A 72,089-nucleotide genomic window follows, 5' to 3' on the forward strand; every position below is an offset into this window, starting at 1 on the left:
GCAAAGGTGGACTGGAAACAGCTACTTGAAGGAAATTGGTACAGACATACGAACAAGGAGCAGGAGTAGGCCCCTTGAGCCTGCTACGCCATTTAATAAGATCATGGCTGATCTGACAGTAACCTGAAATCTGCATCCCATCTATCCCCGATAACCTATCACACCTTGTTTACCAAGAATCTATCCTCCCCTGCCTCAAAAATATTCAAAGACTCTGCTTCCAATGCCTTTTCAGGAAGAGAGTTCCAAAGACTCAAGACCCTCTGAGTGAAAAAAATTTCATCTCATCTCTGTTTTAAATGGATGACCCCTTATTTTTAAACAGTGACCCCTATCAGAGCAATGGGAGGTATTCAAGAAAGAAATCCAAGGGGTTCAGGGTAAATATGATCCCACAAAGAAAAAAGAGTGGGACAGTCAAATCTAAAGCCTCCTTGATGACAAGGAGCATAGAAAGCAAGATAAGGCAAAACAGCAAGCTTACGTCAGACACCGAGAGTTTAATAGTGCAGAAAGCCTCAATGAGTACAGAAAGTGTAGGGGTAAAAATCCTTAAAAGTAACTGGACAGGTCGATAGGCAGATGGCATGGTTTCCTTTGTTAGCCGAAGCACAGAAAAGGAGAGCTGGGGAAATAGAGGCCAAAGCAGCTGTTTATCCAATGTGCTCTGAAGAAACTTCAAGCGGTAACTTTTACATGAAGCACAATGGGCTGAGTATTACGGTGTGTTTTGGTGGACCCGGAAATGGGTGGCTCCCCGATTCCTGTACCCGCTGTTGTCTTCCACCGTATAATATGGCAATCATCTCATCAATGGCTGCAGAGTACGTTTGCAGCCCATGTCATTACTGGACTGTCGTTCCCACGCCCAAACAGATATAGGGGAGGGGGGTGGACATGATGTCTGATGGTTGAATTGCAATCCATGTCACGGCCACAAATTTAAAGGAGCACCTGGAAGGGGACAGTGTCAGGCGCACCTGTGATTTACAGAAGTTGGAAGCAAGCAGGAAGTTTTTGAACTTCGCAACATTGGCAAGCATTGGCCAAAGTAAATTTTATTAAACTGAATAATGTGTGAAATTTCACAGAGGCTTAGAATTAAGTGCTCTTGGCAGAGGACACACAAAGCATGCATTGTAATCATCTGCATAATGTTGAGATCTGAATATTGAGCAATTGAATCGTTACATGTGTTCCTCCATAGATGGCCGAGAGAAGGGAGTGAGGGGAGAGGGAAGAAGGTGCCGAACAGCCCCATGTTTCATTGATGACTCCCTCTGAGCCCTCCTCCAAACTGTGAGCACCAGGTATGAGGTTCCAATGCCACTGGATGGGAGGAGCAGACCTCCGGCAATGACCCAAGCTACCTGGATGGAGATGGCCGCAGAGGTCAGCAGTGTTAGTGTGGTGCAGCGAAGCTGGAGGCAATGCTGGAACAGACTAAATGACCTTTTGAGATTCGCAAGGGTGAGTAAGTCTGCTCTCTGTCTATCAGTGTACATGGAAAGTACAGGGAAGGCTCAATAAGGCTCGAGTCTTGTGAGTACCTCAGAACTCCGAGGAAGCATTACGCACAGATGACGCTGCTCGTTGCCCCGATGCCTCTATGGGGGTGTCATTGTGGTTCTGGGTGAGGGGGGTTTGCTGGCTTTAGACTTGAGGAAGATACATAATGTATTTTCTGCCAGTCAGTGTGCAGACTACGTGTTCCTCACGGAGCTTGGACGCGTGTTGAATTTAAGGTACCTGAGAATAAACATCATAGTACTATCATTTCAGGAAAAGTGGGCCCATGATATCCAGGAAAGAAACAGGACTGGAGGTGGCATGCCTGATCTGGCAATTCTCACGTCCCTGGAGGAGGAGATTCTTTGTTGTCCTTCATAGAACGGAGCCACTCAATTGGAGGCAAAATTGGAGGAAAGCCTTGGAATGGTGAAATTTTAAGGGGCTTTATCCAGATCTGGGACACAGATGGGGAGAGAGCTAGGTGGGGGTGACTGAGGCCTGGCATGGTGACATGAATTGTACTCGTGTGGTTTATGTATTTAAAGGCTGGAATGCTTCCTGGCAGAAACCATGTGAGGATGCTCTAAGTGGTTTAATGGTTGTAAGGTGTCATATCGCATAATTCATATAGTGCTAACGATGTTGAATTTTGTGTCCTCAAACACCCATGAAAGGCCAATTAATGCCCTTACTTCTGTGTGTCCTGGACAGGTGAACCATCATCTACTGACCTTGCCAGCCCTGAGGTACTGACACTAGCCTCTGAGGAGGAAGAGGAAGCCTTACAGGGTGCAGCATCACATCCTCTCTCTGCACCTAGCACCAGCGCAGATAATGGTGCCTCAGCAGGGATTAGCCCAGCTGGATGAGGGAAAGCACAATCTGGTGAGGGCACTGTACAATCAAATGCAGCTGTCAGAGAGTGTGCTGGAGCAGGTCTCGGGCAGTCAGAGGAATGTTCATGGTGATCCAGAGACTAATCCGAGACAGATGATGAGCTTCTGGAGTTGTCTGTAGAGTGACATATGCTGGATGTCCGGTGTGAGGTGTGTGGAGATTTGGTGATATACCAGAGGGGTTGCATGCTCTGGCCCAGACTGTGGATGTGTCCATCCAGACCATGTGCACTGCGAGCGCCCACTCATCAGAGCATCAAGCTTCCTTCTTGGACAGACTAGCGACTGTCCTGGAGCGGCAAACTCACCAATTGCAGAAACAGTCACGGGTGTGACCTGCACATCATTGCCCTGGCTCTGAGCTGAGGGGCCCAGAGTCAGGGCAGAGATAGCAGGACTGGGACTGGACATTGAGCCATCTCCTGGGATCTCACAGGAAGGAAGGGAGGAAAACTCAGTCCTCGTGACAGAGGATGAGCAGCAGCTGCTGCCATCTGGAAGCACCTCTCAGGACACTTCTGATGGGGCAGCCTCTCTTCTGATCCTCCACCATTGGCACAGTCACCCTCAATTGCTGCAGCAGCAGAAGGTCCTCCTGCCATTCAACAGGAATCTTCTAACGTGGTAGTGCCCTCAAGGCCTCAGTCACACATAGGATGCCTGCCAAAGTCATCCAGCACAGCAGCAAGGAGAGGCACTACGCCACAGCACACAGAAAAGAATTAAGATAATGCCACAGTAGTCACAAACCGGATCACATGGGTTTGTGTATTCCTCAGTGGGACCATTAGTCATTTGTTGATAATTCATCTATTTTTTAACTTTCATGCAGAGGTTGAGTTGGTCTGTAAGCGATTTATGAAATGTCTGAAGAAAAGATTCATGCATTTTGAGTATTTAACGTTGGTCGGGATTCAACAATACCTAAGGTATTGAGACAGTGAGTGTGCTGACAGGACTTTCTCAGTGAGCTTGCATTATAGATGCAATGATATTGAGACATGCGCAGTACAGAGGCCAAGAATGCCTGACCTACTGAAACCTCTACCTTATTAAGGTTTCCTGTGCATTACAGCCGTCCATGCACTTCCGTGCAAGACTTTGCACTTCTCCGTCGGGGTGTTCCGTCATCTAATCAACCTCATCATCAGAGGAATGCCCGCTATCTTACGTCTTCCCTTCCTCCAGGGCACCCCATCTCTGAATGATGAGGTTATGCAGAACTCAGCACACAATGGCCATCAGTGAAATTCTGGTTGGAACGTACTGCAGTGTTCCTCCTGATTCATCCAGACATCATCATCTTTAGCAGGCTAATTGTATGCTCTACAATGCCCTAGCAGTCGTTATAGCTCCTCTCTGCTCCTGTCCTAGGCACTCTTACAGGCATCATGAGCCATTGCTTTAAAGGGTAGCCCTTGTTATCCAGAAGCCAACCATGCAGGGCATCAGGCCCATTAAACATGTCAGGCACCTGGGAATTCTGGAGAATGTAGGCGTTGTGTGTGTACCTAATGCAAATCTGCATAATTCTTTGGCTATGGTCACATACCAACTGGACATTTACAGAGTGATAGCCTTCCCTGTTAATGTACAGGGCTGGCCTGCTGGAGCCTTTATGGTGATCTGAGTGCAGTCTACTGCTCCCTGAACCCTGGGGAAACCTGCAATCGCCCAAACCCTCTGGCTTGTTCAAGTTGACTGTGACGATCCATGGAAAATGCAACGTACTGATCTGCCCTTTGGAACATGGCATTGGTAAAGACCATAATGCAGTGGTGGGCAGCAGGCTGTGTAATGCCACTGAGGCTGCCTAAAAGGATCCAGTGACTTTGACGGCTACTGACATTGAGTGACCACGCACACAGTTGGAAGCATCTCCCCTGCCAGCATCTGAGAGGTCACTGTGGTTCCAGAGCATGAGTCTCCTCTGGGACTTTATCTCAGAAGTTTGAAGGAAATTCATTCGCAGCCTATATTTACTCAACTGGCAGCATAAATCCTTGCTCTGTATCTCTTGGATTGCAGCATCCTGCTTTCAGCAGCTAATTACTCCGACACAGGTCTGCCACCCTCATGCATTCTAGCGCATACTACCCCTGACCATCTGGCCTTCTCCTTCTTCCTCTCCATCTCCTCCTCACTGGAAGATGTATTTCCCACATAGCCTCCTTTTGGTTTTAAGAAGATGAGGCCCTAACTATATATTTCTGCAAGCTCACTTCAGCCTTAAAACAGCAAAGGTATACCCTCGAACCACACCTTCCAATAGTGAATGATAACAGCTCTAAAAGCAGCCTGAACTGCTGAGGTCAAAACAAAGGTCACAACTGTTGTCTCTAAACCTGCCCTTAAAATCATTTAGTGCAAAAAAAGAGTTCCCCACCTGGCATGCTTCACATACACTAACCATTTTATTGCTCCCAGCACGTATTACTGCAGTCAATTGCACCTTTAATAAGCTAAACTATCCAATTTTAAACAATTTAAATATGGCGGGTGGGCAACCAATTTCTAGGGCTGCCCACCTAGCGTGTTCCAGCGTGATGTTGGGAACGTGACCCAACGCCAATGTGCCTAATACTTTGTTGTGGGCGCGGTACAAGCCCCTTTTCACTATTATTCAGCCCAAAGCAAACTCACCTTGTAAACTACAAAGGACAGATAAGCCGCTGATACATGTCACAATCTATTTTTAAAAGTTATTTCATCGAAAACTTGTGAAAAGTTTATGCCACTTGCAAATCACGTTAAAAATATCCAAAACCATTTTACTTGCTGCCCTGGGTGTATATCTTTCCTTCCTTGCTGCCATTTATTGATTTTTATTTTGGTCAAGACAGTTTTCACAGCAATTTTTGGAAAGTAAATTCCAATATTGCTGTCCCTTAGTCACCACAGGCTTTAAAAATGGAACACTTCCTGACATCATCAGCATTACAATAGCTAGATGATTTTTTTTTGTTTCCTCAATTAGTTTTGTTTCCTTGATTCTGTAGGCATTTTTAATTTTCTAATTAATTTTGCTTGCAACCAAAATTAATAATAATGAAGAAAATCATCTGCTAATTACCAATAATGTTTACATCAAGATTTTGCTTCAGGATTGCACAAAAGGTGAATTAATTGTGTTTCAGTAATTTACGATCTCAATTAATTTGGCAAAAGTCTCATCTAAATTCAACAGATGGTCAAAAGGCTATAAAATACCAACATGAATACGAAATGGGTCCTCGTAATGACAATTTGCTGGCTTTGTCCCAACATTCTCAGCAGAAACAAGCAGCTGCTTTCAGAAACTGTTCCAGTAACAGAAGTTCCAAGACTTACAGGTCAGTGACAGGCAGTTTGGAAACTTCAAGAATTCAGTCACTTGAACTCGAGCTGCCCATTTCTGCATTGGATTTAGGAGCGCCTAATGTGAACGAATCAGTGTGAGCGAATTAGCCGATGGATTAAGAGTGATGTTCAGCCAAGAGTAAATCATACAATTGAAACTTTAATGATGGCACCAGTCTTAGTGCAGCTCCACGATCATATTATGAATAACAATATGAAAGGAAAGAAAGCAAAACATTGATACGATCCAATAAAATTGGGTTTAACATTGTGTTGCAAGCTACTCTTCTTTCTCCAATGAATTATAGTTTAATTTTATTATAGGGTGGAGTACCATACATACATATCCTTCATTAAGATGACATCAGTAAGAAATCAGGTAAGTAGATGTGACTGTCTCACTGCTCTCGTAAAAGAAAATAACTTCCGGTCCTCTACTCTTTCACGTTCAGCTGTTCTCTTCATTTAGAAACTGGAAAAGTCCTCGAAGACAAAACCTGTTTCCGGGTTTCTCAAGAAGCAAAACTGAAAGGCTGATAGCAATCAAGAGTGGGAACTCTTTGATTTTCTTCCTCTCCCAAGCACAGAACATCAAAGCTAATTATTATGGACTCAACAGGTCCTGTAACTGAATTAGCAAATTCATCACACCTCGGGGATCAAATCCTGGGCCTTGCTGGGCTGTGGTTCTTTGAAATACCATATAAGCTTCCAATCACAAATGCACGCCATCACCAAGACCTCTTATTTCCATTTCTGTAACAACTCTGTCCCACCTCATGTATGTCTTTACTACCTTTAGGCTTGACTATTCCAATGCACTCAAAGCCAGTCTACCACATCCTACCCTCGCAAACTCGAGGTCATACAAAACTCTATCATATCCTAACTCACACCAAGTCTTATTCATCCATCATCTTGATGCTCACTGACAAATATGGGCCCCCATTTAAGCACACCTCAATTTTAAAATTCTCGTTTTCAAATTGTCCCTCCCTATATCTGTAATCTCTTCCAGCCCTACAATCCTCCAAAATATCTGTGCTCCACCAATTCTGGCCTCTTGAGCATTCCCAGTTAGAATTGCTCCACCATTAGCAGCTATGCCTTCAGCTTTGAAATTTCTTCCTTAAGCACTTATGCCTTTTGTGATCTCCTTCCTCCTTTAAGGCACTTTAAAACCTACCTCTTTAACCAAGCTTTGGGTCATCTATCCCAATATTTCCTTGTGGCCCAGTGTCAGATTTTGTTAGATAACAATCCTGTGAAGTGCCTTGAAATATGTTACTGTGCTAAAGGTATTGTATAAATACAAGTTTCTGTTGTTACTATGGTGTATTTAGCAACTGAGCCCAGCAACTTTGTTTTGTAAATAGAAAAAATAGTTTCTGAAGACGTTTTAGTATATAAATGAGGGCTAAAATAGCCTTTGACCTTATTGTTCATATAATTTATGGTGCAAGGCAAGTTGATGTGAAATTGCCATGTCATCGTTCAAATGTGTGTTGGAAGTCCTTGACTGGTTGTACTATACAAGTCTTGGTACAAGAATAATTTGTTCTTGCAAATTAGAAATTCATTCAACAAGGTTGAGCTGTTGAAGGATATTGTTGCAATGATGCAACAAGGATATGCATTCCACATGGATTGTAGTAGACCAATGGTATCATCTTTCATAAAATGGAAAAACGCCATTTGCTGATTTAGCTTTTCCTCAAATGAATTTTTTAAAAATTTAATCTCAATTCCTAAAAGATAATAGTCAAGCTGTTCTTTATACTGCCTCAATTTATTTTCACTTCACTTTTACTACTTACGTACATTTTTCTGTCAGATAATTGTGACAACACAACCTGCACACTATCACTTGGAGGAAAGCACCAAATACAAATTTCATGTTCACAAATAAATCAAATAGTTCTGAAAGGAAATCTGTATTAGGGCACCTCTATTTAATAACAATTAGATTAAAATTGGGATACATGTTCTTTGTACCTCAACAAAATATTAATCCAAAACAATGCTGCAACTGACCCAACACCCCATAATGTACATAATACATTAAGAGAAAATATCTTTCTTTCACTGTGTTTGTCATGTTGTACACTTAGGAAGAAATTTATTCTAACTCAAGTGCAACAAAAAGAAACCTTCCACAACATTGCTCAGGTCTAAATTCTTTCAACTAACCTAGAATGGAACTTAAAGTATTTAATCTTATAAAAACATTTTCAAAGGCTTCATTGATGTTTGATATTAAAGCAACAACAGGGAGGGCTAGACATTAATTGAGGTGACTTAGTGAGCTAAAAGTTTCACTATTCCAAGAGATAATAGATAGTAAAAACTGGAACTTCAGTGAGTGTTGCTGCAGCATTGGACAAGATTGCTGCAATGCTACATTAACTTTCCAGCTGGCATAGTACTTCCAGTGGTTGCAGCTGATTCTAACATCCAAATTTCTGCCAAGTCTAAAATAAATTAAAATAGGGCTTTTAAACTCCCAATCATGTCGTTAGGAAAGATTTTTCACAAGCAAAGGTGTACATCATTCCATTCAATTTCTCAGATTTGAACTGCAACTGTACTATGATTTTGAAGCAAAATTTCTGTAATTGGTTACTTGCCATGGGGGAGGGGAAAAAGAGGGGGAAAGACATGGATTGAAAAAAACAGGGAAAACTGCTAAAGAAAATAATTCTTTAGAACAAAGGGGCATTATGAATGGGACAAACATCTATCTGTGGCAAAATAGAGCATAATTCCAAAAACATAAGCTCAAGAAATTAATCATGAGGTAATATATTACAAACACTAAGTGAAGAAAAATGCCTCGGGAATAACAGCCTCAGAAAAAAAATGGGGCACACATCATTCATAGCTATTGGCTCTGTCTGCAAACCGCATTCTTCTGAGGAAGAAACTTGGCAAGAAAATATAGCTATTTTGTTTCTTGGGTAAGAAATGGTGCTGCTCAGCATTTCTTCAAAATAAAATTAAGCTGTGCTGGTCAAGGGTTAATTTTTGTCTTGCATCTTCTTCGGTGACAAGTGTAGGAGAGTTGGCATCTCCCCATTAAGAAGTCAAAAGGAGTCCAAGGTCTTTAAGAAATGTTGTGAAGCTCCAGGAAGAGACAGAGTGAACATCATGTCCTCACTGAAACAGATTCAAGCTGTTCCCGACTACAGAGTAACAATAATGAATGGAGCCAACTCCTCAGCAGCAGTTCCAGTTCAGAGATCATTTTTAACCACACTTATTTTGCAACAACTTTAAACTGATCTATAGTTGCAATTCAGTGCTCTAATAACCTACAATTAATACATCAGCTCATTACTGGATTAATATTGTATTTTGTTGGTTGCCACAATTATAGTTGCTTTTATAATCCCACAATCTCTCATCTCAACTGCTAGGCAGTTTACATTTTAATTCACTATGAATCTAGGAAAGAGAATCATTATCTCACCTAAATCAAATTAAGCTTAAAGGGTCCATAGGATTTGAAAATATTCCAAGCCCTTATAATGCTGGTTTTACTTGTAGATATCTACTAATTATACCATAATATAACATGGTTAATCTGGTCATCAAAATTTGAAAAATGGGCACTAGGGCAAGCAGTGGCTCTCTGTACTCAAGGAGCTGTAATTCAATCCACATAGCCTCAGCAATGGACAAGGGAGAAAGACTGAAAGAATATCATAAAACATTAACTTTATGGATTAATTTATATGGCTCCTCTTCCTCCTCCGGTTAAGATTTGCAATGGTAGAATGAAAAGTAAACTCTGTGCACAGAGAACTGTTAACAGACAATGCAAGTAATCGGAAGCTAGGTGTAGCGCAGATTAGTTGTAGGACCACGTTCAGAGGCATGAGTGATACTGATCTGTGTTTGTGTGTTGTGCATTCAGTAAAATTGAGTTATCTTCCAATGTCTATGCTTTTTGAATGGTGTTAAAGAATTGGATAGTAATAGGTTTGAGCCCATGGCCAAGGTTAATACTTGAAGCCTTGAGCAATCGCAGAAAATAGTTTACCTACTCATTTCCAACTTGCCAGGTGGAATTTCTGCTTTTCTTTTTGCAAGGGGAGGAAAAAGAATCCTAGTTAAATTCTGGAAGAGCAATTCTTACCCACTAAGATCTTGACTGCGCACTCAACTTTGTACAACTACTACTAGGTCATTCCATATATGGTTGTGCTTGCCTTCATGCTTCCATCTTTCACCAGGAGTTTAGTTGCTCACTACCCTTACTGCATTTAACAAACACAGAGGAAGGCCAGGATTCTTTTTCCTGGTGCATCAATAGATGGAACCAGAAATAATGATTTTTTTGAAGTGAGTGGATACACTATTATCTACAATCACTAATCATTTCAATTGACAACCTATCACTAATCATTTCAATTGATAACCTTGACTTTGGACCCAAAGCTATCACTATATTTTTTGCAACAGCTTTCAAAAAGCATAGGCATCAGAAAGCAACTAAAAGTAGGGTACTCAATTTAACTGCACTTGGTTTTAACAGGATTTGAAGTTCTGCACTTTAAAAAATATCTATACATTTCTGTATATCCTTGTTAATAATACCCTTAGTCCTTTGTCTCTCTGATGGCTACTGAAGATTCTAAGAAGCAAGTTACATTAAAATTAATTCAAAGTTTGAATCCACAGGATAAAAACACTCCAAGACAATTTGCACAATTATTTTACAATTTTTAGATTTATCTGTGCACCTCCCTGACCAAAACTACTGATTACATTTGTGAAATTGTTAAATTAACCTTTGGAAACAAAGGGCTACAGCATTTCTTAGTTTAAACTATTGTATATTTTATATTTTGAAGCTCTGCAGAAATGATTCACTAGCTTACATGTGTAACAGGAATTCATTCAGTGCTTTAAAATGTCTGGTCTCATGCTTCTAGAAGCTTCTCCAGTTTGTTTACTTGTTTGAGTCCACATTGAGGCTTAACTAATTAAGCAGAGCAAGCATCAATAATAAAGACTTACATAAACAAGAATAATTGAACACAAACCACAATTTAATGTACATTAAAATGCTGTGGATCGTTGTGGGACCATTTTTTGGGTGTTGCGCGCTCCAAGGCTACAATGGTGACTGTTGAGCAGAGACTCTGGCAAGGATGTAATTTCCCCCCCTCCCCCCCCAGTTAGTCAATGGGACAGATTTCCCCTGCCCTGACTTGTTCTTTCAGTTCCCTGATTGGCCATTCAGATCAGTGCTTCAGTTGGCTAATCAGAAACTTCCTAAGTTCATGTAACAAAAGTGGTACTTTGAACATGCTGGCGAACGATAAGGCAGTCTTGGGATCAGTGCTGCAGCTCCATTACATGTGAATGCATGATTCTTAGCCCCATGGCCCCATCAGAATGTTCAAAACTATTTTGGAGAAAGTCATTTCCCCACTCCATGCTCTCACTCTGGGGCACACCAAATTTTAAGCATTAAAATGGGGTTACAGTGGGAAAACTTTTGGGAAGTACTTCAATAGGCACTTTACAGCCTTCTCACAACATTGAGTTCAAAAGTTTCAGACTGCAATTTCTCTGCCCCCATCTTGTTTCCTTTTCTTTACATAATGTTTCTGCTTTTGGACAGCAGCCATTTAGCATTCTGCCATTCACATTTACTTTGGACACATCTTTTGTTTATTTATTTGCCCCATTACTGCTTTCTTTGGCTATGCCCCATCAACTCTTTTGCCGTTTAATGTCTCCCATCTTTAACTATCGCAGGTTGACCCTTTTGTTCCCTTTCCACTCTTCCCCATTTTACTGACTTAAAACCTATTGCTTTTCTAACTTTTCTCATGAGAGGAAAAGTCACCAACGAAGCTGTTAACACTATTTCTCTCTCCCCAGATGCTGCCAGGCCTGCTAGCATTTCCAGCATTTTCTGTTTTTAGCACAAATAACTATCTGAGCTTCATTGGTTCACAGCTGGACATGGTGAAAGTGGAAAAGCTCATCAGTATTGAACTGAAACTCATTATGGGAGGAACACATTAAAAAAAACATCAGTTTGAAACACTTCAAAGATTTTTCTTGTATGGGGCTGGTTTATATACATTTACCATGAAATATATCTTCTAGAGACTAGTAATCACAAATGATCTTTAAATACATTATTAATGCATTTTAATATGAAAAGCATTTGCTGGTTTTACAGTTACTGCTGGCTGGAGATGCACTTTCCTACGTTTCTATTCTTCTCTAGAACATATCACTAAAGGCAGACAATAGCAATAGACCAGACGGACATCTATTCCTGTCTCCCTACTTTTCTTAACTTTACACAAGAACAATTTCAGACCATTAAGCCTGTTTCAGGCAAACAAACTTTCTTCTGAATATTTACAATCAAGAACTTTATATAATGATTTACACAACTCCTAGGATGCCCCCAAAGCACTTCACAGCCAATGAAGTACTTTTGAAGTACACTCACTGTTGTAATGTATGAAACACTGCAGCCAATTTGTACATGGCAAGGTCCCACTAACAGAAATAAGGATAATGACAATATGTTTTATTGGCGCTGGTTAGGGGCTAAATAATTGGCCAAAACATTAGAGAGAACTATCTGCTCCTCTTCGATAAGCATTTTGGGATCTATTCTATCCATGTGGACAAATGGTGCCCAGTTTAATGTCGTACCTGAAATGCACTACCTACAACAATGCAGCACTCCCTCAATACTGTACTAAGTGTCAGCCTAGATTTTGTCTCAAGTCTCTGGATCACAAAAATAGTCAAAAAATAATGCTTAGTTATGAAATTATTAGTCTAAAGCCAAATTATAAGATTTCTTGGATATACTTGACAGAGCTAGTGCAACGAAGGTTCACCAGACTGACTCCTGGGATAGCAGGATTGTCCTAGGAGACCGGACCTATATTCTCTAGAGTTTAGAAGAATGAGGTGATCTCATGGAAGCATACAAAATTCTTACAGGGCCCAAACAGGGTAGATACAGGAAGGATGTTTCCCCTAGCTGGGGGATCTTGAACCAGGGGACATGTCTCAGAATTAGAAGTAGACCATTTAGGACTGAGATGAGAAGGAATTTTTTCACTCAGAGGGTAGTGAATCTTTGGCACACTCTACCCCGGAGAGCTGTGAAGGCTTAGACATTAAGTGCTTTCAAGACAGGGATTGATAGATTTCCAGATCAAGATGTGTGAGGATAGTGCAGGAAAATGGCGTTGAGGTGGAAAAATCAGCCATGACCTAGTTGAATGGCAGAGCAGGCTCGAGGGGGTGAATGACCTTCTCCTGCTCTTATTTCCCATGTTCCTTTCTCAAATGTTGGGAAACCACAATACTACTCCTCTCAAATTCTAGTTATTTTGTTCTAGTCATGTGAATAATTTCAATATTTGTTTTAATAATGGGGAAATAGGTTTGGTGAGCTAAACTATTAAACATATTTTAAATCATCTGCTTGACAATAGCTTTAACTTTTAATTCACAAGGCAAAGCCAGTGATGTCCTCATTTTTTAAGCATTTTGTCAAGTTGATAAAGCTATTAAGGAAAACAACATACACAATTCCTAAGGTTTATAAAAAGCTTACTGTACAAAAGCAGTAGTACAGAATCTATACTAATCTTGGTTAGGCAATAGTTAGTGTTTATATTTGGACATGCAGCTTCTGGAGACGGTACAAAAGCAATTTACTAAGATAATTCCAGGGATGAAGGCGGCCTCAATTACAGAGCAAGTCGAAGGAAACTGGGGCTACCGTCACCAGAACAGAGAAAGCAGAGATGTAATCTAATATTTCAACTTATGAAGGGCTTTGATAAATCAGAAAAAATATTTCTGCTGGTGAGTTACTAAGATTATAAAAACAAAGGTGGTCGGAGTTTTTTTTTGAAATGCAGAGGGTTAGGACATGGACCACTAATAACCACCACCCCACCCAAACATGCATACATGTGCACACACATCAGAAGCAGTGAATACCCCACCAGTAACAGTGATAGAAGAATCCACTCTGATGAAGGCTCATTGACCTGAAACAGTAATTGTTTCTCTCCACAGATGCTGCCTGTCCTGGGTATTTCCAACATTTTTATTTCAGATTTCCTACATCTGGAGCATTTTGTTTTTGTGTTGAAGCAGAATCTATAATGGTTTCAAAAGAGAAATGGATAAATATTTGGAAAAAGGAAAATCTTATGAAGGTATGGTAAAATACACAGCCCTGGAGAGAAAGGAAAGGCCTCCTGTGTGGTGAAACTGATTCACTAACAAGTCTCACAGAAGAATCACCTAAATGATAAAAGGGAGTCTCTGGTGATTTTAAACTTGTGTTGTGGGATATTTTTTCATTTCATGTTAGAGCTTTAGCAATATTACCAGCTACACCCAGTAGAAGGATTAGAGAGGAGTTGAGGGGAATTTTTTCAGCCCGAGTGTGCTTGGGGAGGCGGAGGGGGTCAGGGCTTGGAACTCTCTGCTCGAAAGGGTGGTAGAGGCAGAAACCCTCATCGCATTTTTTTTTAAAAACACTTGGGTATGCACTTGAGGTGCCATTACCTACAAAGCAATGGACCAAGAACTGAAAATGGGATTAGGCTGGGTAGCTCATTTTCAGCCAGCACAGACAAGCTGAATGGCCTCCTTGAATTTTTTTTATTTTCAATACACTACAGTTGTCCTCCACTCTTAGGCAACTAGATAGGTCTTTAATTAGATCTTAGATGGACAGTTCAATTATCCTGCACCTACATAAAGTGGCCGATATCCAGCTGCCATATAATGTGGCATGGGTGATGCAAAGCAATGCTACAAATATGCTGATCTTGGGTATTACTTCATATCAACTAATGCATCTTAAGCAAACGCATCCCTCATCTAGAAGAGTTCAGGTAACCCCTAACCCCAGATTAGTGACATAAAACCGGCAAACAACCAGCAACATTTAGGCAAGACAATACAATGTTCAGGCTCAGCAGTGGTGCCATCATATTCTGTTTGTTAAGCAACAAACCAGATGATATGAAGACATTAAACAGGAGACTTAAGCAATGATAGCTTCACAAATGTACTATCCTTGCAAATGTAGCAACAGCTGCATGACTGAGGGGCTAGATAAAGTCAAGCAACCAATATTCAACACATCCTTAATTTGGCAAGACAGTGTGACAAATTCAATTTAAGAAAGAAAAAGTTGTACTATTCATGTACTCCTTACTCTGGTGTTTATGATTGAATCCAGTAAGAGATTAAGCAATTACAATTGAGGCTTCTTTGAATCAATTCAGTGTTAAATTATTTCAAGTTAGAAACAAAATTGATAATTTAAAACTGTCACAAACAATTTTGATTACTCAAATAAAATAAAACAGGAGAAAATAAGTTTCTAGAACCAACTGGATTCAAGACTACTATATTTTTCATTTTGTAATTTCATTATTTATATTTTCACCAACCAACGCATTTATCCTGTTTTTAGTGAGGAGGCTAGGCGATTACAGTACAAGTCACACAGTTTCTCCCCCAAATAATCTGCATCTTTATAGGCTTCACAGCTCTTCTGCCAAGACTGTGGTACATCATCTTTTCCATAATAAGCCCCAGCAATTGCTCCTGCCATGGTGGCAATTGTATCAGTGTCGCCACCCAGTGAAATGCTGTAGATTATTGTCCTTTCAAGTCCGTTGTACTTTTCTGGAATTTCTGGATCAGGATCCATGCACCTCAGGAAAGAATAAATGGCAGTTGGCACTGATTCAAAAGCTGCAATTCCATTCCCTAAAGTAAACAAAAATCATACAAACCTTACAAGCTCAGCAGATAGAGATGACATCCTTAGAGTACAAACACAAAGCACTGTACAGGGTATACCCAAGTGGAGCACTTTTAGTTATTTATGGACGTTCATTTTGAAGATGTCAACAGAATTACAAATAGCTTTCTGCCACAGCTTAAATAGTAAAATGGCATTTTTTGTCAAAACATAAATCATAAGAGCATAACCCTTGAGCAAAATGTATGTCTCAGCACATATTAAAAATGTTAAAAAAGTTGCAAGCCAGAATACAGAAGTCTTGCATAAAGGGGAAGATTTTGTAAATAATAACCTTACAAAAAGAGGGGAGAAATATTTGTTGTATGGTTTGCACATGAATAAATATTCCTAATTGATATAATGTTCTGATAGTCAACAATACTTGCCTGCTTCTCCTGGTGATCGTAAATCAATGTGATTACACGAGACTAGAGCAGTTGTCATTAGGAATATTGCAAATCTCAAACATACTGTTTCCAGACAGAATCAAGATCAATGGTGATCCAAAATGTCACTGATTTTTAAAAAATAAATGCAAAGTTTTATTTTATTTGTTCATGGCATGTGGGTGTCACTGGTAAGGCCAGCATTTATTGCCCATCTCCAAGTGCCCTTGAAGGTGGCATTGAGCTGCCTTCTTGAGCTGCTGCAGCCCATTTGGTACAGGCACACCCAGCGTGTGGTTAGGTACAGAGTTCTAGGATTTTGACCCAGCAATGATGAAAGAACAGCAATAAACTACCAATTAAGGATAGTTTGTGGATTGCAAGTGGCAGCGTGTCTATGCGCTTGCTGCCCTTGTTCTTCTAGATGGTAGAGATTGAGGGTTTGGGAGATGCTATCAAAGAAACCGTAGCAGTTTCTGCAGTACATCTGGCAGCCAGTATGTAGCGTGGTGGAGGGAGTGCCAGTTAATTGCCCTGGATGGTGTCAAGCTTAGAGTTTTATTGGAATACCACTCATTAAGGTGAGTGGACAGTATTCCATCACACTCCTGACTTGAGTCTTGTAGGTGGTAGACAGGCTTTGGGGAGTCAGGAGGCAAGTTACGCGCTGCGAAATACCCAGCTTCTGACATGTTTTTGTAGCTATGGTATTTATGTGGCTGATCCAGTTAAGTTTCTGATCAATAGTAGCCCCCAAGTTGTTCATGGTGGGAATTCAACGATGCTAATGCCATTGAATATCAAAGGAAGGCAATTAGACCCTTGCTTGTTGAAGGCAGTCCTTGTCTGGCACCTGCACGACACCAATGATACTTACAACTTATCAGTCCAAGCCTGAACATTGCCCAGATCCTGATGCATGCAAGCCTAGACCGCTTTTTCTGCAGAGTTGTAAACAGAACTGAACATCCTGTGTTCATCAACTAACAGTCCAAATTCTGATCTTATGAAGGTCACTGATAAAACAGATGAAGATAGTTGGGCCTAGGACATTACCCTTAGAAACTCAGGGTTGGCATTGGCTCACTGAGCCAGAAGGTTGTGGGATCAAGTCTAATTTCAGCCATGGTTGTAACTGGTGGCTGACTGGTCTTAGTGTTTGATTCTTGCTTATAGAGCTTCACTGTGGGAATATAGGAGGGGCTCTGGATTCAGATCCCAGGTGAGCCTGATTGTGCTAAAGAAAAATCTGCAGGACTAAGTGGAAAGACCTGGGGAGTGGTACTAGCTGATTTGCTTCTGCAGAGAACCGGCACAGACTGAATGGGTCAAATGGCTTCCTTTTATGTGGAAGCCAATGATTCCAGCAGCAATGGAAGGGAGCAGAAATGAATGCTCTTCAACAACCACAACCATCTGTGTTAGGTATGACTCCAGCCAATGGAGAGCTTTGCTCCCAATTTCCATTGACTCCAGTTTTGCTCGGGCTTCTTGATGCCACACTGACAAATGCTGCCTTGATGTCAAGGGCAGTCACTCTTAACTCATCTCTGCAATTCAACTCTTTTGTCCATGTTTGGACCAAGGCTGTAATGAGGTCTGGAGCCAAGTGAATATAATAAATTTATAAAATTAGACATCAACAAATAGATGAGAGTCAAATACAGCAGTAAAATATTGCTTCTAAATGCTGAAAACAGAGATCAGCAGGAAGCAGCTGCTATCTTGAACTCCTACAACTAATTATTTTCCTTCCAGCTGGCACAGTTCTCTTTCCTCTCCCTTAATTCTACTAAAGTTAATACACTTAAAAATAAAACAAGGGCTTAACACAAAACAGTTTCTAGGAAATAGAAGCAACTTTTACCCAATTCGTTAACCACCTCTTCCTTTGAAACATCCGTTCGGGATAAAAATGCTTTCATTTTCTTCAGTCTATTGCAGTAGGGAAACTCATGAAAGCTGAAAAAGGAAGAAAATAAAGCAAACGTTGAGGAATCCAAGTAGGAAAGAGTCAATTGCTCAGACTGGAATGTTTCCGACGTGACTATTGTGTGTAAGCACTGCACTTATCAACTATTTTGTGCCCTTCTCAAATATTTAGATTCATCACAAAATATGCCTGAGCAAAGATGATAAAAACTTACATACACCAAAGCCAGTCCATTAAATAGGGGCTTATTTTTTCTTTTAAATGTAGGAACTAAAGTTATCACTGTCCCACATTTTATAAAATTTCTCTTTTACGGCGCTGCATGGTTACAGCTTCATGTTTTAAAATTCCAGCAAGCTGGAATCAGTAATTATTGGTAGATCATCCTAATGTTGATGTCATGAAAAGGTGGCCCCCTGGCTTGTAAGCGATAATCTGTTCAGTAATTTACTAGGAGACATCTTTAACGTTAAACAAATCAAGAAAGATGTGCTACAAATTACAAAACAATTTAAAACATGCACATTAGCAAGGGGTCAGGAGAGGCTCCAGCAGTCGACAGATATCACACTAACACTTTGGATTATATGCCACTCAGTTGAACAGTGTTGCTTTAAGCAAAATAGTGCTTTACAAACTTATCCAAAGACTATACCAGCTTTGAAGGGCTGTGACTTTTATAATGAGTCAACAAACTTTCAAATCCGGAATGATCTTTATAGGGTACATTTCATACACAATTTTATATATCCCGTTCTATGAAGATGATGAAAGATAATGGGGAATTAAGTGCTTTTCAAGTTAATACCCAACATCAAGCTCATCTGCTTCAAGGTCCAATAAATTATGTACCAGATACTGTGAAGCTACTCTAGAGGTTATAACATCTTTAAAGAGTACCTCCCATTATACTAGCATGGCATTTCCATTTCCTACTTCTTGAGGTGAAATCATCACTAAACTAACAGTAAACTCTACTTCCAGGACAGAACACTCATCAATTCAATTATGTGCATGCAGTGCATTTTGACTAAAATAATCTGATATCAACAAAGGCCATTTGAACCAGTGCTTGCACCCCAGCAAGAGTCATTGCCTTCAGAAGAAGGGATTAAAAAAAAAAGGGAAAAAATCTTAAATAGTACAAGAAATTTGAGAGCATCCAGCAGTTTTGTAAAATAACCCAACCTCAAGCATTTTGTTAATATATTTTAAGTGGACAGCATTTGGTTTCTATTGTACAGGTTCTTCAGAAAATAATTTTGCTGGAAGAGACTAGACCACAAAAATTGCTCATGATCAATTTTTGGAATATTGCTCTGTAAACTGATCGTACCTTCACTCCCATTCCATCCCCAAATACAACCATTTCTGAATGCTCAACAATGGTAGTAAAGTGAAGCAAAGTTTAGTTGCTTATTTAAAAGCATTTTTAGAAGGACTCAAGGGAAAATTAAACAGAATTTTTTAGCAAACCATTTCTTCAAGGTTCCTTCAGAACCTCAACCCTGGAAACTTCGAAAACAGTACATCCTATCCCAAACATTGCTTGGTTTTTCAAGGCTGACTCCACACAATTCACAGTTTTAGTAATTTTGTTTTATTTTAAGTTTTTTTAAAAAAAAAGTCATATCTTAAGAATTGCTGAAACCTTCAACAGTTCAAAATAATTTAAACAAATCAAGTTTCAAAACAAACATTAATTTGGCACTGAAATGCATCTTTTTCACCTCTTCCATGCTACATAACCAACCTTGATTAAGAGGAAGGGTTGGAGACTGTTGTTAATGCCACTCCATATTCAGTGTGTTCTCTTTTGCAGATGTAACTAGCATTAGAGTATTCAAGAACAGCTCACCATGTAACTAATTACGGATATCAATTAATTTTGTACCCCTCAAAACATGTACCCCTCAAAACATGTGAATTTTAGCAAAAAAAATTAAGGGATGCTGACCACTGTGCATACAAACTGATCTTCTCATTGCTAGATAAACCACTTGTGCACAGGAATCACCAGTATATACTGTGATTTTCTTTTGATTTGATGGTATGGATGGTCAAGGGCAATGAGTGAAATTAAAAATGTTGTATTTATTGCCCAAGAACTAAGTCAAAAACTCAGAATGGGATAATCTCTCAGGCTATTTGGGGTTTTTTGGTTTCATTTTACACAAAATGCATGCAACTGAGGCTGCTACAGCAAAGTGAGTTTACCAGCACTCCATTTTCCAGCAAGTCAGACTAGACTTTTATTTTTAAAAAATCAGACAGCCTGCTTATATAATGGAAGAAATAAAAGCATATTCTTTACAAATGATGATTTTTTTCAAAAATTATTTTGAAGTCATGAACAGATTTAGAATTGAGATAATCCAGAAAAATGCAATGAGAATTAGGAAATTTCTTCACATTTATTTTTCGCAATATTCATTTGCTCAGAACTCCTAAATCGCTGGTAGGGGGTCAGACCCCAGAAGACGTGCTAGTCCCCAACCCCAGGCAAAAATTGCATGGGAATTGCCCAGGAAGTTAAACTTCCAATGGGCAATTTCCTTGCACTGGGAACCATCCGACACTCCGAATTAAATCGAAGACTACGGACGGTTCCGACGGTCTTAGCAGAATAGTTAACCAGAAAATTTTAGATGAATTAAAACCACTAACTATTGAACCACCCCAGACATCCCCACCGGACCCCGACTATCACCCACCTCCGACCCACTAACCCCCAATGCCTAACTACTCCCTGAACCCAGACTATGCTCTAGAATACCCCCCCCCCATACCCCTTTTCCATCCTATCCTCCTCACCGCCAGCCCCCCACCCAGAAGGCCTCAAGAACCAGGTATACTACACATTTTTCACGAGGCCCGGGTCAGAAAAGTGGGCAAGAAATGTGCAGCTCCTGACCTGAGTAAATAAAGAGGAGCTGATTGGTAACCAAATGGTGATTTCCACTCCTCGAAGTTTTGACCCAGTACTGGGATTTGAGAAAAAGGCAATGTAAAGAATTACATGCAGGCAAATTTTAAATACATATTTTTGAGACACCTGCTGGATTTAAAGGCTTCTCTTCACCTATTGTCTCTATGTTACTCCCACCACCCAATCGATAGCAAGTTGAGTATATTCAAAACATTTACATTCAATCTCAGTTTGCCAGGGCAACATCCCAAAGGAAGGATAAAAAGCAATACTGTTCTCACTCAGCTCCTAGCAAATGTCTTAACAGAAATTGTCACATGGTTGTAAAAACTTAATCAGGTTTTGCAGCAAAATTCACAAGTCTACAGATAGATAACGATTATCCCTGGATTATACATTTTGAGCTAAAATCAGCAAAATTGAGTGGCCAAGTCCACTGTGAGCTCAAGAAAGCTGAGTAGTCAGATGCACTGCAGACAAGTTTTAATCCAGCAGACTCAAGTGAAAACAAGCACTCTATTCTGCAGCAGACACCAGCTTAAAGAAGCAATTTTAAAACATACATTTAGTGAAAAAGTTACACACTTTTCCAACATAACACAATCCTCTTTGCACTAATAAGCAGCAGCTCAGTTGGTTTCAGCAGCCAAGTGGGAAAATCAAATGAGACATGAAAAAAAAAGGTTAGACGGTGGATTATGAAGCTACCAAAGTGATCAGAGCTTGTTCCTTAAAATGTGCCCTCTCCCCTCCACAATCACCTCGAAAATCAGCAAGACTGTACAAGCCTTTTCAAACTGAGCAAAGCACCACCTTTATCAACCATCAACTAATTAAAAGTCACTGAAAAAGGAAGTTCAACAATTGAACTCCCTATATATAAAAACATAAAATGCTGGAAAAACTCAGCAGGTCTGACAGCAACTGTGGAGAGAGAAATAGAGTTAACGTTTTGAGCCCGTATGACTCTTCTTCTGAGCTAAGGGTAGAAATGTGATGAAATTCATACTGTTTAAGAGGGGTAGAGCAGGTGAAGCCAGATAGAAGGTCAGCAATAGGTGGGGGCTAAGGAGAGATAGAGAAAGATGTCATGGACAGAAAGACAAAGGGAGTGTTAATGGTAGTGGTAAGGGCTAAAGAACATGCTGATTGTGGCATAAATGTAAGAAAGCACAATGTAATAACAGCAGAACAAAGGTCAGCACTCTGAAAGGACAACAGGGAACAAGGTAACAGAAGGCTCTTTTGGGGTGGGGTGGGGGAGGGTATGTGGTTGGGGGAAAGGAGGATACAAAAAGGGATAAGGGGATAAAAAAGGGATAAAACAATGAATAAATTAATGCAAATAAAACTAAGTAAATAAAAATAATTTTACAGTGAATTTTAAAAAGGGGTGAAGATAGAGGAGTGTGTTCATGGTCTGAAGTTGTTGAACTCAACGTTAAGTCCAGAAGGTTGTAAAGTGCCTAACCGGAAGACGAGGTGTTCCTCCTCCAGTTTGCGTTGGGCTTCACTGCAATATTGCATCACGCCAAGGACGGACATGTGGGCATGAGAGCAGGGTGGGGTGTTGAAATGGCAAGCAACAGGAAGGTCTGGGTCATGCTTGCGGACAGACTGAAGGTGTTCCGCAAAGTGGTCACCCAGTCTGCGTTTGGTCTCCCCAATGTAGAGATGACCGCATTGGACTTTATTGTGCTACACCAACTGCAATTGGAAATGGTCTGAAGACCAACCTCTTAAGGTGTAAATCAGAGCCATAATAAACTACCCACTTTAGAAAATTTGTTAAAGATTGCAAATTCAAATTGGAAACATATTTGACTGTTAATTGTTACTTTTTAAAAATTATATACTTATTTTCACATTGATGTAGTGATTGCATAAGTTCAGAATATAGTATTTACAAGACGACAATTATACCTCTTGTAGTCGTTTTAACATGTTTCTGGACCAAGATAGGATGCCATTGCGAGTGTCCACAGAACAATCCCATATTTTCAATGGGAATTTGCGGTTGGTCACTTCCTATGACAAGTGGAAATGAATGATGCACTTTCAATAATCAATAAATCTCTCTCTGCAGGAATATGTCATGTTTGTAAAGACATTTTCATAGCTTTTCAAGAAGGGTACCTAGCACTCAATGGTTTCCCAGTTTTATGCATGTCACATGGCCCAACCAGCATATATCCCACAAGTGTTTGATCTACCTGTGTGATTGAATGACAGGGTTTTGGCTAAGTGGAGACACTTATTCTTGTCACGAGCAGTTAAGCATTTAGTTTGTCTGTACAACTTGGATACCTTGCACTTCCAGATTTAGGCCCAGAAATCACAAGAACAGTGTTGAGTGTGAGGATAAAATTTTTTCCATCTTACTTGAAGAGCTAGATCTCATACTCTTAAAAGGTTATAATTAAAGGCAAACATATTGACATCAAGTATTCCAATTGGAATTTCCTCCTGAATTGCAGGAAACAAAATTACATTTTCTCAATTTTTAAAAAAATTCAAAGATCAGTGTGGAGAATGCAGAAGTTGCACTTGAACATCAGCATGCATGTTGAATGCCATATGTGCTGCACTATTATCACTGATATAATACACGTGCATCCCATGATCTGAATTTTGGATAGAAAACAAAAGGTTGTTAAGATTGGATTTTTTAGAAAATATCTGTAGGTACTACCATGTCAACTTTTAGGGACGAATGTGGCCAAAGACAAAAAAGGTCTGAAAATTTTTGAGACAAGAAATCATCACACTTTTTATAATTTGTAGTAAAATGAAAATGTTTCTAGGCCATTTCAAATTTGTGGAATTATTAGATCAAGTGAGCAGAAACATTAGCTTTCCCTTCATCTTACTTCCATTAGCGTCAAGACTACAGACAATGCATTTATTTCAAATCACCAAGGTGAACTCAGCATTTCAACGTTCACTGAAGTCCATACTAACAGAACATGATCTTGCTGGATTATGTACATGTGAAGCGAAGCAAAACAAATGCAACAGTGCTTCACAAGCTATTTTCCAATGAGACTCTATTTTAACACTTGAAAATTAACACCAACAAAAACAAAACAGCATAGTAATATGCAGTATTAAAGTTCATGTATTATAGATTAAAACAATAGGTCATATAAATGTGAAAATCTTTGTTTTTAAAATACTTTGTAAAAATGTTACTTTGTGTACTTATAAGTTTCATCCCAGTTCACTATATTCCTGGTGACAGAAGGATCAATGAAAACCATTCACCCGCACACATTGTACCATCTCGCCCCACAACACACATACATACAGGTCTCTTTCCAATCCCTCCGTAATCAGCAGATTGGCCTTTTCAACAGCCTTACAGCAACCGAACCACCTGGAGCACCACAGGCCCCTTCATGGCCAGGTCATAGTGACTGAAAGTTGGCAATAAATAATGGTGACAATCCACAGGCTTTTGCTTCCAGCAAATGCTGGGATGTGTGCAATATTTCTGCATTTCGTTTTGGTGATACTTTTCTACGGTCATTGTTGTTTGCTGCTGTAATTCAACAAGCAGAGAACAAAGTGGTGGTGTTCAAAAAACCAGCATCAATTCACTACAACCAACCTAGGCTCTGGCTCAACTGCTCCCTCCTCCACCCCAACCCCCGCCATGCCGACTGAAACAGACAGTTCCATTGAGCGGCCAGCAGCACAGTGCATCCTCCTGGCAGGATGAGTGACTGCAGTTGGGTCCAGGCTGGCATGAGGCTAATTGGCAACAACCATCCCCACGCCCCACCCAATCCCAGCCAGCCCCCAGCCTCATAAGAACATAAACAGGAGAAGTAGGCTGTTCAGACTCTCAAGCCTGCCCTACCAGTCAATAAGATCATGGCATATATAACAAGGCCTTAACTCCACTTTGCTGCCTGCTCCCAGAACCCTAGATGCCCTTGACTATCAAAAAATCTGTTTAACTTAACCTTGAATATGTTCAATGACCTAGCCTCCACTGCTCACTGGGGAAGAGAATTCCAAACACCCTCAGGCGAAATTCCTCATTTCCATCTTATATGGGAGACCCCTTATTTTGAAACTGTGTCCCCTAGTTCTAGATTCTCATGAGGGGAAACTTCTCACATCTACCCTGCCAAGCTACTTCAGAATCTTGTATATTTCAATAAGATCACCTCTCAGATCTTCTAAACTCCAATGATAGTATAGGTCAACCTGTGCAACTTTCCCCATAAGAATACCTCTTTATCCCAGGAATCAGCCTTGTGAATCTTCTCTGAACTGCCTCCAATGCAAGTATGCCCCTCAAGGTGTCCAAAACTGTACACAATACTCTAGGTGTGGTCTCATTAATGCTCTGTAGTAAGACTCCCCTACTTTAATATTCCATTCCCATTAAGGCCAACATTTGCTTGCCTTCTTAGTTACTTACTGTACCTGCATGCTGACTTTGAGATTATGTACGTGAGCACCCAGTCCTTCTGTACTGCAGCATTCTGCAGTCTGTCTCCATTTAAATAATACTCTGCTTTTCTATTCTTTCTGCCAAAGTTGACAACCTCACATTTTCCCACAATTTACTCCATCTGCCAAATTTTTGCTCACTCACTTAGCCTAACCATATCCTTTTGCAGATTTTTGTAGCCACAGGAGGGTACATGTGTTCACTAGGAGAGAATAGCAGATTAAGTTTTTGGCTGGTTTCTGAACTAATGTGCAAGTTAGTATGAATGGGAAAACAAGAATTAAACATCTATAGAAGCTGGTCGACCGGCTGAGTGTTTACAGCACTTAATTACTGGGGGAGATTTTCTGGGTGAAGATTCTCTCCACCTGCCATTGGCCTCTGAAGTGGTTTCAGCCAAGTGGAGGGGGGAGGTCAGGAAGAAAATTAAAAGCATGGAATTCCATTATCCAATGTTGTGGAAATTTTTCATCCTTGAACTGTGCTTTTTATCCTACATCAAAATGTCAGTCTTTCTCCTAGTTAGGAATAGACCAAGGACAGCAATGCATTGAATGATAGGTTTCTGGAGACTGAGGTCATCAAAAACTAACTCAGGTCACATACCAAGAAAGATTGCAACAGTTCTCTTGTGCGTAATCTTGAACAATTCTTAATATTGCACTAAAGGGCAGGTAGCTGGCTGAAGCAACAATAAACAAAGCTCCTCAAATTAACTTTTAACTTAAAATCTATGCATTATGAAATCCAGATAACACTCATAAAAAGCAGTGCCTGGGAACTGTCTGAATGATTGGGGGTTGTCATTTAGATTGTGTTAAAATCCCTTGATCAACTTTTAGTGATTTTATTACATTCTTTGAATTTAGCTGCATTTTTTGCTGACCAAATTTTCCACCCTTTTAAAACCTGGAACAAAAAGGGTTTTTAAAAAGTCCTTAACGTACAGTTTAATATACAAATTAGGAGTTCCAGGTTTGATTTCCAGTCTGTGCAGAGCGAAGTGAACTCAGGTTTAATAGAACAGTACAGCACAGAAGGGAGGCCATTTAGCCCAGAGTCTGCGCCAGTGGAACAGCAAGGTGGGTTGCTACAACTGACTAAGATCTTCTGGGATAGAAGAGAAAAATCAGTAATGTCTCTTGAACACTATATAGTAAATTGGGACAAACACACACACACTTCCCTCTGAATTCCAAAAGCTTGCCAATAGACACTGTCTAGGCTTATATATGGAAGAATTCAGTTTGATGAGGTATAGGAAGATGCACAGGGTGGGGTGGGAGGTGTAATGGGTGTCTAAAGCAGAAAAGGCTTTAAAAAATCAGGTGTTAGATCTTTCTGAAGAAAGAATTTGTCAGTTGACAGAAAACTGAAAACTACAGATTGTATCACAGTAATAAATTTCTGCCACTTTATTTTACAGCCTTTAGTGTCAGAAAACAATAGGTCTGTACTTTATCTTAGATCCTAGATATTCAATGCCATTCAACTAGGATCTATTTACAAGGTCAACCTTTGAATACATGTTGACAAGATTGTAAGAATTTCATCTGAAGTTATCCAGAAAAAATGAAGCAGTTAGCCACAAGAGGCCACCCTAGACCTGTACTCACTCTTTTGCATCTGACAGAGATTTTTCATCGTTCTCAACCAACTGCATTTCTCCAATGAGCTGATCCAAGTACTTGTCTTTCTGCAACTCCCCCTGCAAAGCATGATGAACAGCAAGGGCTTGCAGGATTGCACCGTTGTAACCCAGTGAGGAAGCATGTGTCACTTCAGCATTTTTCTTTGCAAACTGTCCCAAAACAAAACAATCATATTAAAGTCAGCATAGGGAGATTATTACAACCTTATTACAACCTGTTTTTATTTAACTGAAGAAGCCTAATCTACAGAATTGTATTTTGAATGAAAAGAAAGAGTGAGCTGATCTTGTGCTGATTAGTCACTGGTTAAAATAGTTGTATGCTTCCTTTTGGTAGCTAAAAAAACTGAATAGTTATTTGTTCCCAGCACTAACTTTCAACACCTCTTTCAAATGAGCAACAATTAATTGAAATGTAATCTTCCACAACTACCATAATCCTTGGAACACCACAGAGGTATCTTTTCAAAAAGAGTGCAAACTTGCAGCTGGGTGTGCCAAAAATTTTTTTTTGCAGCACTCAAGTTCAGCACTTGAGAAAAAAAAAGTTCAAAAGTTGGTTTAGTTGAATTTCTGACACAAATTAACTCAGTCTTTCACAGCATTGAGAAGTTATTTTAGGTTAGGGTATATTATTCAAATATAAACCTCAATGAAATGATATTGAATTGGCTTAGAAAAAGCAGAGTGTGAGATTAGTTTTTAATTTGAAAAAGTGCTAATTTTAATAGTATAGGAATATCATGTAACAAAATGACTTCTGACAGCTGAATAACATACTGAGGATTCTTTCATGTCATTGCCCATGAGCTGAAAGGCCAAAAATAAAGAGAGCCTTAAACTCCTTGAAGCTGCAAAAACCACTTCAAACTCAAATTAGAGCGACACAATGTTCTGGAAAGGGACTCATGCTTTCTACCTTTAGCATACTTGGTAGCATTCATCTGCCACTTTCACATTACTGAACACCTAAAATTCCCAAGAAAATATCAGAGCTGCATCCTAAGGGTTACACCAAGGATGGTATATGTTGTGTCATCACCAGACTTATACCCTTATTTTTAAATATTTTTCTAGGGATATTTCACTGCAACTGCTGTAATAGTATGGATCGGCTAGTAAAATATTAATACAACAAACCAGTGGATCTCTCAAGGAGTCATTCATTGCATGTCAGAGGGCAGGGGTATTATATCAAGTAATGCTCATTATTTGGCTGCCAAGAGTTCTATTGCTTTAAGTCAGAAGATTTAATTCCTGTAGAATCCTAAAGTCAATTAACAATTAATTGTCCAAAGGATCACGAGGTCAGTTAGGTACTCTCTCTTGCTAGGGATGTTAGTTTGTAATTTGGAAGTGATTAGCCTTCTCTTTGATATTATATAACGCATTGTAAAAATTTACATGCGAGACAAACTGGAACAAGCAGGGTGGCACAGTATCTCAATACTTCTATATCTGATGGCATTAGGAATGTCCAAGACACTGCCTGTAGCCAGTAGGCAATGAGCTTGTATTATCCACCCCTTGAAATCCTGACTTGCATATTTTTGTGTTTCTTAAGTTAAGCTATTAACATTGGGAACTTGATAAGGGTTGCAACCAGTTATTAACATATTCACTTTTTTAAGATTGGATATTTTAGATTTTGTACATTCAATCCTTTTCACAGAATCTTTAGTGCAGGAGGCCATTTGGCCTATCAAGTCTGCACTGGCTCTCTGAAGGAGCATTCTACTTAGCCCCCTTATCCTGCCTTATCCCTGTAACCCTGCACACTCTTTTCATGTCACCATCGAATTCCTTTTTGAATAACTCAATCGAACCTGCCTCCACCATGCTCTTCGGAAGTTGGTTCCAGACTCCAACCATCCTCTGGGTGAAAAATAAGCTTTTCCTCAAATTACTTTTACTCTTTTTGACAATTACTTTGAAGCCATGCCCTCTAGTTCTTGATGCTTCTTTGAGTGGGAAGAGTTTCTCACTATTTACCCTGTCCATGCCTCTCAGGATCTTGAATAACTCTACCAAGTCTCCTCACAGCCCTCTTCTCTAAGGAAAGAAAAGAGTCCCAACCTCTCCAATCTATCTTCATAGCTACTGTTCTTCATCCCTGGAAACATTCTTGTGAATCTCCTCTGGATTCCCTCAAATGCCTTCACATCCTTCCTCAAGTATGGCACCCAGAACTGGACACAGTACTGCAGATGAGGTCTAACTACTGTCTTACACAAGTTCAACATGACCTCCTTACTCTTGTACTCAGTGCCCCTATTAATAAAGCATATAGTATCTTAGGCTTTATTAACTACTTCCTCAACATGTCCTATCATCTTCAATGGCTTATAAACATATATACCAAAGTCCCTCTGGTCCTGTGCCTCCTTTAGAGTTTCTCTGTATTTTATACTATCTCACCATATTCTTCCTGCCAAAATGAATCACCTCACACTTCTCTGCACTGAGCATCATCTGCCACTTGTCTGCCCAATCCACCAACACATCTATATCCTTTTGAAGTTCAAGACTATCCTCACCACAGTTGACAATATTTCCAATTTTCATATTATCTGTCAAGTTTGATATTCATGCCCTAAACACTACAGTCCAGGGCATTACTATACATCAGCAACAGCAATGGTCCCAACACTGATCCTTGGGGAACTCCACCACAAACCTGCCTCCAATCTGAAAAACATCTGTTAACCACTACTGTTTCCTGTCAACCAATTTCTTATCCAAGTGCCTTTTTAAAAAAAAAAATTCATTCACGGGATGTGGGCGTTGCTGGCTGTGCCAGCATTTATTGCCCATCCCTAGTTGCCCTTGATAAGGTGGTGGTGAGCTGCCTTCTTGAACCACTGTAGTCCATGTGGTGTAGGTACACCTACAGTGCTGTTAGGGATGGAGTTCCAGGATTTTGACCCAGCGACACCGAAGGAATGGCGATACATTTCCAAGTCAAGATGGTGAGTGGTTTGGAGGGGAACTTGCAGGTAGTGGTGTTCCCATCTATCTGCTGCCCTTATCCTTCTAGATAATAGTGGTCGTGGGTTTGGAAGATGCTGTCTAAAGGAGCCTTGGTGAATTCCTGCAGTGCATAGTGCAGGTGGTACACACTGCTGCTACTATGCGTCAGTGGTGGAAGCAGTGAATGTTTGTGGATGAGGTGCCGATCAAGCTGGCTGCTTTGCCCTGGACGGTGTCAAGCTTCTTGAGTGTTGTGGGAGCTACACTCATCCAGGCAAGTGGGGAACATTCCATCACATTCCTGACTTGTGCCTTGTAGATGGTGGACAGGCTTTGGGGAGTCAGGCGGTGTGTTGCTCGTCACACAATTCTTAGCCTCTGAGCTGTTCTTGTAGCCACAGTATTTATATGGGTAGTCCAGTTCAGTTCCTGGTCAATGGTAAACCCCAGGATGTTGACAGTGGGGGATTTAGTTATGGTAATGTCATTGAGCATCAAGGGGCAATGGTTGGATTCTCTCGTTGTGGACTGTCATTGCCTAACGCTTGTGTGGCACAAAATGTTACTTGCCACTTGTCAGCCCAAGCCTGGATGTTGTCCAGGTCTTGCTGCTTTTGGGCATGGACTGCTTCAGTATCTGAGTTGCAAATGGTGAACGTTTGTTTGCTGATGATTTCACATACCCACTTCTGACCTTATTATGGATGTAAGGTCATTGATGTAGCAGCTGAAGATGGTTGAGTCTAGGACACTATCCTGAGCAACTCCTGTAGTGATGTCCTGCAGCTGAAATGACTGACCTCCAATAACCACAATCATATCTTCCTTGTGCTAGGTATGACTCCAACCAGTGGAGAGTTTCACCCCCCTCTCCCCAGATTTCCACTGACTCCAGTTTTGCAAGGGCTCCTTGATGCCACACACAGTCAAATGCAGCCTTGACGTCAAGGGCAGTCTCTCTCACCTCACCTTGGGAGTTTGGCTCTTTTGTCCATGTTTGAACCAAGACTATAATAAGGTCAGAAGCTGAGTGGCCCTGGCAGAACCCAAACTGGGTGTCAGTGAGCAGGTTATTACTAAGCAAGTGCCACTTGATAGCACTGTTGATGACCCCTTTCATTACTGATGATTGAGAGTAGACTGATGGGGCAGCAATTGGCCAGGTTGGAATTGTCCTGTGTGGGTATATACAGGACATACCTGGTGTCATGAAGCTATTAAAATATATAATTTTTTAGTCTGCGGGTCTGTTTTAATTGGATTAAAGCCAGCTAGTCTGGGTGCTTTGACTAGTTTTGACATGGAAGACAGATATGTGTATTTGCGTTTTTTGAATAGAGCATTCAGAAGTGGGGTGAAAACTTGACATCTATCTAGTAGATACCAAGCCATATGTTTATATTACTAATAAAACTGGTACTATGAAAGGGGTTTCATTGTTAAAAGGTGATGTTCAAAGAGGTTGTTGATACAATGAGAATTATCATTCAATGGGGCTGGTAGGTATAACTTCAATAGCTTTCAGGTGTACACAGCAGAGGCAATATGAGATCAAAAGGCAGCTGCAAGCCTCCAACTGGCTCCACAGTGAAAAGAACTTCATTTTGAATTCGTACGGTAAAAATGCTTTGTCTGGTGTTTGGTTAAGTCTGTCATTTGCTATTGCCTTAATGGAGATTAGTTTGGGCATTGGTTAAAAGCTATGATAGTAGTAATTTGTAGCTGTGTACATATTTTAACCTGTGTAAATTAATAAAATGTTTCAATTAGTTTAATGCAAAGCCTCAAAAACTGATGGTCTGATTCCGGAATTTAAGGTCGCATCTCAAACATAACACTTAAAATTATAGGTTATGACAGTTGTTTAAAGTTTCCTCTGGGATTTTTAAATAACTCCACTTTACCAGTCATAACACCTGGGCAATTTTGCACATAGCCAGGTAGATGCCAGTGTTGTAGCTGTACTGGAACAGATTGGAAAGGGGCACAGCAAGTTCTGGAGCACAAGTCTTCAGTACTATTGCTAGAATATTGTCAGGGCCCATAACCTTTGCAGTATCTGGCACCTTCAGTTATTTCTTGATATCATGTGGAGTGACTCAAATTGGCAGAAGACTGGCATCTGTGATGCAGGGGACCTCCGGGGGAGACAGAGATGCCTCCAGAAGATCCACTTGGCACTTCTGGCTGAAGATTGTAGCCAATGCTTCAGTCTTATCTGTTGCACGACTGTGCTGAGTTCCTCTATCATTGAGGATGGGGATATTTGTGCAGCCTCCACCTCCAGCGAGTTGTTTAATTGTCCACCACCATTCACGACTGGATATGGCAGGACTGCAGAGCTTAGGTCTGATCTGTTGGTTGTGGGATCACTTAGCGCTGTCCATCACTTGTTGCTTGTGCTGTTTGGCACGCAAGTAGTCCTGTGTTATAGCTTCACCAGGTTGACACCTCATTTTTAGGTATGCCTGGTATTGATCCTGGCAAGCTCTCCTGCGTTCTTCATTGAACAAGGATCGATTCCCTGGCTTGATGGTAATGGTAGAATGGGGGATATGCCAGGCCATGAGGTTACAGATTGTGTCGAGTACAATTCTGCTACTGCTAATGGCCAGTCTTGAGTTGCTAGATCTGTTCGACATCTATCACATTTAGCACAATGTAGTGCCACACAACACAATGGAGGTATCCTCAATGTGAAGGCAGGATTTTGTCTCCATGACTATGCTGTGACCTATCTGCAGCAGACAGGTTCATGCAGCCGAGGTCAAATATGTTTTTCCCTCACCATCTGCTGCAGACACAGTCTAGCAGCTATGTCCTTTAGGACTTGGCCATCTAGGTCAGTAGTGATGCTACCGTGCCATTCTTGATGATGGACATTGAAGACCCCCAACCCAGAGTACATTCTGCACCCTTGCCAACCTCAGTGCTTCCAAGTAGTGTTCAACATGGAGGAGCACCAATTCATCAGCTGAGGGAGGGCGGTACATGATAATCAGCAGGAGGTTTCCTTGTCCATGCTTGACCTGATGCCATGAGGCTTCATGGGGTCCAGAGTCGATGTTGAGGATGCCCAGGGCAACTCTCTCCCAACTGTATACCACTGTGCCACCACCTCCTGCCGGTGGGACAGGACATAGCAGGGATGGTGATGGTGGCGTCTGGGACATTGTCTTTAAGATATGATTCCGTGAGAATGACTGTCAGGCTGTTGCTTGACTCGTCTGAGTCAACTCCCCCAATTTTGGCACTAGTAAGGATGACTTTGCTGGGTCAACAGGGCTGAGATTGCCGTTGTCGTTTCTGGTGCCTAGGTCAATGCCAGGTCCGGTTTCATTCCTTTTTTAAGACTTTGGAGCAGCTTGATACAACTGAGTGGCTTGCTAGGCCATTTCATAGGGTATTTAAGAATCAACCACATTGCTGTGGGTCTGGAGTCACATGTAGGCCAGATCAGGTAAGGACAACAGATTTCCTTCCCGAAAGTACATTAGTGAACCAGCTGGGTTTTTACAACAATTGTTTCATGGTCATCATTCAAATTTTAGTTCCAGAGTTTTATTGAATTCAAACTCCACCATCTGCCATGGCCCCAAGCTAGCTTACACGGCGGTGGAGGCCGGTTGTTTGGAGAACTTGATATTCCTTTTGAAGGATGAAGATGCTACTGTCCGTCACAAGACCACAGAAATTTTCTACATGGCGGGATCCGAACCCAGATTCCCAGGGCATTACCCTGAGTCTCTGGATTATTAGTCCAGTGACAATACCAATACATCACAGCTTCCCCATCTCTTCCCTTTTATTCCATGATCTAGAATTTTACTCAAGTCTGTGGCACCGTATCAAATGCCTTTTGAAAATCCATATACACCACTTCCACAACGTTGCTCTTATCAACCTTCTGTTACTTCCTCAAAATACTCCAGCAAGTTAGTTAAACATGATTTTCCCTTAATGAATCCATGGCTGGCTTTCCTTAATTATTCCTGCACTTGTCTGAGTGACTATTGATTCTGTCCCGAACAATAGTTTCCAGATGTTTCACTACCACTGAAGTCAGACTGACTTGCACCCCTTTTTGAACAAGGGTGTAACATTTGCAATTCTCCAGTCCTCTGGCACCAGGTGTTTCTAAGGAAGGCTGGAAGATCAATCATGCCTCTGCAATTTCTACTCTCACTTCCCTCAGCACCCTTGGACTTATCTCATCCAGTCCTGGCACTTTATCAATTTTAAGTAAAGATAATCTTCCTAAAACCTCCTCTCTCGAATGTAAATTCTTCTAGCATACCAGTTACCTCCACTCTCAACTCAACCTGGGTAGCATCATCTTCCTTTGTAAAGTACTTGTAGAAGACCTTCACGTGCAAGTCCCCTTTCTTATCCCTAATTGGCCCTATTCTTTCTTTTACCACCCTTTTATTATTTAAATGCTTAAAGAAAACCTTGGGCTCCCTTTTATATTAGCTGCCAGTCTCTTTTCATGCTCTCTCCTCGCTTTTATTAGATTTTTCACTTCCCCTCTGGTCTTTTTATATTCAGCCTGATACTCCATTGTATTTTCTACCTGACACGTCATACACACACTTCTTCCTTTTCATCTTCACCTCCATCTCTCTTGTCATCCAAGGTGCTCTAGACTTACAATATCTTGACATTGGGCTACTTCAAAGGACAGGCATTGTTCAGTCATCTTTTCTGCCTACACTTGATTCTAGTTTACATAGCTTAGATGATTTCATTCCATCAAAGTTGGCTTTCCCCAAATTAATTATCCCTGCTCTGGAACGTTCCTTGTCCTTTTCCCACAGCCAACCTAAACCTTATGATACGATGGTCACTGTCCCCTAGAGGCTCTCCCACTGATATTCGATCCACTTGGGCCAACTCATTCTACAGAACCAGGTCCAACAGTGCCTTCCCTCAGTAGACCAGAAACATACTGCTGCAGAAAGTTATCTTGAACACATTCCAGGAACTTGCTCTTCTTGTCCCTTTGCGCTATTCCAGACCCAGTCTATATTTGGATAATTGAAGTCCCCTGCTAAAATTACTCTAATTCTTGCACCTCTAATTTATTTGCAGATTTGTTTCTCTACGTCCCTTCCACTAGCTGGTGGTCTATACACTACACCAATCAATGTTATTGCACCTTTTTCACTCCTTACATCTAGCAAGGGAGATTTTGTCCTTGACCCCTCTCTCTCTCCAGTACTGTAATGTCATCTTGTATTAATACTGTCACTGCCCACCCTTTTCTTCCTTTCCTGTCTCTCCTGAATATTCCTGGGTACAAAGTATTTAACACCCAGTCCTGCCCTTCTTTGAGCAAGGTCTGTTATAGCAATATCATAACTGCATTTGTCAACCACTTATTGCCTACTCTAATTTTATCAAACTCTCCAACTATTCCATCTGCCTTGATACTGCACTCTGATATATTAATACTTCTCTACTTCCCACTGCGAGTTCCTCTCCACTCAACTCTGAATTTGTCCTCAGTCTAGTTTAAACCCTTCCCAACAGCACTAGCAAGTCTCCCCACAAGGACATTAGTTCCAGTCCTGATAAGGAGTAACCCATACTTCTTGTATAGATCCCACCTGTCCCAGAACCAGTCCCAAAGCCTCAGAAATCTAAAGCCCTCTCTCCTACTCCATTTCTCCAGCCCCATGTTGAACTGCTCAATCTTCCTATTCTTATGCTCACTAGCATGTAGCATTAGGAGTAATCCTGAGACTACTGCTCAAGGTCCTAATTTTAATTCCCTTCCTAAATCCCTAAAATCTGCTTTCAGGACCTCATCCTTTTTCCTACTTATGTCATCGGTCCCAACATGGACCATGACCTCTGGCTATTCACCCTCCCCCAAAAGAATATCCTGGAGCCGCTGTGACATCCTTGATCCTGGCACCAGGGAGGCAACATACCAACATGGAGTAATGTCTACGGCCACAGAAACTGCTGCCTGCTCCCCTAACTATAGAATTCCCTACCACAATAGCTCTTCCTCCTCCCCTCCTGTGCAGCTAAGCCACTCGTGGTGCCACAACCTTGGTTCTTGCTGCAGTCCTCTGAGGAATCATCTCGTTCACCAGTATCCAAAGTGGAAAAACTATTAGAGGGCAAAATAGCCTCAGGGGGTCCCTGCACTACCTGCCTGTTTCTCTTAGATACTCTGGTGGCCACACATTCCCTCTGCCAGCATACATCTTAGCTGTGGTGTGACCACCTCTCTAAACGCGCTATCCACAATCCTCAGCCTTGCAGATACACCAGTGACTCCAAATGCTGCTCGAGTCCTGCAGCCCGGAGCTCAAGTTTCTGTAGCTGGTGACATTTCCTGCAAATGTAGTTAATCTGTCTGCATGATTTCGCACATCTTGCAGGATGCACATTCCACATGGCCATGGTGCACCTTCATACCTTAAACTTTATATAAAATGTTTACTACAATATGATATAATAACTTACCTGTCATTCACCAATTGTCTCCTATGCCGAGTCCAGAAAGGCCTATACTTCCTGTGACGTCAAACAGATTTTATCTGTAAACTCTCGCCACTTATATGGGCTCTATGTTGTTTAGCTAGCTTAATCAATTACTTTCTGAACTAACTTAGAATAATTCTCATATACCATAGTCTTTCCCCCCCTCCGTGCACCAAATTCCTAAGTGAACCTAATTCATTACTTAGTCGGTCTCCATCTCACTCAGGTGTAGTTGCCTATCTCCTCATACCCCTTACTGATCCTTTTTCAGTTGACTCCTTTGTTATAACCCCCTGATTGTTGTGAATTTCTGACACCTGTTGCAGGCCCAGGTATAAAACAATGCTGCCAATGTATCAGGGTGGGTTCTGTCCTTTTATCGCTATCATCCATGGCAAGACTGATTTAAAGGAAAGTACATTATTCAGACCATCATGAGGTCGTGAAAAGTGCTATAATTCTTCCGACTTGTTTAGGAATCTGCTGGACTCTCAACAGCCTTTGCTGCATTGTTTGGAGTATACATATGTGCAGTATATTCAAGCAGATAAACTACTGAAGGTGAAATGCTGTCTTTGTTGTTCAGTTCTGAATAGCTTATAGCTTATGAATCTGCAGCTGACTCACTTTGAACGAAACTGGTTGACCTCATTCCAGGATTGGACGTGTAGGTTTTGTAGATTCATGGGCTGGCTCTATATTTCTCCCCGAGAACTTCCAATAGTCCCAGTCCCAAAGGCCTTTTACTGTTGAAATGCCCATTTTAAATACAGTAACTTTGTTTTTTAAATGTATGGAACAAAAATGGGTAAAATATCAATGTCAACATTTTGGGGGTCATTTTCTTGAAAAACAAAAATAAGGGTTACTATTTACAAGCTCTTCTCGTATTGCTACGCATGAGAATTTCTAAGTAGAAAGATTACATTTTATGATGATTTCTATATTTTTGTAATAATCCCAGATTGTCCATTTACATTGAAGAAACCACTGTTTTTATTTAGGTTTCCAGTAACCAATCAAAAATACTTCACCGTCAGCAGGGAGATCCTAAAACTTCCCAGACTCTTAACTGCAGATGTGTTCCTCTCCTCATACCCTCTGCTCACTACAGCTGCACTGCCTCTAACTCACTATTAACAATGACACACCAAATCCACTATTATATAAATAAAAGTATAGATTGGCTCACCTCTGTCACATACCAAAGGTCACAATTCATTACAAACGTAAACCAGCTTTGAAATTAAGAGAGCCGCTAGCCTGAAACACGGAAGTTTAAAGTACCTTCCAATCTGAAATTAGAAGATCTGAAGGGGTTTCTCATTTTCAAATTCTAGGGTAGTGTTTACTTAATAGCAATTAGACTTATGACTTGAAAGCTCCATCTTATATTAGTACTTTGGGCATTACATGAAATAATGCTCCTGGCCTTCAAAAACAGACCACCATCTGACTTACCATAAGCAATGCCCCAGGTGATCCACTAGTATAGATAAACTCTGGCAAGTGAACAAAAACATAAATGTACAATTAGCACAAGATTAATTATAAAGGCCAGCCAAAGGAGCTTCATTCCTTTCCTGCCGCTGCCATCCCATCATACATGGCTTCCATAATTGTCTCAACCCCATTATATATTATAGTCTGGTTGACTAGATCAGAAGATTGTCAACAGTAAGCCAAGACAAAAGCATAGTGGCCAAGTGAACAAACAGGGCTTCCTTTTCTTAGAGGTTGGGGAAGAGCACCCAGTGGTGATAGAGAAATAATCATAAAAATGTTTAAACAATGAATTATTCTGCCCAAGGAGGGTGGACCATTGATGCTAAAGGGGTAGAGGGTGGAAGGAAGAGAAGAGGAGAAAGAAAGCAAATCAATAATAAAATCTATCTTATTTGAACAAAAGTAAATTACACAAGCTCCATTAGTCTGACCTTTTTAACATCCTGAATATCTGGATATGCCAGGGCAATTGGGGCGATCCTCATGGCACCTCCATTTCCATAGGAGCCCTTTCCCTTAAACTGTTCCCTTGCTGGTTTAAACACATCATTACAGTTTGGACTTAGAAGCTTCTTAAATACACGAATGACACCACTTCCATACCCTCGATTTGGCTGTGCTTTGTATTCCTCAGCAAACCTAAGGTGGTAAAGAAAAAGTATACTTTTGTTCTTTCATAAACTTTAAACAGTATAACACACAGATGATTAAAATCAAACATATAGTTGAAAACTATTACACTCATCAGAAAAAAAAAAACTTTTTTGTATCTAGGGCAAGTTTATCAGCACTGTTAATGGTTCTCAGTTTGGTCACCAGTATGCACTTCGCTAAAACAGTGAATGCTCCCCATAATGCTGTACTCCAAAAGCATTCACCTTATAGTGTTACCTCAGACAGTAGAAATGCCAAAGGCAATCTTGTAACTAATCTGTCAATAGAAACTAAAACTTTTCTTAGGAGTAATTTGCCCTAGGTACCAGGATTGAAAATGATGAGCAGGTTCCACCACAAGTACTTTTGCTGATTCCATCTTTCATCTAGCCACAATTGGACTGAATGGTTAATCTATTCAGAGGTCAGAAATCCACTTTTGTTATTGCTGACTTATATGGAACATGTCCCACCACTGGAGAGAATGGTAGCCATAATGACTAATGAGTGTTTGATCTTCATACTAACTGTATGAACAAGATACACACATGCAGCTGCTCTAAAGTCACATTCTTGACTTAAGCAATATCAGAACACAGAACTAGACCATTTAGTCAAAATCTGTATTTACACTTCATGAGCAAATAACTCTAATCAGATTTACTGTCCTGTTCCCAAATGCCTTCATCTATTTTCCCCTAATCCACGTACTTAATCTAATCTTGAATATTGGCAGTTTCTGCTTCAACCACCAACTTTGGAAGTGACTTCTACAACCTTGTAACTATGTAAAGAAATTTCTGTTGCCCCATCTCCCAAATATCTTACATCTGTGGTTCTTTGTTCTAGATTCCTTAAGAACTGAAAAGTTTATTCACCCTTTTCCATCCTTTCATAACTACAATCTGTCACGTCACCTGTAATTTGCATTATGCTAAACAATTGGCCCCAATTTTTCAGGTCTGCCTTCATAGTTTTATTTCTTCATGCTAGGTAGCAACCTAATGAATCTACACAATACTACCTAAAGCTTGGCATGCTTCCTATAGTGTGAAATCAAATAGGGCATATTATACTGAGATCTTAAAGATTTTTTAAGCTCATCACTGATTGCCTCTTGGCTTTTTGTTCTATATCTAATGATTCCATATTTATTTATTCTTTTTACACCCTTCATAACACAATATACTGCCCCTAATATGCTGTAAGTACGAACCCCCAAATTGCTTTGCTCTTCCACAATATCAGGCTTATTTCAATTCAGAGCATAATTACTTTTATTTACAGTTCTATTTTGCCATATTTTAGCACATCCCCCCCATCAATGATCCTGTGCAGCTTCCTTTGATCTTCAAAATAATTTGCTATACCTATGTTGGTATCATTACAAATGTTGACATTACTCACTCTAGATCTGAATCCAAATCATTGAAATTGAACTCCCCACCAATATCCTTCACTTAATGATTAATTCAAGTACTTAGATATTTCTGCCATTTTCTGATCTACAAATTGACAATAACTCCCCCCATCCCTCGCAAAAACATACCTTCCTGAATCCCATCTCACTATTGGCTATTATCTTTTTACTGACATATTTGTAAAATATTGTTTCTTTTTAATGCTTCCTGAATTTGCCCTCATTCACAGCTTCCCAAATTACTGAACACACTGGGACTGGGAGTCTGAAATGCGCATTTGTTTCAATGTGAGAAGTATAAAAGGCAAGGCAGATGAGCTTAGAGCTTGGATTAGTACTTGGGACTATGATGTTATTGCTATTACAGAGACTTGGTTGAAGGATGGACAGGATTGGCAGATAAATGTTCCAGGACTTAGATGTTTCAGGCTGATTAGAGAGGGATGTAGAAGAGGTGGGGGAGTTGCACTACTGGTTAAAGGGAATATCACAGCTGTACGACAGGAGGACACCTTGGTGGGCTCATGCAGCAAGGCAATATGGGTAGAGCTCTGGAATAGGAAGGGTGCAGTCACAATGTTGGGGGTTTACCAAAGGCCTCCCAATTGCCAGCGGGAGGTTGAGAAACAGCTATGTAGACAGATTTTGAAAAGATGTAAAAGCAATAGGGTTGTTGTGGTGGGTGATTTTAACTTTCCCTATATTGACTGGGAATCACTTAGTGTTAAGGGTTTGGATGGTGCAGAATTTGTAAGGTGCATCCAGGAGGGCTTCCTGAGACAAAATGGAGATAGTCCAACTAGGGGAGGGGCAATACTGGACCTGGTATTAGGGAATTAACCCAGCCAGGTGGTCAAAGTAGGGGAGCATTTTGGGAAAAGTGACCATAATTCAGTAAGTTTCAAGGTACTGGTGGATAAGGATAACAGGAGTCCTCGGGTTAAGGTCCTTAATTGGGGGAAGGCTAATTATAACAATATTAGGCAGGAACTGAGGAATCTAGACTGGAGGCGGATGTTTGAAGGCAAATCAAAAACTGACATGTTGTGGGGGGAGGGGGGGCTTTCAAACGTCAGTTGATAAGAATTCAGGACCGGCATGTTCCTGCTGGGATGAAGGATAAGCATGGCAAGTCTCATGAACCTTGGATAACGAAGGATATTGTGAGATTAGTCATAAAGAAAAGGGAAGCATTCGTAAGGGCTAGAAGTCTGAGAACAGATGAAGCCCGTGGAGAATACAAAGAAAGTAGGAAGAAACTTAAGCAAGGAGTCAGGAGGGCTAAAAGGGGTCATGAAAAGTCACTGGCAACCAGGATTAAGGAAAATCCCAAGGCCTTTTTATACATATGTAAAAAGCAAGAGGGCAGCCCGGGAAAGGACAGGCCCACTCAGGGACAGAGGTGGGAATCTGTGTGTGGAGCCAGAGGAAATGGGAGAGATACTAAATGAATACTTCTCATTAGTATTCACCAAAGAGAAGGACTTAGCGGTCGATTTGTCTAGGGAAGAGTGTGTAGATAGCCTGGATCATGTTGAGATCAAAAAAGAGGTGTTAGGCGTCTTGAAGAATATTAAGGTGGATAAGTCCCTAGGGCCAGATGGGATCTACCTCAGGGTACTGAGGGAGGGAAGGGAGGAGATTGCTGGGGCCTTGACAGAAATTTTTGCATCCTCACTGGCTATGGGCGAGGTCCCAGAGGACTGGAGAATGGCCAACGTTGTTCCATTGTTTAAGAAGGGTAGCAGGGATAATTGAGGAAATTACAGGCCGGTGAGCCTTACATCAGTGGTAGGGAAATTATTGGAGAAGATTCTTCATGACTGGATTTACTACCATTTGGAAGCAAATGGGCTTATTAGTGAGGGGCAGCATAGTTTTGTGAAGGGGAGGTCATGTCTCGTAAACTTGATCGAGTTTTTCGAGGAAGTGACAAAGATGATCGACAATGGAAGGGCAGTGGATGTTATATACATGGATTTCAGTAAGGCCTTGGACAAGGTCCCTCATGACAGACTGGTACAGAAGGTGAAGTCGCACGGGATCAGAGGTGAGCTGGCAAGATGGATACAGAATTGGCTTGGTCATAGAAGAAAGAAGGTAGCAGTGGAACGGTACTTTACTGAATGGAGAGCTGTGACTAGTGGAGTTCCACAGGGATCAGTGCTGGGACCTTTGCTGTTTGTAGTATACATAAATGATTTGGAGGAAAATGTAACTGGGCTAATCAGTAAGTTTGCAGACAACACTAAGGTTGGAGGAGTTGCAGATAGTGAAGAGGATTGTCAAAGGAAACAACGGGATATAGATCGGTTGGAGACTTGGATGGAGAAACGGCAGATAGAATTTAATCCGGACAAATGCGAGGTAATGCATTTTGGAAGGTCTAATACAGGCAAGGATTATACAGTAAATGGCAGAACCCTTAAGTGCAATGACGGGCAGAGGGATCTGGGTGTACAGGTTCACAGGTCATTGAAGTGGCAACGCCGGTGGATAAGGTAGTCAGGATGGCATATGGCATGCTTGCCTTCATTGGCAAGGGTATTGAGTATAAAAGCTGGGAAGTCATGCTGCAGCTGTATAGAACCTTGGTTAGGCCACACTTGGAATACTGCGTGCAATTTTGGTCGCCACATTACCAGAAGGATATGGAGGCATTGGAGAGGATGCAGGGGAGGTTTACCAGGATGCTGCCTGGTCTGGAGGTTATTAGCTATGAGGAGAGGTTGGAGAAACTCGGATTGTTCTCACTAGAGCGACGGAGATTGAGGGGCGACTTGATAGAAGTTTACAAAATTATGAGTGGCATGGTCAGAGTAGATAGTCAGAAGCTTTTTCCCAGGGTGGAAGAGTCAATTACTAGGGGACATAGATTTAAGGTGAGAGGAAAAAACTATAGAGGACATGTGCAGGGAAAGTTTTTTTTTTTTACACAAATGGTAGTGAGTGTCTGGAATTCGCTGCCAGAGGAGGTGGTGGAAGCAGGTACGATAGTGGTGTTTAAGAGGCAGTTTGACAAATACATGAATAGGATGGGAATAGAGGTATACGAACCCCAGAAGTGCAAAATGTTTTAGCTGATGGGCAATATGATCGGCGCAGGTTTGGAGGGCTGAAGGGCCTGTTCCTGTGCTGTACTTTTCTTTGTTCTTATCCTCTATTTTCTACTTTCTTTTTATTTTTATAGCCCTTATACATTGACCTCTTCAATTAAAATTAGTTTCTAACATCTATCCATGGAATTGGAGTTTTTTTTCTTTTAAGTTAAGAATTTTAACTTTACTTTTAAATTTTGTCCCTCCCTAATCCTTTTTTTTTTTATATTTCATATAAAATACTCTACTCTTGCTCTACAATCAAAGTGCCAATCTTGCCTTCCACCTGCCAAGGGTTCTCAAAAAGCAAAAGCTTCAAATCTGTGAGCCTAAGTTGCATTAAGCGCACCTGTTCTAACTTATCCTTCCTGCCTTTACCTACCCTCAAAGTCACCCACTTTCCTTCCTCATTTCACATAAGTGTGACCATCCTCACAAACTCACATGGCAAAAACTGCTCTCCTTCCCAGTGATTCCAGGTGGTCACCTTCTCAAATTATGAAATTTTGAGCTTGAGCCATGAGCGCTGGTGAAACTTCCCATGGGCATGTTTGCCCGAGTCAACACCTAGTGTTAAAAACTCCATCTTGCAGGAAGAGCACATCACTGTCCCTTCCTCTACTGACTGGTTGAGGTTTAGTTTGTTCTACTTTAGCCTATAAAGCTTATCATGTCCTTCCAACTCTGCATCTGAAATTCCCATTTTAGAAGTTCTTATTTAGTCTGCTCTCATTTCACTCCATTGCCAACTCACTATGACATGCTTGTGACTTGAAGTTCAGCAGCAAGACAACCAACTTATATTATGGAAAGCAGTACCACAATATAAATGGGGTACAAGAAATTCTTCTCCTAATTTTTCTTTTGGAGTGCGCAGACAATTTATGTGCACGACTCCTTTAATTTTTTTGTACGACCGTGCACGCACAGCAATTTAAAGGCGTCAACTTGTGCACAGCCTATGTAATGACTTCCCTGCTGCTGCGCGGCCACACAATTTAGCAGAAACAAATGCCCCCAAGCTTCCTGTTACTTGTCATTTCAATTCTCCACTGCACATACTCAGATATTCTTAAACATGGCTTGCTACAGTATTCCAAATACAAGCTTGAGGAACTGCACCTCATCATACGACTTGGTATTCTACAGTCTCTAGACTCAATACCGAGTTCAGCAATTTTAAAATCATACCTCGGCCTCCCTCTTCTTCAGTGCTTTTTTTTTGCTGGTTTGGTCGTGTCTCATTTCTTTCTTTATCCCTTCATGTTGCATTCAGACAACTACTGTGTGGCCATTCACACCTTGTCCTCTGCCCAAACTTAATAAATTTCTATCTTTCTTCAGTTCTGATGAAAGGTCATTGATCTGAAACATTGTTTCTCTCCGCAAATGCTGTCTGACCGCAGTATTTCCAGCAGTTTTTGATTTTATTTCAGATTCCCAGCATCCATAGTATTTTGCTTTTGTATTGGCCATGTATTTTTGTCCAATTAAATGCAGTAGTCTTACAATCTGGAATTGTACTACTACAAACTGGGTTAACCCTGCACAAAATTTATTTCTCAAGAGACAATTCTAATTTGCAGAGACTCTTCATCACATCCCTCCCACAAAACCAGATCCCAGGAATGACTGGGCTGCACACTATAATCCACAGTACCACTAAGTTCCCCATAAATATTAATGCCAACTGATTTACTTTCTCATGGTTGCCTCAGTACAATGCTTATCCATCAGGTCTCTCCTTTTGCCCAAGTTATTCACAAACATGGTGACAATGCAAGATATTTTGCTGCAATCAACATTGCAGCAAGATACTCTTATCAAAGTACATCTTAAAGCAAGCTGTCCTTCTTTGCTGACCTCACTGTGATTTGGTGGATATAAGGCAGCGTGAACCAACTTCATTATATGTCACTCAGACTGACTAAGGGAACAACTTACATCACTGATGGCAAGAGGATATCTAAGACATACCTGAATCAGTAACAACAACCAGAACAAGGAAATGGAGTGGGACTTGGAAAGGACAAATAGACCAGGATGAGTTCTTTTGAGGTGTGAAGGCAGTTTTGAAGGGGAGATGGCGAATGCCTATGAAAAGGGTACAACTGTGTAAACCAGCATAGGGGCCAGGAATTCATGTTAAAAGGGGTGGGAGTTCAGAGCAAGAGTTGGTCAAGAGCCTGGAATGGTCTCCATCCTCCAAGATGATCCTGAAGCAACAGACATTTTTAACTAAGAACAGAAAACACAGCAACACAATCTAATAGCTGATGAATAAACCACAAGCTTTTTTTTACCCAGAGGGAGGTGACAGTCTGGAATGCACTGCCTGGGAGGGTGGTGGAGGCGGGTTGCCTTACTTCCTTTAAAAAGTACCCGGATGAGCACTTGGCACATCATAACATTCAAGGCTATGGGACAAGTGCTGGTAAGCGGGATTAAGTAGGTAGGCCAGGTGTTTCTCACGTGTCATTGCAGAATCGATGGGCCAAAGGGCCTCTTCTGCACTGTGATTGTGAAGCTCTGACTTGGAAGGTTGAAAATGGCAAATTTGCCCGGGGAACCACTAGGGTTAAGTGGGATGGTGGGGGTTAGTGATTGACTAGATGGACACAAGGATTTTGAAGATAGGAACAAGATAGCTTGATGCATAGAGGGCAAAAAATTCAAAAGTTGGGAACTGGAGGGTGTGTATTGAGAAAGAAATTCAGACTTGCAGTTATTTGATGCCTTGCATGACCTCAGGACATCCCAAAGCACTTAACAGCCAATGAAATTCTTTTGAAATGTGGTCATTGTTGCAATATAGGAAAGTTGAGGGAGGGTTTTGCCTACGTACATATGATGAGAAAAGTGGGACTGAAGGTGGGCTGAATAATATATGGAAGAAACGACAAATATTCGAGCTCTCGTAGTTCTTTATCAGTGCACAGACCTTGATGGGTGACTTGTGCATGCAAAATGAGTTTAATTGAAGACAGGAATGTTCCAAGGTCAGAGGCGGCGGGAAGAATTCAGGTGAAGATTGAAATCACAATGAGAAATGCTCAGTTGCGGAGACAGAGGGAAGACAGAAAGGATAGTATTGTATTTCAGTAAGGAAGTCAACTTAAATTTTGCGGAGGAGGAAATCAACAGAAATGTGAAACAAAGAGAAAAATGCATTAATCATTTGGGGATGTTATTGCACCTAATTGAAAACAAAAATCAAGTTTTTTTTTAATGATTATATGCCTCACTAAAACCATAAAGAATCTTGAAAAATATTTCTACCAAAGATAGTAGAAACAGAATGCTGTACAGGTGATACTTTTGGCTTTGTCCTACACTCCTCAGAATGGCCTGTATATGTCAGTTATTGTGTTACCCTTGCTAGCGTGATATAAATCACCAATTGTCTCCTGTGCAACATGCTCCATGTACAGTACTTAATCATTGCCAATAATAGAACACTAGAACCTAGTTCTAAGCCATATAAAAAGTAGGCTATAGTCAAGGGTCTTTTAATTTTACATGATTTCTCTACTAAAGGAGCCAAAAGCAATGCATATGTACAGCCCAAACATCCAGTTGTGTTTTTATCTCCTGGTGGCTTTTTATTCCAAATGCCAAAACAAATAAGGGGAAATTCATTTAATCACCTGCCAAATATTCTCAACAGTATTTTCTCTGGAGGAAAAAGTATTTAAAACTTCACTTATTCAATAAACCTTTCACTGGTCAACATAGTTAATGCTTGTTTTGCATTATTTTAAAATCAAAAATTTGAAGGAGGATTTAGAAAAGAGAACACAAAGGATACAACTGTGGGTCAGTTCTCTCCTGAGTCAGTAAGTTATGGGTTCAAGTCCCACTCCAGGAACTGGAATATAAAAATCTGCGCTGACACTCCACTGCAGTACCAAAGGAAGTGCTGCGCTGTCAGAGCAGCCATCTTCCAGGTGAGATGTCAAACCAAACTGCGCACTCAGATGGAGATAAGTGATGCATTAATTTGAAGAGTGGAGGGGGGGAAATCTTAATGTCACAGCCAATATTTATCCCCGAATCACATTGCTTAATTGCTGTTTGTGGGGACTTGCTATGTATAAATCAGCTGCCGCATTTCCTAAATTGTAACAGCAATTACACTTAAAGTACGTTAGCTGTGAAGTGATTTGGTACATCGAGGTTGTGAAAGACGCTTTATAAATGCAAGTCTCTCTTTATATAATAGGAGATACAGTGCCTATTATACTTCTAGTCTATGGTTACCTTTTAAATTTATCCTTTCATGGGATATTGGTGTCACAAGCAAGGCCAGCATTTGTTACCCATCACTAAATTGCTCTTGAGCTGAGTGGCTTGCTAGGATATTTCGGAGGGCAGTTAAGAGTTGTTGTGGATCTGGAATCACATGTACACCAGACCAGGTAAAGATGACAGATTCCCTTCCTTAAAAGGCATTAGTGAACCAGATGGGTTTTTAAGGCAAATCAACAATTGTTTTATGGTAACGATTACAGAGATGAGCTTTTAATTCCAGATTTTATGAATTTAAGTTCAACTAGCTGCCATTGCAGGATTTGAACTCATGACCCCCAGAGCAATAACCTAGGCTTCTGGGTCACAAGTCCAGTGACATTATAACTCCATCACTGCCTCTTCAGAGTTTAACCAAAAATTTCAATCAACCCGTTTAAATGCCCAAGTACTGCTCTGCAGAGCAGGCAAATATAGGTTTTTGTTTTCAATCCTCCAAATGCAAATCCATGCAAAATATCACGGACACTCTTCCACAACTCATTTTATGCTACTCATTGTCTTTCCTTCTTTCTTTCCATCCCCACCACCATTCTCCCTCTTCCACTTCAGGAAGTGGAAACACTGCAGGAAGAGCAAACAAAGCGAACCAGTCCATACCCTCCTGGTGTATCTTACTGTGTGCATTTTCAAAGCCAGTTCCAGTAATCTTGATGCATGTTGCTCATTTTTATCCAGCAGCACAAGAAATCCAAGAATAAGACTAACAAATGACTTTCAAGAGGGAGCCTCACCAACCAAGAAGTGCAACATAGAAGCTTCAGTCTATTAGTGCAAGGTAAAAATATTAACCAAATGCCTGTTTTTGGCTGTGATAAATGAGTGAAGGGTCCAATCACACACTAACTTTGCAACGTCAAAACGCAGAACTGTAAGTGGCTGTATGGCATGGAAGCACAATAATTACAAATAGATACAATATGAAGAGACAAAAACTACTTTCCTCAGAGACAAAATGTTTTTCGTTCCATTCCATTATAAAATTCAAAGCTCACAATGTCACAGCAACTGTAACAGACTGATAGGCAATACACCCCCAGCAGTGTTTTGTAGGAAATCAGCTAAGAGTTTAGTGTATTTACAATGGCTTTTGGGTTCAAATCAGAACACCATGCCACAGGACAACTTAAGATCTCTGCAGTACAGTATTTTATCCCTTTGGATGCAGTAACATGTTACCTTTTAGCCATATCCACTTCGTCAAAGTCTTGTTTGGTTATCAGTGACTGTGCCACACACCTCGTCATTGCTGTATCGTCTGAATACACTAAAGAACCTGAAAAATAAATTGATTGTCTAAAAGAACTTGCTGAGAAACTAAAAGACACAGAAAACACACAAATATAACTCTAACACAAATAAAACACTAACCTCAGAGTACAGTGCCAGTTAGTGCTTGGCCACAACACAAAATGTCCACCACATCCATATAAATAGCAAATGGGACCTGAAGCGTTCTTGCAAGCTGATAAGTACAGGTACAGTGACAAGAAGCCATCCCACTTAGTATATTGTACTGTTAATGAAGCAAAATGGTTAATAACCTGAAATGATAACTCTGCTTCTTTCTCTGCACAAACACTGCCCGACCTGAGTATTTCCAGCTTTGTGTTTCTATTTTAAAACTTTACAATTGTCTGCTCTATTCCAATACCAAACAAACATGATGGCAGAGCACACAGATGGAAAAACAGCAAAACTGTGCTGCTTGGTTCTTGGAGTCAAGCAGCTAAGCATCTAGGATCAGCCTCTTGTAGCACAGTATTAATGCAGTTTCTGGTCAATGGTGAACTCCAGGATATTGACAGTAGGGGATTCAAAGGTGGTCGTGCCACTAGATATCAAGGAGGGATGATCAGACTCTCTTGCTGGAAACGGTCATTGCCATGGCACAAATGTTACTTGCTACTTCTCAACCCAAGCCTGGGCATAGACTGCTTCAGAGGAAACACAAGCAGAACCAAACACTGTACAATCATCAACAAACATCCCAGTTTCTGACTTTTGTGATGGAAGATAAATTGTTAAATGAAGTTGAAAATGGTTGGGTCTGGGACATTGCCCAAAAGAACTCCTGTTGCAATGTCCTAAAGTAAAGACAAGGTCTCCCAACAAGCAAAACCATCTGCCTTGTGCTAGGCCTGACCCCAGTCAGTGGAAAGTTTTCCCCTTGATTCCCACTCACTTCAATTATACTTGATGGCACACTCAGTCAAATGTTGCTTTGTCGTCAAGGGCAGTCACTCTCACTTAACCTCTGCAATTCAGCTCTTCTGTCTATATTTGGGGCAAGGCTGTAATGAGGTCTGGAATTAAGTGGTCCTGACAGATCTTAAACCAAGAAGGGGATTGGTGAGACGGTTATTGGTAACTGCCACTTGACAGCAATATTGAAAACACCTGTTATTTTGCTGACAATTGAGAGTATGCTGATGGAGTGGTAATTAACTCAATTGGCTGTGCGCTACTTTTTGTGGATAAGACAGAACTCTGCAATTTCCCACTGTCAGGTCTTGTAACTCTTTCGAGTACAAACATGTTTCCATCTGTTTCAGATGAAGTTACATTGTTTCATAGTTTGCCATTGTGAGATTTGAACTCTTGATACTCTTTCGAGTACAAACATGTTTCCATCTGTTTCAGATGAAGTTACATTGTTTCATAGTTTGCCATTGTGAGATTTGAACTCTTGATCTCAGGGTTACAAACCCAGTACCATAACCACTTGGCTATTTAGGCCAAGCCTGTCAGGTCTTGTAGCTGTACTAAAACTGTTTGGCTACAGGCACAATTAGCTCTGGAGGACAGCTCTTCAACACTACAGCTAATACGATGCCAGGGCCCATAGCCTTTGCTGCATCCAGTGTAATCATTTCTTTACATCATGTGGTGTAACCTGAATTGCCTGATGATCGTGGGAGCCTCAGGAAGAGGTTGAGATTAATCACTCACTCGTTACTTCTAGCTGAAGATGGTTGAAACCTTCAGCTTTGTCTTTTGCAATCATATACCAGGCTCTTCCATCGTTGAGGTTGGGATGTTGATGGAGCTTCCTCTTTCTGTCAGTTGGTGGTGGACAATTAAACACTCATGACCAATGTTACCTCAATAGAAAGTTTTCACACAGGCCACACACAAATCAGTCCATTTATGTTACCATGCAAGGATGGCCGTGTGCCTAAATGAACCAGTCGGGCAACCAAAAAAAAAAGCACCTTATCTTTTGATTCGGCACATTACAACCTCAGCACCAAGTTCGGATCATAATCTCTGCCCTCAGCTTTTCAAACAGCATCTGATAGGTCTGGAGAAGGTGTAATAAGGAATGGCAGAATAACTATCAGTTGTTTCTTTACTTATCCCTTTACCATCATCTTTAGCTGTGCACCATCATCCCTTTAGTCATTTAGTGTCTCCTGCTTTCCAACCTATCAAAGGCCTTTCTTGTTCTTTTGCCCTTCCCTGCCTGTGTTGGTTTAAATCCTGCTGCCCCTCTTGACCTTTCAGAGCTTGAAAGGTTTACCCAAAACGTTACCTGTTTATCTCCCAGATGGAGAGGGGATGCCCTAGGTATTTCCAGCATTTGCTGTTTTTACTTCAGATTTCAGGGATTTTATCTTTGTATTGTTTATTACCAATACTGAAATTCTAAATACAGGTAGTGACATCTTCACAGAGGGAATTGGCCACTATTAAAAACAATGTACCATTTCCCTTTGCTGCACCTATTATGTGGGAAAGCCATTTAAAAAGTTAAAGCTGCCCTTACATGGAGATTACAAGCTAGTGTGGCCATACACAACATCTGCATTCTTCACATCAACAGGTCAAAACTTTATAACATCAAATACACAGACTATTCATTTACATCAATTGAGCACAAGGCCTTTTCCAGATTGTAAAACAGAGAAAAGGGGCAGGGCAGAGTTTTAACTGTTTACTTTTCTAGTAAAAAAATTCAAAATGATACCATTCCTCACAGAAGTAGACAGAAAAACAAAGGGTTTCCTAAAAACACTGCATCCAGAAAGCATTTTAGAAATTCTCTCAGTAACTGGACCATCCAGTCTAAAACTAGACGCCAACCATCCAAATTAAACTTCACACAAAACCTATTCAACAGTAATTCTTGTGGTGCCTTTACATCTGCAAACCTTTATCAAATGATGCTATAGCCAAAAAGTAAAGCACTAAGTGGGGGGGAGGGGGGGAAGCAGAAAAACGGTAGAGATTTCTTTTTAAAGAGCGAATGCGTTTCTACAGGTTTTAACACCAGGTGTGGAAGGAGAACAAACATTTGCATGTTCTGTGAGTAAAGGTTACGAACATCAGTGTGACTTGAAAAGCATCAAAACACACCCAAGCCCGAGTTAGTGTGCTCCAGTGCACTAAATACTGAAAAAGAGCTTTAACCAGTTACACAGTCTTTAAAAAAAAATACAGCTCGGTGTTCTACATACACTGCCCTAGCAATACTCAGTGGCATCATTACCTTCCTCCTGCCTCTGCTCCTCCAGGGCGCGGACAGCTTCAATCACATCCTGCACTCTAACTAGCTCCTTCCCCTCGAACTCCCCACCAATACAATCCCCCAACAACGCCCCAGTCATTGCCCCGCAGAACCGGGACAGGCTGGGCGGAGCCAGGACCTTGCACACCGCCGACATCTTGGTTGGAGTAGAAACAGGAAGGGATGGGGGGGTGGGGGGGGAGGGTAAGAGGAGCGCTGACTGGCGGTGGGCATACCCAATCACAACCAGCAGAGCGACAAACAACACGAACCGGTAACCAATCAGAGAATAAACCTGGTGGCGGGCGGTGGGTGGTCGGAATATTATCCAATCGGATTGGCGGGAAGGGCGACAAAACTTGCGCTGCCTGGCCCCGGGGAGGGGGGAGGGGTTGGGTGTTGAGGGGTCGGAGGGATGCGAATGTTGAAGCGGTTTGAATGAGAATCGGTTAATGACCCCGGTGGTGACCTTTCTCGAGGTCCCCTGTGGCTGAGTTAATTGGCTAAGTTTGGGTGCTGAACGCAACAGGGAATATCCTTTTGGCGATTCATTGGAGTAAAATCCTGTGTAACGTGAGAGTAACTGTGGTGCCGGGGTAGCTTAGCAGCGAAGCGGTTATTGGCACCACGGTTATGTTGAAAGGAGATACCGAAGAAAGACTCAACGCTTTTAAAAAGCATGAATGAAACTCAATTTAGGAGATTAAGGTATAACAACCTTAAATGAAGCTAGATATTATTGATGTACTATGTTCATTTATCACAAGAGGTCCATCTCTGAACACTTCCTTGTATAACTCGCCACATCCCTTTTCCACACCCCAACCACCTTCAATATCCGTCCCTGGGGGAAAAAAATCCTCAATTCACCTATGACTGCACTTTCAAAATTCCAACTATCTAGCCTTAGGCCCTCTGTTCGCTGCATTTCTGTAGTTACTAACTTACTCAATCACAAGATGTCCTAATCCCCAATAAAGCCATTACTCTCTCTCTCTCTTACTCTGACCATTCCCTTTGACAATCATCCCTACTCCCATAAGTCAAGAAACACAAGCTTGAAAGGATATGGCAGACAACTGGTTTAGCCATCCACCACCACATCTAACTGGACCATATAAAGTAACAGGTTCAACTCTTGCCTGCTAAAACTGCTCACTATTGGACGCCATAAAGGCGCAATGGGGAAAGGTCTTGGGGAAGGAAGCAGTTAAAGGAGTTCAATTGCTAATTATTAGTTACAAACCTAAGTACCTATTTGGTTATATAAAAAGGATAACTGATGAGATAAGTTCTCTAGAGAGTTTTATGCACTCGAAATAAAACTATCTGAAGGATTGCTGTGGGAGCTTAACATTGGCTTCTTTATTGCAAACTGCCTTTTGCAACCCCTGTTAATGTTCACATCACCTTCACCTCTACTCCTAATAGCAAGTGCAAGGAACTCACAGACTTTTTTGTCATGAAGATCCAAACAATCCGATCAGCTGCCTTTACCACATCCCTCCGTTTGACTTCCTTTAATGTTTGCGCCCCCAGCCCTAACCTCACATCTTTCTCGAGTTTCTTCTCCCATCTCCCCTTATGGCCTCTGAGTTCATCATGTCCATGATATTCACCTGCTGTTCCTCAATCCTATTCCCACTAAACTATGATCACCCAACTTCCCTTCCTGCCCCCCTCCCCGTGTTAGCTGATATTGTAACCAGTACTCTCTTTTCAGGCATTGACCTTTTCTTTAAATCTGCTGCCATCACCCTTATCCTAAAAAAAACAGCTCTGTATACCACTGATCTTGCAAACTAGTCCCATCTCCAACTCCCTTGCTTTCCTCATCTAATATCTTTGAACATTTGTCGCCTCCTAAATCCATTCCCATCTTTCCCAGAACTCTTATGTTTGAATCCCTCCAATTGGATTTCCCCCACTGCCAAATTACCGTAGCAGCTCTTATCAAAATTACAAGTAGTATGCTATGTGACTCATCCTTTTCGACCTGCCTGCAGTCTTTCACACGGTTCACCGCAGCATCCTTCACCAATGCCTCTCTACTGTCGTTCACCTGGGGTGGGACTGCTCTCACTTGGTTCAACTTTTAATTATCTAATTGTGACCCGAGAATCACTTGCTGTGGTTTCTCTCTTGCTCCCACAACATTAATTCTGGTGTCTTCCAAGGATCTATCCTTAGCCCCCCCCCCCCTTCTATTTCTTACTGCATGCTGCCCCTTGGTGAAATCATCTGAAGGCAGAGGGTTAGTTTTCACATGTATGCTGATGACACCCAGTTCTACCTCACCACCACATCTCTTGAATCCTCCATTATTACTGAATTATGAGACAGTTTATCCCATCATCCAAACTGGATGAGCAGAAATTTCCTCCAAATAAATATTGGGAAGACAAGCATTGATTTTGGCAATTGCTCCAAAATCTGTTCCCCAACTAATGACTCCATCCATCTCCCTGGCAACAGCCTGAGCCATTTCATTGTGTTAAAGATGCTATATAAATATAAGTTTTACAAGAGTGTACAAAGAAGACAGCACCAACAAATAGGGTCATTACAGGGAAAAATTGTGAAAACAAGAGCTGCTTATTTTCATAAAGCATCTTTAAGGTAATGAAATGTCTCAAGGCACTTCAAAGGAACGCTATAAATCAAAGTATGACACCAAACTAAATAAGGCGATATTGGGTCAGCTGATCAGAAAGTTGGTCAAAGAGGTAGGTTTCAAGAAGTCCCTTAAAGAAGGAAAGTGAGGTGGAGAGGTGTTATGGAGGAATTCCAGAGCTTGGGGCCTAGGCAACTACAGACCTAGCCACAAATGGGGAGATGACAGAATTGAAGGCTCTTTTATCTGAATACACACAGTATTCATAACAGGATAGATGAACTGATAGCACAAATTGAAATAAATGAGCATAATATGATAGCCTTTACATGGTTGCAAGGTGACCAAGGCCGTGAATTGAACATTCAAGGGTATTTGACATTTTGAATGGATAAGGAAGGAAGGGAGGGTAAGGTAACTCTGTTAGTAAAGGACAAGCTCAGTAAAGTAGTGAGAAATCATTTTGGGACGTTTTCTTAGAACCAAACAGGAAACAGGTTGTTTTAGACCCTGTAATGTGTAATGGGACAAGATTTTTCAGAGTAAAGGGCCCTCTTGGAAAGAGTTACCATAACATGTAAGAATTTCACATTCAGTTGAAAAGTGGGACTGAAACTAGAGTCTTAAACTTAAATAGAGGCAATTACATGAGTAATAAGGCATAGCTGGCTGAAGTGGAATGGGGAAAAGGTTAAAAGGTAAGATGGTAGAGAAGCATTGACAGACATTCAAGAAGATATATTCCATTGAGAAAGAAAGCCTCTGAGATGGATGAATCATCTGTAGCTAATTAAAGTTAAGGGTTGTATCAATTATTTTTAAAAAGCATACAATGCTGTGAGGATTAGTGGCAGACCAGAAAATTGAGAAAATTTTAGAAATCAGCAAAGGATGACTAAAACAAAATAAAGAGGGAAAATTTAGAATGAGAGTAAACAAACAAGAAATATAAAAACAAAGTATAAGAGCTTCTACAAGTATATAAAAAGCAAAAGAGTAGCTAAAATAAATATCAGTCCCTTAGAGGATGAGCCTGGGGAATTAATAATGGGAAACAAGGAAATGGCAGAGACATCTAACAACTATTTTGTATCTGTCCTCATGGTAGCACACACTGAAGGTATCCCAATAATATTAGAAAATCAAGGGGCAAAAGGGAGGAAGGAACATAAAGGAATAACCATCATTAGAACATACAAATTAGGAGGAGTAAGCCATTCAGCCCCTCAAGACTGCTCCACTATTTAATAAGATCATGGCTGATCTGATTGTAACCTCAGCTCTACACTCCCACCTACCCATTATAATGTTTCACCCCCTCGCTTATCAAGAACCTATCTACCTCTGCATTAAAATATTCAAGGACTCTGCTTCCACTGCCTTTTGAGGAAGAATTCTGAAGACTTAAGACCCTCTAAGGGAAAAAAAATTCTCATCTCTTCTTAAATGGGTGGCCCCTTATTTTTAAACAATGATCCCTAGTTCTACATTCTCCCACAAGAGGAAACATCCTCTTCACATTCACCTTGTCAAGACCTCTCAGGATCTTATATATTTCAATCAAATTGCCTCTTATTATCGAAGAAGTACTAGGAAAACTTATGGGACTAAAGTCCCCTGAACTTGATGGCCTGGAGTCTTAAAACAAGTGGCTGCAGAGATAATGGATGCATTGTTAGTAATCTTCCAAAACTTCCTCGATTCTGAATCACATAATGTTAGCATGCAGGTGCAGCAAGTAGGAAGGCAAATGGAATGTTGCCATTTATCTCAAGGGGAATGTACTATAAAAGTAGAGATGTCTTACTGTAACTGTACAGGGCATTGGTGAAATCACACATAGGACACTGCATACAGTTTTGGTTTCCTTATTTAAGAAGGGATATACTTGCGTTGGAAGTAGTTCTGAGAAAGTTCATTAGGTGATGCCTGGGATGAAGGGTTGTCTTATAAAGAAAGCTTTGACCTATACTCGTCGGAGTTTAGATTAATAAGAGGTGATCTTATTGAAACATCTAAGATTCTGAGGGAACTTGACAGGGTGGATGTTGAGAGGATGTTTCCACTCATGGGATAATCTAGAACATGGGAGCACAATTTCAGAATAAGGGGTCTCCCAGAATGTGATGAGGAGGGATTTCTTCTCTCCGAAAGTTGTTAATCTTTGGAAGTTTCTACCCCAGAGAGCAGTGGAGGCTGAGTCATTGAATATATTCAAGGCTGAGTTAGACAGATTTTTATTCTATAAAGGCATCAAAGGTTACGGAGGACAGACAGAAAAGTGGAGTGGAGCCAACGATCAAATCAGTCAGGATCTTATTGAATGCCGAAGCTGACTAGAGAGGCTGAATGGCCTCCACGTGCTTCTATTTCTTATGTTCTTATTGTTATTATTTCAATAAAATGTATTTTTGTTTGAGAACTTTGAAATTATTTCTATAAATGTTTGGCACTGCTTATCTACTTCAATACCTTTTGATCTATTTTCCCAATCAGCTTTAGTCAACTTGCACCTCAAAGGTATTTTATTCCTTTGAAATAAACTCACTCTTTGGAAGCTTATCACAAAAGCTTTATTGTAAAAGTTAAATCACCTGCACTTGTTTCCTTGCCATTGCTGGACTGGCCCATGGCATTATAACCACTGGTTGCTTAAATACAGACAAAGGGAAAAATATGCCCACCCGGAATCTTAGATATCCAATGCATTAAATCATTACTGGTTTGTTGTTACCCCTCTCCCCAAGGAAAGGCCCTCCACCCCACAAGCTCTGCCCCTGGTCTTATACAATTGCCCTAATAATCCTACTGACATTCTGGAAGATGAAAAATAGCAATTTGTCTGGCAGATTAATTTTGTCATATAATTTGTATTGAAAGTTGCTCTACCAGAGGAGTTGTACTAAAGTAGGAATTTCTAAGATATTAGTAGCCATGTGTAAGTGATTTATTATCTGATGAACATAAAAGCACAAAGAAGCTATCAATATAAATCCTATCCTATTTTATGCTCCATCTGTTCATGCTATGATTGAAACAGATAACTGCCACATAGCTCACTTACAAGATGTTTGCACAGTACAGTGTTTCAATACTAACATCATGAAATTTGTGACAGCTTGGTGACAGGGCTTGGACAATTTTTGTTCTCAAATTGCTCTACTGCACCACATTATCAATGCATAGTGGTTAGAACTGAGAGGAACTGTACAATTGCACCAATAAAATCTTGCAAGCATGGAGTAGTTGTGGAGTCCATTATAACTTTTTCAATAATTTGTGATACAGAATAATTTTAAAATTGTGATCAAACAAGGATGCATTGGCACACTATCCTCTCTCCTCTGGGACCCAAGTTTATTTGCAGCCCAGTGTCAAAGCATGAAAATATTTGTGGGCTGAAAGAGAATCAAAGGATATGGGGATCAAGTGGAAAAGTGGACTGAGGTCAAGGATCAGCTATGATCTTATTAAATGCAGAGCAGGTTGGAAGGACCAGATGGCCTATTCCTGCTCCTATTTCTTACATATTTTTTTTAAAATGAAGTCAACTATTCTGCATCTCAGTTCCAAGTGGATACAGGTTCAGAGCACTAAATTGGCAACCTCAGCTTTATGACTGAAATTTAAAGCTGCTAAAGCAACTTTATGATACACGGTGTTTTCCTGAAGTTGGGATTTAGGTATGTTGCTGAAACAAAGCAAATAGGATTGATTCAGATTATACCCTAGTTAATGATGACTCTGGGTGCGCAAGGTGAAAAGAGTGTTATTTCTTAGCAAAGGAGAATATCACATGCTGGAGAGAGGATGTTCTAAGGGGTCAAGGACAGAATCTATTTGGTTAGAATTAAGAAACAATAGACATGCCATTTCATTACTAGATGTATTTGAAAGGCCACCAACTAATGTAAAATATGTAGAGGAGTAAAGTTGCAGAGAAATAACAGAGGACCAAAAACTATACAGAAGTGATAATATAGGACTTCAATTATCTTAATATATGCTGGAATAATAATAGTGTAAAGGGCAGAAGAGGGTAGAGTTTCTGAGGTGTGTTCAGGAGAATTTTCTTGATCAATACCTTTCAACCCGTTAAAAAGGAGGCATTGCTGGATCTGGTTCTGGGAAATGAGGTGGGTCAAGTGGATCAAGTGCCAATAGGGGAACATTTAGCAAACTGCTATCATAGTATCAGAAGGTTTAAATTAGCTATGGAAAGAGAGAAGGAGATTCAAGAGTAAAAATACTTAATTGGAGGAGGGCCAATTTCAGTGGGTTAGGAATGGATCTGTCCCAGATAAATTAGAATCAAAGATTGTCAGGCAAAGTTTTGCAGAACAATGGGCTGCTTTTAAAGAGGAGATGATACAAGCACAATCAAGGTACAATCCCAGGAGGAGTAAAGGTAGGGCAACCAAAACCAGAGCTCCCTGGATGATGAAAGAGTGTAAGATGAAGCAGAGAAAGATTGTGTATAACAAATGTCATGTTGATAATAGAAGTGAAAGCCAGGTTAAACATAGAAAGTTCAGAGGGGACGTGAGAAAGTGCTAGAAAATTTGCAAGTTCAGAAGAACAGTTGCCTCCCTGTATAACAGGCAAAGAGAGAGTGGTAGCTAACATGGAAGGGAATACAAAAGTCTTCTTTTGGCATGTAAATTGTAAAAGAATGGTAAGAAGAGCGGTGGGGCTCATTAGGGACCAAAAAAAGGCATGTATGCATGAAAGCAGAGGGCATGGCTGAGGTACCAAATGAATATTTTGCATCTGCCTTTACCAAGGAAGATGCTGCCAAGGCCGTAATGAAAAAGTGGGTAGTTGAGATACTAGATAGGCTAAAAAATGATAAAGAGGAGGTATTAGAAAGGCTGCCTGTACTTAAAGTTGATAATTCACCAGATCCAGATATGGTACATCCAAGGATACTAAGGGAAATAAGGGAGGGAATTGTGGAGGTACTGGCCATAATCTTCCAATCCTTCTGCGACACAGGGAGGGTGCTGAAGGACAGGAGAATTGCAAAGGTTACACCCTTACTCAAATAAACATGTAAGGATAAATCCAGTAACCATAGGCCAGTCAGTTTAACCTTGGTGATGGGAACACTTTTAGAAACTATGATCTGTGACAAAATTAACAGTCACTTGGACAAGTGCAAATTAAATAAGGATAGTCAACATGGATTTGTTAAAGGCAAATCGTGTTTAACTAACTTGATTGAGTTTTTGGTGAGATAACACAAGGGCTTGGCGAAGCTAATATGCTTGATGTGGTGTATATGCACTTCAAAAAGGCATTTGATAAAATGCCACAGGCTTGCCAGAAAAGTTGAAGCCTGTGAAATAAAAGGGACAGTGGTAGCATGGACACAAAGCTGAGTGACAGGAAATGGAGAGTAGTGGTGAAAAGTTGTTTTTCAGAGCCAAGGAAGCTAGACAGTGGAGTTCCCCACAAGTTGTACTAGGACCACTGCTTTTCTTGATATTAATAATTGATTTGGACTTGGGTATATAGCACACAATTCCAAAATTTACAGATGACATAAAATTTGAAACTGTTGTGAAGTGTTGGGAATGATAGTGATAGTTTTCAAGAGGACATAGACAGGCTGGTGGAATGGGCAGACATGTGGCAGATGAAATTTGATGCAGACAAGTGTGAAGTGATACATTTTGACATGAAGGAAGACAATATAAAATAAAAGGTACAATTCTAAAAAGGGTGCAGGAACAAAAAGACCTGGGGATATATGTGCAGAAATGATTGAAGGTGGCAGGACAAGTTGAGAAAGTGGTTAAAAAGACATATGGGATTCTGGGCTTTATAAATGGGCCTATAAAGTACAAAAGCAAGGATGTTATTATGAACCTTTATAAAACACAGTTTTGTCCTCAACTGGAATATTGCCTCCAATTCTGTGCACTTTAGGAAGGATGTGAAGATTAGATAGGTGTTCAAAATCATGAAGAGTCAAGACAGAGTAGACAGACAGAAACTGTTCTCATTTGGTGGCAGGGTTGAGAACCAGAGGACAAAGATTTGATGTGATTGGCTAAAGAACCAGAAGCAATGTGAGGGAAAACAATTTAACTTAGTGAATGGTTGTGATCTGGAATGCACTGCCTGAAATGCAGTGGAGGAAAATTCAATCCTGGCTTTGAAAAGGGAATTGCATAAGCACCTGAAGGGAAAATTTTCACAAGGATACAAAGAAAGGGTGGTTGAGGAGGCTCGCTAAATTGCTCCTGCAGAGAGCTGGCATGGGCTCAACTGGTCACATGACCTCCATTTGTGCCATCCTATGAAATGACACCCTTCTTATTGACTATAAGAAATCTGCCAAATAGATTTTTTTTCCAGTTGCCTTATATCATACATAGCAAGTTACTGCAACATTACAAAAATGCAGCCATGACGGATGCCACAAAAGTGACCCAATAGACTTTGGCTTATCCAATTCCTTTCCAAAACAATGCAATCTCTTTCCCACATACAGAGCATGCAAATATTCAAACAGTTTCCAAAAGAAATTATACACAGTTGGTTCACTTTTTCCAAGGATTATTCCTTTCTACCAGCTGCTTTATTTACAATCATTTCCTGAATAAGAAAAAAATTGTTTCCAATGGCTGAAGGGTTGATAACGAGAGGTCATAAATTTAATGACATTGGCAAAAAGATCACAGCTGGCATAAAGAAAACTATTTTTACACAATGATTAGTTAGGATGTGGATTGCACTGCCTGATTCAATAATAGTCTTCACAAGGGAATTAGATTTCAAAAAAATGGAGAGATTTGGGGAAGAGTCAGGGAGTGGGGCTACAGTATTGCACTTCAAAAGAGCCAACACAGACTTTATGGGCCAAGTAGCCTCCTTCTGTGCTGGAGTATTCTATGATTTTATGAAGATTGCCTTGGTTGCTATTTATCACAAACAAAGGGCAGAATCATCCCAGATTTTCTCTAAGTGTGGTAGCAGGCAGATAAAACGATGTTTTACCCGTCGGCCACGATGGCGGGTCTTCACGCCATATCCTCCCAAACCCGCTGCATTATTTATGCATTCCTGGGAAACACGCTGTTTCCATGGCAGGCAAACTCTCATTCACCTGCCATTCCATCGCCTCACCGCTTCATCATGCCAGGCGCCATATTTAAAGTCCAGCCACACACACACATCTCAGTGCTTCCAGCCTACAATTGCTGCAGGAAAGATGTCCACAAAAAGCAAAGAGACTGCAGCCCCCAAGTTTAGCAATGCATCACTGGAACATCTTTTGGATGCCATGGAGGCCCACCGGGATGGACAGTGGCAGCTATGGTCAGTGCCAACCCCCTTAAAAAAAAGAGGGCAGCCACCCAGTGCCGCTAGGGTAAGTCACTTTTCTCACACTTTCAACTCACAAACCCATTACACATTCACATGGATCTCACTCACTGCCAGTTCAAGGGACATCACCATTCTCTCCCTCATACACATCTTCATTGTCCTCATCCATTCCATGGGACTTCTCACCACCCACATTTGCCAGGCATACTTATCATCTGGCCTGGCAGGCGCCCTGCATACACTCTTGCCATTTTTATTCATGCAGGACAACATGGAGAGGTCACAGATCAGTGGAGGAATGCCTGAAATCAAGGTCCTCGTGGACTTTGAAAACAGAGCCATCCAGCTGGCCAGCGAGGATCTAAACTGGTCCTGTACTGATGGTGAGGTTGGTGGTGCTCTACCATGTGAGGGTCCAGCAATGCAACATCCATCAGACAACCATCCTGTGAGAGATGTGTCCTGTTTCACAGGCCACTCCCATGCACTACTAATCTCTCCTTGCTTCCATGGGCATATCTGGGAAACAGCCGCCAGAGTCCACAACCCAAGGCCTCCAATCTTGCCCTGAAGAAACCACTGAAGGGGAATCTGAAGAAACCCTCCTTGACGTCCCATCACAGCACTCAACCACACCCTCCACCAGCACAGACACACACACACACACACACACCTCAGTGGGCCCCAGCTTTAGAATAGCCTCGGGATCATAATCTGGTGAGCACATCACACTGTCTGATCCACAGCAGGGGGCGCCACAGACTTCTGAGGTGTCCGGCACTCAGAGGGCTGATGGAGGCCAGAAACTTGCTGAGTCAGAGTCAGATGATGAGCCTCTGAACTTGGTCATATCACAGTTGCTGGAGCTGCACAAGCAAGTTCGGGAACATCAGGAAGGGATGTCTACCGCACTCCTCAGATTGCAAGGCACAATGGAGGAGTCCATCTGTCTTCAGGCTGAGGTGATAGTGCCAGCATGCCAACACACCAACATCAACACTGGTAGGATGGCAGCCGCCATGGAGACCTTGGTCCAGGACGCTGCTCCTGCACTGCTCAACTCCATTGCTGGTGCCATAGTTGGCCTCCAACTGTGTGTCTGTGAGAGGGGTCCGGGGAAGCTCGATCTCACTCCAGCTACTCCTTCTCCACAAGGATTCAGCCTGGGGAACCTTGGGCTCCCCCTGGGCCATCCATCCAGGTGACTCCGGGAGTGTCTGACATATCCAATTACCCTCTTCCTGTGATCTGAGCAGCTCTGGCTCCATGGGCCAAGGAGGGTGCCACTGGCACACAGCAGGACCCCAAAAGCAGCCCAGGGCCCTCCAGGACTCGGCCCTCCAGAGGACGCCGGCCAAGGTCATCACAGACAGGGCGTTACAGTCCACAGGCTGCCTCCACCTCCACTGTGGGTGTCTGGGGAGCATCAAGACGTACAGCAGAGTTAGGAAAGTTAAGAAAAATTAGTTGCACAGCCTGGGCATGGGTTTTCACTATTGTCAATAAACTTCCAAGCATGTCTCGCTGCCCATGGCTCCTTGTTCTTATCAGCAGTGTTCATGTCACACAGATGTGAAACTTTTCTGCGCAAGTAAAGACAGGTGTCTCAATCCAGGGCCTCTTCCCTGTGCTTTGTGCAGCCTTCAGACCAAAGTGACAGTCCGGCCTCAGACTCCCTTGATACGTTACTGATGTCTGCACCTCTATGGTGCTTGTCATTGCTGCCAGAACGTTGTGGACAGGCGTCACAGAGTTCTGTCATTCTCTGTGTGCTCTCAGCACCTTTAAGGTGGGTCTGGCCCCCATCTCTTCAACATCTGTAACCAGTGACGCTATGCTCCTGAAAGGGTCAGGTGCTGAAGGCGGACAAAGGATCAGGTGCTTTTAAAGTTTCATGGCCCCGTCTCCATGATATGATCCTGATCACAGAGCACAAATGAGCTGCCCTCAGCCAGACAGAAGTCAGACATTCTCAGAGGCTATGTTAAGATCTATGGAGTGTCCTCACTACATGTCATCATCATCCTCCTGCAATCACGCAACTATTAAGGCCTTCACTGCGTCTCCATAACAGAAGCATTATCTCAAAGGGAATTGCATGCTGCCAAAAGCTGATGAGATGTGAGGATCTGTGGGGTCACCTCACTGAATGTCGTCATCATCCTCCACAAATCTAGCAGCTATGAAGGCCTCCCAAGCGTGCCTACCTCATCTGGCCAGTGCGAGGTCCTCATCCCCACCTTTTGGGACCTCCTCACTGTCGATGTTTTCCACATCTGAGGAGACCTCTAGCTGCTCCATCTACTCCCCGACGAGCTCTTCTCCCCGTTGCAGTGCCAGGTTGTAAAGGGCACAGCAGGCGATGATGATGTGTGACACCCTCTGTGGACTGTATTGCAGGGCTCCACCACACCAGTCCAGGCACCAGAACTTCATCTTCAACATCCTGATGGTCTGCTCTGCCAAGTTGCGAGTTGCAGAATGAACCTAGTTATACATTCACTCTGCTGCAGTCTGAGGCCGCCACATGGGTGTCATCAGCAGGTAGCCCTTGTCCCCAAAGGGCCAACCCTGCAGCTTCTGTGGACTTTGGTATACGTCAGGGATCAGTGACAAACTGCGAATGTAGGAGTCATGCACGCTCCCTGGAAACCATGCGCAAACCTGCAGGATGCATTTTTGGGGGTCACACACCAGCTGCTCATTTAGCAAATGGAATCCTTTGCGGTTGATGTAGTTAACCACATGTTGTGACAGAGACCTGAGTGCAACATGAGTGCAGTTGATGGTACCTTGCACCTGTGGGAAACCTGAGTTCTGGGTAAATCCAATCGTTCTTGCATCCTGGCTTTCCTGGTCCCAAGCGAAATGCACAAAGTTGTGTGCCCTCGTTGAAGATGGCATCCATGACCTCATGGATGCATTTGTGGGTGGAGGCTTGTGATATCCCACAGAGGTCACCACTGGAGCCCTGAAAGGAGCCATTGGCTTAGAAATTGAACGCCATTGTCACTTTCATGGCCACTGGCAGTGGATGTCATCCATGCCCCCGTGGCGCTAAATCCTGCAGCAAGTGACAGAGGTGACCAAACAGTCCACTAGGCATGCACATTTTTCAGCGACACTTGCTCTCAGTCATCTATAGGAATGAAAGGTGGCTCCTATACACCCTTGGAGTCACTAAGCGCTGACCAGCGACAGCTTGCTGTGGCTCTTCAGTGGTGTGGGAGCCCCGGCTGCCCTAAGGGTCCTGCTCCTCCCTCTGCGCAGCCAGGCATTTCAGTCGCTCACTGCTCCTTCACCTTCACTCTCTGTCAACCCCAAGGCACACAGCTAGTTCACCAGGCTCCATGACCCTGATGTACTCCTCCTGCAGGATAAAAGTGAGATACACTTGGGTTAGCATGGGTTAAATGTGAAGGCCCCTTAACACATCGTGGAGAGTGCTGGTCACCACTTGGATGACCAGAGTTCAGTGCACTCCATGGCTGCCCGAAACCCCATGCACCTCCACCCCACTCCACCCACCGATTGGTGGCAGCTTTGCCCATTGGATTGCATGCTGTGGTCTTAGCTCAGGCATTCTCCCACGCTGCACTGCAAGGCAGCACTGTTAGCTTGAACCATGGGGGAGACTGGTCCAAACTGAGATGCTGATATTGCAAGGGGCAGGGAGCACCTCCACCAGTGTCTCCTCCATGGCGAGTTTTAGCAAGGAGAGTGTAGAACGTGCGCAATTGTCCAATTGTCCTGCAGCCCACTAAAATGCTCATTATTTTTCAGTTTTTACTCGATGGGTGAACAGCTCTGGAGCACTTGGTGGAACTTTGATGTCTGTGTTGCTTGTGTGGGCAGATAAGCTAGAAGCCCAACTCCAGTCATATCAATGGCTGCGCCTGAACTGTCTTAGTTGCAGAGGAATGGTCACTTTATAAAGTGTCCCTAATGTGAGGCTGCTTCTCTCGCCCACCCTACCCTCCACCCTGAATACTTGCACACTAAACTTGACCGCAAGGCAGCCTTAGACCTTAGCCCACCCTCCCCCCTAGTCACTTCAATGCAAGCCAGCCCCAGCACCACCCCACTCCCCCCAAAGTCCCACCCCTCCCCACGTGCCTCAAGCTTGAAGTCCAACAGGTGACCCTGGTGAGCGCTGTACAACGTTACTGTGCACTCACCTCCAAGTTCCCCTCAAAGTGCAGCCCGCCAAGTGCATGCCTTTTATATGCTGTTGTGAAACACATGGTGTGCTTTTCTGCCCATGTGGACGCACAGTCAGCGGTAGGGGGGGTGAGGGGGGGGGTGATTCCGGTGGGCAGGCCCAATAATGATGCGAGGATGTTTCACAATGAGGTTGCTGACGCTTGATGGCAGGAAACACAGCAGACGACCACAAACTGGTTTCACACCGTCATGAAACCGATCGTCCGCTCACGTCACCGAACATGCCCAACACCACGGACACGGAAAATCCCAACACAAAAAAAAAAGACTTGCATTTATATATGCTTTTCACAAGTACCCAACGTCTCAAAGCACTTCACAGCCATTGAAGTACTTTTTGCAGTATGGTCACTGTTGTAAAGGAAATACAGCAGCTAATTTACGTTCAGCAAGCTCCCACAAACATGATACAGACCAGATAATCTATTTTTTGTGATGTTGATTGAGGGATAAGTATTGGCCAGGACACCAGGGATAACTCCCTGCTCTTTGGAATAGTGCTATGGGCTCTTTTATATGAGGGGGCCTCAATTAATGTCTCATTCAAAAGATAGCACCTCCAACAGTGCAATACTGCCCAAGTACTGCACCTCAAGAGTCAGCCTTGGTTCTTGTGCTCAAGCCCTGGAGTGAGACTTGAACTTGTAATCTTGTGACTCAGAGGTAAGCGTGCTACCACCAGTGGCTGAAGATATTATTTGGAATTCCTTAGGTTTATGATTTCATAATACATAATACGCAATGGATATCTTTCCATTGTATCTATGGGGATGTTCCAACAACATGGCTTGCTATGCCATACCATACCATAGACACTTTAGTCTTGTATAAATTTAGTCAAAAACCAGCTGGACAGCTACACAACATATATTCTTGTTTTGCCGGCAAGGACTCAGATGTTGTAAACTGACCTTCCATTTTCTAAGTTTCTGCAGTGTAGATAGTTGCAACTTTAAAAAGGGCAAGTGTGCGCTTTAATTTGCTGGTCGCATTCTGAGTAATGACAAGTCAAATATTACTGAGTCACAGTCTGACATTCAGCTAAAATGATTCATTCTGTTGTTGCATTCACATTACATAAATTCTACCAGCATTCTGACATCAGGCAAACAGTTTGCAATGTGATCCAAAGTGTTACTGAAGATGTTAGAAAAAAAAAAGCAGTAAATCCAGCCAAGGTCACAGCCTTCCAAAGTTCTTCAATAAAGATGTGAAAACATTCAATAAGTAATGTGAGCAGGAGCCGTTGGGAACAAGGATTAGTTCAATCTAGTACGTGAGATGTTATACAGATAATATGATCTTGGCAGGGATGCACTTGGACCACTGCTCTTCAGCTATTGTGCATGCTTGTGGTGTGTCTTACGACCTTGCACAATAATGTGGGGCAAGTCCATTATAATAAATACAAACCATTTCCAGTGATGAAAGCATGACAGGCTTGGATTGTCAGGGGGTCAGAGGCAGATTATAGGATACAGACAGCTCATAAAGGGCTGTTGTTAATCCTTAAAGCAGTCTTGCAAAAAACAAAGAAAAATGACCTGAGGTAGACAAAAGGGAGGACTGGTCCCCCAAATACCAGAGTTTTAGAGGTTATGCAGGGAGATGGCGGATTTGAAGGGAAGGGCTATCCTACAATGAGGGGTTTGCTGGAGCCGAAACTTCCTCCTTCCCTGCTGATGAAAGAGTCTCATTGAGTTTAGTTCAATGGATGGAAGCCAATTAATGACTTTTTAAAGGCCACATCCCACGCCCAATTGTAGAGAAATGGGTTAATGAATATGTTAATGAGACCATGATGTTAATGAGGTAACTGTGACATCAGTAGTTGGATGACCAAGAGGCTGTAAGAGAGCTAGAAGCAGAACCGTCTGTCTCTTTATCACCATGTACTTACTGAGGTCTTGGTATATTTTTTTTATTCATTCATGGGACGTGGGCATCACTGGCTAGGCCAGAATTTATTGTCCATCCCTAATTGCCCTTGAGAAGGTGGTGGTGAGCTGAACATATAGTTCTCAATAAAACATTTGAAGTTAAACTGACTGACTGAACCTCTCTCGTATGTCCAAAGGGAGCAAAGCCTTATCAAGGTAAGCCAAGACAGCTTGGTATTAGCAAAACCTCACTAAAGCTCGGCTATAGCACAAAAAGGTGATAGTGCTGGAGGTCACCGTCGAGTAAACTGCAGCCACAGGTCAGTTACTCACAAGTGATGACTGGTGGAGGCAGAAAATTGACTTCACAATGACAATGATCGACCAAAAATGTACCGCAGTGAGAGGACAGTGAAGGACACACAATGTCGCTATCCACTTCGCAGCCACTACCCCTTCCACAGCCTTTCCAACATATCGAGGGTCCACAGCAGGGACAAAGATAGGATCTCTGGAAGATAGTTTGAAGGTACTGAATGGCTTCAGGACTGCAGGGGAAACATCAGAAACACTAGGAGTAGAATTTTCCCCCCCTGTCAGGGGCTAGTCACGGGGGAGATGGGAGGTGGATTGTGCAGGGGTGGGCAGGCACAGACCCAATCAGTGCCCCCGATCGGGACGCGCCACCATTTTACTTGGGCGGGCCAACTAAGGCCCGCCCAGCATGACGTACACCTAAGAGCGCTGTACATTCCCTCTGCAGGTGGGAGAGGGGTGTTCCCTGAGTAGGGAGTGAGCTGTTTTGTGCATGCACGCGAAAGAGCACAGAAATCTCCCTGAGGCACAGAGGTACCTCAGGGAGATTAGTTTTAAGTTTTAACAGTTCAATAAAGTGTTTAAAAAAAAAATTATGACATGTCCCCTCATGTGAAACTGTCACATGAGCTGGGACATGTGCATTAATTTCAGTAAAATTTTGAGAAAATTTAAAATTATTCACGAAACCTCATCCCGCCCATGGATGAGGTTCCATGAAAAATGGGAAGGCCGCCTGGGCTCTTCGCCTGCCCGACAACCTTAAGGTTGGACAGGGAGCTCCATTAATTATTTTAGTTGTTAGTTAAATGGCCTTAATAAGCCTTTGACAGTTCGGCGGGCACGGAGCTGACTGGGCTGCATGCCCACCGAACTGAGAATCTAAATGACGCACAGTGACTACGGGACACATGCCCGACATCACCCCACCTCGGCGAACAGGCCCCACCACCACTCACTGAGCCGAAGATTCAGACCCAGATCTGTACACTTTTATATGTTGTGAGAGCCGCAACTGCTGATGTCCTTGTGTAGAAAGGCATTGAGGAATCCTTGGCATCATTCAAAAGGTGATGGAGGCCTCTGAGAAATACTTTAGCCCCAAAAATAATTAAGTAATAGAAATAGCAAAATCTAAGCAGAGAATCCAAAGGCCAGGGGAGTCCAACAATCCCTTCATTAATGATCTATATTGGTTAGCAAGTACCTGCGGTTGTGGAGCTTTAAAACACAAGTTGATTAGAGACCAAATAGTAGTCATTGTCATCGACGATGCCTTGTCCAACTTGTTACAATCAAAAGGTGATTTGACCTTAGAATAGGCCTAGCAGATCACCAGGCATGTTGAGTTGAAATGCCAAAACTGAGGTATAATGCGAGATGATGTCATGGCTTGGGAGGTGTCAGTCCAGTTCATAAGCCCAAGGTCAGGGGTTCTGCCCACCGAGAAACCCACGCAAAAGCCCACCAAACCCATTGAGGGGGTGGAGTGAACACTTCCATCTACAGTCAGGTGCTCAGGATGTGACACAAACAGACAGCACTGCTGTGCAATCTGCCCAGCAGGGGGAGCCGAATGCTTTCTCTGTGGCAGGACTGGTCATTTTAAAGAGTTTGGTAAATCAAGAACAACTTTCAGGGAAAGAAAACTGGAACATGTTCCCAGCCAATTTTATGTCCAATTCATAGGAGATATACCTTGCCAACCAGATGATTTCCTAGGAGAGATCGAAGAAACTAAGTCTGTGGAATTGGAAGTCCAAGGCTACAGAACAGAATTTAAACTCGACATCAGTGTAGGTTGTTAAGAATTGAAGACTGAAACCAAGACAGAGTTTTATTGCTTGTCATAAACTCTCCACAGACTGCACTCGTCTCAGCTTGTTATCCCTTTTATAGAACCAAATGGTACTTTAGTTAAACAACCTAATAATTAGCAACTGAACTTCTTTAACTGTTTCCTTCCCCAACAGATTCCCCTCTTAAAAATAAAGTAGCCCTGAATTTATATAATCACACAAAAGGTAATAACAAACTTCAATATATATTTTTCATTCAATAAATTGACCTTATTCCCCTCCTTTACAAAAAACACATGTATTGACATGTCCACACAAAAGTAGTATTTTTTCTTAAAGAAAAAGACATCCCTCTTTGGAGGATCTAAGTAATTTCTTGGAGCTCGCTCCTCTTTGTGAAGCAGTCAGACAATTGGTAGCTGCTATCAATCCATTTGATCTTGGCAATCTCCCTATTCTCAAGCATCTGTTTTAAGCTTGAAATGTCAATTCGCAATCTCTTCTCATTAACACATTTTGTAGAGTGAACCTTTTCCACAAGGTAACTTGTTGGCCATAAGACCATTCCTGAATACCCTTTTCCATTTAAAACTTCTGCCAGTATCTTTGACATAAAGAATGCCATATCTAATGCCTCAACAAGGGCAAGAGTCTCCGCTGCTAATGTACTTTTCACAAATCTTCGTATCCTTTTAGATTATGCTAAAGGGCAGCATTTTGCCTTTCTCCCCTCCATGAGAAATATTATAAATCCTCCCGCACTTGAAATTCCATCACAGATTTGCATAAGATGCATCACTGAACAGTTTCATTTTTCTAACAGCACCTAAAGATGGGAATTTCAAAACACACTGCTCCATTTTTAATTTTGTCAATTTTTTGTTTGCCCAAATGATTTCTTCAACCTTGAGATCATCCATTTTAGTGCTCAATTCCAAAACATCAAAAGTGACTTCTGGCCTAGCCAATTGAATTGCCTAATTATCCTTTTGAGTTCCTCTTTATCAGAAGCAGCTGTATCTTTCTGGGAGGCCCTGCCACGACTAATTGCAATGAGATTGATGTTCTCTAAATAAGGATTGCTGGTGTAAAATGACGTGTGATCCACTCTGCCTGATTTCCAATCCAATGTAATTAAACACACCAGAAGATCGACTTCCAATTTTAAATTCCATTCTGAGCCCATTAATGACAACTGTTTCAAATTTGCTACCACCATTCCACAAACAAATCATTTACATGCATCATAATGATGCCTGCAATTTTCCCTCCATGGTTCCAATGAAACATTGCCGGGTCTGCTTCCAACTGAAGACAGCCCAACTTTAACAAAACTGACCTCACTGAGAAATACCAAACTGAGGCATCATTTAAATCATATACACATTTATTTAGCTTCCAGAGTGTCCTTTCTGCTTTTGGCACCTCTTTTGGTGGATGGAGAAAAACTTCCCTTTGAAGTTGGTATCCCTGCAAAAATGAAGCTTTGATATCAATGGAGTTACATTCCCAAGCATTTGTAGCTAATAGAGCTGAAAAGATCTTCAGCATACCTACATGAGTCTACTCTTATATCCCAGTCACCCAATTTTTCTTCAAACCCTCAAACCACTAGCCTGGCTTTAGCTTTATAAGTCCCATCAAGAAGCACCTTTTCTATGCATACCCATCTATGAGACAGAGCTGGTTGTCCTGTATCTGGTACCCCTGTGTATACCTCAAATTCTTTTCAACTATGCAGTTCTTGCTGTTTGATATCCTTTATTAATTTACCGTCTAAATTGTTTGAAGCTACTAAATCTTCTCAATCACATGGGCTTCTGCTCCTTGTAACGTTACCAGTCTGTGCCATATTCCTTGACTTTAAGCTACTTCTATCATGTTCCAGACTGTTACTGTTTGATCTCCCTCTCCCATTTATAGATGTTCTTTCAACAGTTCACAATCTCTTCCTAGAGGCATTTTCACTCCCAGACCCACTGTCTGAAGTGATATTGCGTTTCCATGCCTTCCAT

At 41.6% G+C, this 72,089-nt stretch overlaps 1 protein-coding gene across 1 annotated transcript; it reads right to left on the bottom strand.

The window, feature by feature from the left end:
• Window positions 1-11,819: 11,819 nt before the first annotated feature.
• On the bottom strand, window positions 11,820-52,082 carry adprs (ADP-ribosylserine hydrolase). The gene is made up of 6 exons (XM_041212714.1): window positions 51,890-52,082; window positions 48,577-48,673; window positions 38,349-38,556; window positions 26,909-27,093; window positions 17,833-17,927; window positions 11,820-15,542 (listed from the first exon to the last, which is right to left on the bottom strand). Exons 1-6 carry the CDS (start codon window positions 52,062-52,064, stop codon window positions 15,229-15,231), a joined length of 1,074 nt encoding a protein of 357 aa, XP_041068648.1. The 5' UTR covers window positions 52,065-52,082; the 3' UTR covers window positions 11,820-15,228.
• Between the last annotated feature and the right edge of the window lie 20,007 nt (window positions 52,083-72,089).

The sequence above is a fragment of the Carcharodon carcharias genome, chromosome 19 (assembly GCF_017639515.1).
Source record: "Carcharodon carcharias isolate sCarCar2 chromosome 19, sCarCar2.pri, whole genome shotgun sequence".
Lineage (NCBI taxonomy): Eukaryota > Metazoa > Chordata > Chondrichthyes > Lamniformes > Lamnidae > Carcharodon > Carcharodon carcharias.

Excerpts from the sequence above, each read along its gene's own strand:
- adprs (XM_041212714.1), bottom strand. The coding sequence starts at position 52,064 with ATGTCGGCGGTGTGCAAGGTCCTGGCTCCGCCCAGCCTGTCCCGGTTC. Across the intron at positions 27,094-38,348 it reads ATATTCAGGATGTTAAAAAG|TTTGCAAAGAAAAATGCTGA; the intron begins GTCAGACTAATG and ends GTTTTGGGACAG. Across the intron at positions 17,928-26,908 it reads TCTCTGTCAGATGCAAAAGA|CTTTCATGAGTTTCCCTACT; the intron begins GTGAGTACAGGT and ends TTCCTTTTTCAG.